General features: G+C 47.6%; 2 protein-coding genes and 1 non-coding gene across 3 annotated transcripts; 1 reads left to right on the forward strand and 2 right to left on the reverse strand.

The window, feature by feature from the left end:
• The first annotated feature begins 233 nt into the window (after positions 1 to 233).
• Positions 234 to 27,643, forward strand: SARM1 (sterile alpha and TIR motif containing 1). Its single transcript, XM_036268911.1, has 9 exons — positions 234 to 1,057; positions 15,395 to 16,013; positions 18,220 to 18,432; positions 18,748 to 18,839; positions 18,950 to 19,185; positions 21,333 to 21,435; positions 21,512 to 21,701; positions 27,289 to 27,410; positions 27,498 to 27,643. Exons 1-9 carry the CDS (start codon positions 588 to 590, stop codon positions 27,625 to 27,627), a joined length of 2,175 nt encoding a protein of 724 aa, XP_036124804.1. The 5' UTR covers positions 234 to 587; the 3' UTR covers positions 27,628 to 27,643.
• On the reverse strand, positions 14,709 to 14,812 carry LOC118635211. Its single transcript, XR_004960534.1, has one exon. It is a non-coding gene; the product is annotated as a U6 spliceosomal RNA (small nuclear RNA).
• Positions 27,644 to 30,354: 2,711 nt separating the features above from the next.
• Positions 30,355 to 38,341, reverse strand: SLC46A1 (solute carrier family 46 member 1). The gene is made up of 5 exons (XM_036269602.1): positions 38,093 to 38,341; positions 36,763 to 37,615; positions 34,589 to 34,672; positions 31,895 to 32,051; positions 30,355 to 31,367 (listed from the first exon to the last, which is right to left on the reverse strand). Exons 1-5 carry the CDS (start codon positions 38,318 to 38,320, stop codon positions 31,310 to 31,312), a joined length of 1,380 nt encoding a protein of 459 aa, XP_036125495.1. The 5' UTR covers positions 38,321 to 38,341; the 3' UTR covers positions 30,355 to 31,309.
• Positions 38,342 to 70,914: the final 32,573 nt, after the last annotated feature.

Genomic DNA, 70,914 nt, shown 5'->3' on the forward strand with positions numbered 1-70,914 from the left:
AACGGTGCTGCTTGTCCTCACACACTGGTGTCATGGTTAAAACCGAAGCAGTCCCCTGGTTCTCCACCCGCTGCCCCTGCACCCAGCGGAGGGGGCGGGGAATGCGACTAGGGGGCGAGGCCTGGCCAGGCTGTGGGCGGGGCTAGAGGAGAGAGGGTGGGGCTACGCAGGAGGCAGGGGCGGAGCCCCGCGAGACCCAGAGGCAGGGCGTAGGCTCTGGGTCCTCGGCTTCTCAGGGTCGGGGCTGCTGCGGAGCATCTCTGCCAGCGGAACACGAGCTGGAGCCTTTCTTTGTTCTGGTGGCTGCTTCCTACACCCTCCGGCGTCTGGGTCTATCCCTCGCCTCCCAGCTCCCTCCTCCTGTCCATCCCCTGTGTCTGGACCTGCATCCTCTTTCCCCACCGCTTCGTCCCGGATCCTGTCCTCACCCCTCCCCGAGCCACTTGCCTGGTACCTTCCTCTCCATCCCTCCCTCCTGCATCTTCTTCCCCCTGACCTCCTCTCAGGTCCCCCTTTTCCCAAGGTCCGGGTCGCTCCGCCCAGCCCTGCCCCTCCAGGTCAAGGATGTCCCCTGCAGCCCCGCGCCGATGGTCCTGACGCTGCTCCTCTCTGCCTACAAGCTGTGCCGCTTCTTCGCCATGTCAGGCCCACGGCCGGGCGCCGACAGACTAGTGGTGCCGGGGCCGGACGGGGGCGGCGGCGCGGGCCCATGGTGGGCCGCAGGCGGCCGCGGGCCCCGCGAGGTGTCGCCTGGGCTGGGCACCGAGGTGCAGGGCGCCCTGGAACGTGCGCTGCCCGAGCTGCAGCAGGCGCTGTCGGTGCTGAAGCAGGCGAGTGGCGCGCGGGCTGTGGGCGCCGGCCTGGCCGAGGTTTTCCAGCTGGTAGAGGAGGCCTGGCTGCTGCCGGCCGTGGGCCGCGAGGTAGCCCAGGGTCTGTGCGACGCCATCCGCCTAGACGGCGGCCTCGACCTGCTGCTGCGGCTGCTGCAGGCGACGGAGCTGGAGACGAGAGTACAGGCCGCTCGCCTGCTGGAGCAGATCCTGGTGGCTGAGAATCGGTGAGGGTGCCGGGCTGGGGGGAGGGCGCCGCATGTGTTGGGCAGCAAGGGCGGTGGGGCGCCTGGGTCTCCCGTGTGCCTCGCACTGTGTCTTCCCTGCCTCACCTTACCTGCACTACATCCCTGGTAGGGATCAATGTGTCCATTTTACAAATGAGAAAACTGATGCCTGGCGAAGTTTAGTGACTTGCCCAGCGTCACACAGTGAAATAACACAGTGGGGTGCAGCCAGGATTCATTCCCAGGGCCAGTGAGGAAAGAGACAGAGAGAGGAGGTATGATGTAGTAGGACAGGAATTTGTCCCTGATTCTGAGGATGGAGATAGGATCCTTTTGACAATGACCCCCTAAACTCACAGCCCTCCTCCCCACAGGCCTGGATGCCTTTCTATGCTACCTTCGCTCTCCTATCCCATCTCCCTCCCACTGAGAGAGAGAAAACACAATGCTCAGAAAATTGGGGGAACCCCCTTTTCTCTCTCCCCAGGCTGAAATGAGTGCCAATCTAGGGTTACTTGCCCCCTCCATGCCATCCCAAATCCACCTCCTGTTTCTTGCTTCCTCATTTTGGTCCATGTAACAGGCCAGACATGATCTCACTCTGCAGCTGCTGATAGGGATCAGGTTATCTGCTGGGGTGCATAGATGGGGGAGAGGAAAGTGAGGTGTGGGGCTAGGCAGGGGCCAGACAGAGTATGTGTTCTTCACCCCTTTTCCACATTGTGTCAAGATACAGCAAAAAGGAGAAACATATGTAACAAAAATTAATTTTAAAAAAAAGATACAGTAGGTGGGGTCCAACTGAGGCCTGACTGCCACTCTCTTGCCTGCCTCTTGGGATCTCCCCTAGAATATGAAGACCCCTGAGCTCTCACGTTCCCTCTCCTTTGATGCCAGAGCGGATCAGATTGTCACACCTCAGTGTCATGCTGAATTCTCAGGCCCCTCGGGTTTAGAAGGGTCACTTTTAGCTCATGCAGAGCTCACAAGAATGATGGTCTTATGTTAGGGGTGCTTTCCTTGCCATTTTTTAAAAAAGTAAAAATGTCAGTGGTAGGAATGATACAACTCTCAAAATGCATGAATGAAGAAATTTAAATTGGAAAAACCAAGTTAGGATTCTGCTTGTTCAGCAAGTCATTAATCTCTCAGCTAACATCAGGTGCCCTGATGGGAATAGACCGTAAATTTGGAGGGCTAGCAAATGGAGTGGGTGCTCACTGGATGTGTGGGCCCATGTCGGTGCCCTGTAGGCCTGGTATGTGGGATGGGGCAGCTATGGCTAGAACTCCTGGGGATGGGTGCAGCACCCTAGGAAGAAGAGGTGTACAAGATGAAAATGACACTGATATTCTCAAGGCTGAAAATAACAATTCTTACACGATTCATAATTACTGAGAGAGACTTCACAATAACCAGTGTCCCTGGCCCCAAGTAACCACATACGAAGTTGTACCTTAGGTTCAGGCACCACTTCAGGACCAAGGACAGAGCCCAGGGCGTCTGGTCGGGATCAAAATCCTCACAAAGAAAGGCAGTCTGTAGTGGAGCTCCCCGGCGGTCTAGTGGTTAGGATCTAGGATCGGCGCTCTCTGAAAGGCAAGTCTCCTCACCCCTCTAGACTGTGCCTGGAGGAGGTTGGAAGGGAAAGAAGAGGGGTGACCACAGATAATTTGTGTTTATAAAATCTTTTTCTTCCTCTACCAACCAACCTCCTCTTAAAGAGTGTTTTTCCATTGATGTATCCACTCGTTTTGCCATTTCCTGCTCTGCAGCTCTCTTCTTCCCAAGTTGCTGCCCCACCCACTTTCCAGGAGCCCAGTTGACAGCTTCCCTCACCCCCAAATACCAGATAAGTCCAACAGGATAGGGCCCTCTGAGCTTGGTCCCACAGCACCCGGTGAGGGCCCCATCTGACTGCTAGCCCTCTTAATTCACAGCCCAGCCCATCAGGGGACCAGAATGAGGTTAGATTATTTAACTCAGAGAGGTTAAATGGCTTTCCCAAGAATGCATAGTGAATAAGTGGAAGAGACAGGATTTTTTAAAACTCAGAAAACTATTGTTCATACATTTAAAAAGTGCAAAAGTCTGAAAAAAAGATTCACAAGAACTTCTTTCCACCCAGAACCCCTTTCTGAAGACAAGTGAAACCAGTTTCTTTTTATTATTATTTTTTTTGTTTAATTTTCACCTGAGGATATTTTTCCATTTATCTTCAGATGGAGTGGGAGGGATGGTGGGAGGGAGAGAGAGAGAAACATTGATATGAGAGGGACATATCAACCAGTTGCCTCCAAAGGACCCCGACCGGGGCTGGGGACTGAATTGCAACTGAGGTATGTGCCCTTGGCCAGAATTGAACCCATGACTCTTTGGTCTGCAAGCTGACACTCTAACCGCTGAGCCAAACTGGCCAGGGTGAAACAAGTTTCTTATACATCCTTCCAGAGAGAACTGATGCCTATATATGTATATACACATGCTTGTATATGTATAATTTCCTCTTCCTTTAGAGCTGGAATTTGAACCCAGACCCACAAACTCTCAGGCTGCAGAAGAACTGGGAGCTGAGGGAATAGTTCTCACAACAAGCACACAGTTCAAGTTCTGTAAAGGTGCCAAATGCATAGGGACAGGTGAGGGCTGGGGGTCAAGAGACTCAGAATAAAGTCCTCTTTCTGAACTGATGTTCCTGAGCAAGCCCTTCCCTTCACTGGTCCCGAGGAAGTGGGGGTGTTGGATTAGATGATTGTTTAAGCACATTCTGGTTCTTATATTATTAGAATTTATGTAGTCAGATTATTCTGGAAGCACAAAATACAGATTAAAAAAAAAGGGTCTTGAGCTCTGAGGACAGACATCTATGCCTCTTACCAGCTGTGTAACCCTGGGCTTGTCTTAGAACCTCTCTGAACTTTGACTTTCTCACTGAGAAAAGGAACAACTGCAGTGCTGGCTGCCCAAGTGGATGATCAGGACCCTCTGTTCCTTTGGACTGCAGTGAAACTCAGTGATCAGCTCAGGAAAGCACTGCTGGCCTTATGCCATGTTCTGAGCTCAGCCGGGCTCTGCAGTGGACACAAGAACTGTGGTCATTGTGGCACTCACTAGGCAAAGACTCCATGGCTGGTTGGGTCTCTAAGCCTCTGGGGCTAATATCACCTGTGGAGGACATCATTTGTGGCGATCAGGAAGACAGGGAACTCACTTCTGCCTGGTATGTGGCATCTCTCCTGGCTGCTCTTTGGCCTCCTGGTTTTCTCTCTTGGACCTGTCCTCCCCGCAGCAGCCAGAATGAGTTTTCTAAAACCCATGTGTGACCAGGTCACTCCCCTTCCTGAAGCCTTTCAATGACTCTTTATTACCATCAAGATAAATGCCTTAGTGTGCTCAAAAAGCCTCCAGGACGCTTCTCACTTTTACCTTGAACCCTCCACCTCAGCCACTTGAAGTGGCTTTACTTCAGCATGACTGAGGCAGGGACAGGTGCCCAACTACATCAGCTCTCAGACACCTTCAAGCCTTTTCATACATTTATGCCTAGAATGCAAGCTCTCCTTCTTTCTCTCTCTCTTTTTTTTTTTATCCTCACCCGAGGACATTTTTCCATTTTTTGTACAGATAGAGCGGGAGGGAGAGAGAGAGAGAAACATCGATGTGAAAGGGACACATCGAGTGGCTGCCACCGCACGACCAACCAGGGCCGGGGACAAACTGCAACCGAAGTACGTGCCCTTAGCGGGAACCGAACCCGGGTCTCTCCGGACCGCAGGCCGACGCTCTAACCGCTGAGCCAAACCAGCCAGGGCTCTTTTTTAATTTTATCATTTTTTACTTTCAATGACAGTTGACATACATTATTATATTAGTGTCAGGTGTACACTCCAGTGATTAGACATTATATAACTTACTAAGTGATCATCCCAATAATTATTGCACCCATCTGACACCATGCATAGATATTAGAATATTATTGACTACATTCCCTATGCTGTATTTTACATCCCATGGCTATTCTGCAACAACCAATATGTACTTCTTAATCCCTTCACCTTTTTCACCTATCCTCCCAACCCTTCTCTCATCTGGCAACCATTAAAATGTTCTCTTTATCTATGAGTCTGTTTCTGTTCTGCTTGTTCATTTGTTTTGTTTTTTAGATTAAATTGCTGATAGATATGTATTTATTGCCATTTTATTGTTTATAATTCTTCTTCTTCTTCTTCTTCTTCTTCTTCTTCTTCTTCTTCTTCTTCTTCTTCTCCTTCTCCTTCTCCTCCTCCTCCTCCTCCTCCTCCTCTCTCCTCCTCCTCACTCCTCCCTCCTCACTCCTACTACTACTACTACTACTACTACTACTACTCCTCCTCCTCCTCCTCCTCCTCCTCCTCCTCCTCTTCTTCTTCTTCTTCTTCTTCTTCTTCTTCTTCTTCTTCTTCTTCTTCTTCTTCTTCTTCTTCTTCCCCTATAATACCAGTTTAGTGGTGATGAACTCCTTTGGCTTTTTCTTGTCTGGGAAGCTCTTTATCTGTCCTTCTAGTCTAAATGATAGCTTTGCTGGGTAGAGTAATCTTGGTCATATGTCCTTGCTTTTCATTACTTTGAATATTTCTTGCCAATTCCTTCTGGCCTGCAAAGTTTCTGTTGAGACATCAACTGACAGTCTTATGGGAGCTCCCTTGTAGATAACTAACTGCTTTCTCTTGCTGTCTTTTTTTTTTTTTTTTTTTTTTTTTTTTTTTAAGAGAGAAAAAGAAAGGGAGAGAGAAACATTGATTTGTTGTTCTACTTATTTATGGTCTATCATGTGCTCTGACCCATGGATAGAACCGCAACCTTGGTGTGCTGGGATGACACTCTAACTAACTAGGCTAGCTGACCAGAATCTTCTTTAAGATTCTCTCTTTGTCTTTAACCTTTTGCCGTTTAGTTTTGATGTATCTTGATGTGGGCTGCTTTGGGTTCATCTTGTTTGGCACTCTACATTTCCTGGACTTGTAATGTCCATTTCCTTCACCAAATTAGGGAAGTTTTCTGTCATTATGTTTTCAAATAGTTTCAATTTCTTGCTCTCTCTCTTCTCCTTCTAGCACCCCCATGATGTGAATGTTGGTACACTTGAAGTTGTCCCAGAGGCTTCTTACACTATCCTCAAGTTTCTGGATTCTTTTATCTTTTTGCTGTTCTGATTTGGGTATTTTTTTCTTCCTTATATTCCAAATTGATGGTTTGATTCTCTGCCTCATCTACTCTACTGTTGATTCCTTGTAAATTATTTGTTTCAGTTCATGTATTCTTCATTTCCGATTGATTCTTTTTTATGCTGTTGAGGTTCTCACTAAGTGTATTGAGCATCCTTATAACCAGTGCTTTGAACTCTGCATCTGGTAGATTGCTTGTCTCTATTTTGTTAACAGTAGTTCTTTTTCTAATTTTGTTCTGTTCTTTCATTTGGAAAATGTTTTTTTTTTTTTTTTTTTTTTTTTTTTTGTCTCCTCATTTCAGCAGCCTCCCTGTGTTTGTTTCTATGCATTAGGTAGAGCTGCTATGTTTCCCAGGCTTGGTAGAGTAGCCTAATGTAGTAGGTGTCCTGTAGGGTCCAGTGGCACAGCCTCCCCAGCCACCCAACCTGGGCACTCAAGGTGTGCCCCCTGGTTGGGCTGTGTACAACCTCCTATTGTAGTTGAGACTTGATTGCTGTTTGCATATCAGTGGAAGTGGTTTACCCCCAGCTGCAAGGACTGGCTGCGACCACTGACCACTGATCTCCAACCACCATGGAAGATCAGCTCTGCAGAGCCCACCCCACAGAGCAGGACTTCAACAAGGCTCTGGTGCCCACACAGTCCAACCCTTGAGTTTGTTGCTTGTGGAGGTGTTTAGGTGGTGGTGCTTCAGTGTAATCTGAAGCTGTTTACTGGATACATTGGCTCTGGGGCTTCCTGGGACATGTAGGCCAAGGTCAGCCACCACCTGTGTTCTGCCCAGGGCCACCTGGCATGAACTACAAAGCAATCTGCAGAAGACTGCTACTTGTGCTGGGCTTGGAGGGGCCCCAGTGAGGCCAAGCTCTGAACCAAGGCTGGCTGCTGCTAGTGCTGGGCCTGGGGTCACTTAATGAGAGCTTGCTGAGGTCAGATGCTGCTTGTTTGAGAATTTTAGGAAAGTATGGCATATGAGCCAAGACAGGCCATTCCTATGGAAAAGCCACTGGAAGCAGCTTGGGTGGGCCTGAAAGTTGAGTGGGGCAGAGCCTCGGGGAATCAGCAGGTAAGTGAACAGTGATAGCCAGGTTGATGGAGTGTCAGAAATGAAGCCTGCCTGCTGGCTCTGTGGGTGGGTGGGTGGGTGGGGTGCCTCATTAAAGGAACAATGGCTTCTGCCAGCACTTCTGTCTGGGAGAAAGCTGCCCACCTCCACCCAGCTCTTGCCCTGATGTTGGACAATTCAGTTCCTCTCAGTGTATCTCTGGTGCGTTTCAAGCTGCTGTCCCCATGCTGGAGCTTAGAGGGAGTGAGTCTAAGTTAGTCCATTGCAGACCCTTTAAGAGGAACTACTTGGGACTCTAGAAGCCTCTGTCTCCCTCAGCCTCAATCCCTGCTGGTTTTGACAGCCAGAAGTCAAGGAGACTTCACTTCTTGGCACTGGAACCCTGGGCAGGGGGGCCTGGTGTGTGGCTGGGACCCCTCACTTCTCACGGGGTACCTCCACAGCTGAGATATTCCTCCCATTTTTTTTAATCCTCACCCAAGGACATTCTTTGATATTTTGTTCAGATAGAGTGGGAGGGGGAGAGAGAGAGAAACATCAACGTGAAAGGGACACATCGAGTGGTCGCCACCCACATGACCTAACCAGGGCAGGAGACAAACTGCAACAGAGGTACGTGCCCTTAGCAGGAACCGAACCCGGGTCTCTCTGGACCGCAGGCCGACGCTCTAACTGCTGAGCCAAACCGGCCAGGGCATTCCTCCCACTTTTTATCCACTACACATAGTATGGGACCAGTTTGTTCCTGTCTCTGCTTCTCCTACCAGTCTTGATGAGGCTTCTTCTTTAGTTCCCTAGCTGTAGGACTTCCATTCAGCTCAATTTTAGGTGGTTCTGAATGATGGTTGTTCTGTAGTTTAGTTGTAATTTTGATGTGGTTGTGGGAGGAGGCGTATTTTCCTCACCACCATCTTGACCGGAAGTGCCCCTTGACTAATGTTCCCACCATCTTTCTGACTTAATCTCATAGACAACCATTCAATATATAATGCATATCTTTCTATCTGTGTTCTGGTGAAATCTTTGTTCTTGTTTTACATATATATATCTATATTTTTAAATATGTTTTTATTGATTTTTCAGAGAGAGGAAGGAGGAAAGACATAGAAACATCGATGTGGAATAGAAACACCAATCGGCTGCCTCCTGCATGCCCCCCACTGGGGACAAAGCCCGCAACCCAGGCATGTGCCCTGACCAGGAATCGAACTGGGACCTTTCAGTCCATGGGACGATGCTCAGTCCACTGAGCCAAACCGGCCGGGCGTGCATATATTTTTAATTTACACAAATTGTGCTGTTATATAGCACATTCTATTTCTAACTTTCCCCCTCTCAGTGTTATGTTAAGATCCTTTATGTTACTATGTTATCATCTGCTCAGTTACTTGTAACTGTTCCATAGTCGTCCAGACTGGGTACCTGCCCATGTTACCTCTCCAGCCTCCGAGGCTTGACACTGAACTGTCCCCAGTTTTCCCCACCACAGATAACACTGCAGAGAATGACCTTGACTATATCCTTTGATGGATCTGTTACAATCTCTTTGGAATATAACCCAAGAGTCCCAATTTCTGGCTCATAGGGTGTGTGTCACCTTAATTTCATCCACTCACCCTAGCCTACTCTCCAAATGGACTGTCCCAGCTTATACTTCTACCCACAGAGCTTCAGGGTGTGCATGGCCCCACACCAGCGTCTGTGTTACCAAGCTTCTGCTTTTTACCTGTCTAATAGGTGTCAAGTCATTGCTATTTTAATTGTCACTTATCTGATTGCTAATGAATTAGAGTATCTCTTTGTTAACATTTTGGATTTTCTCTTTTGTAACTTGCTCTTTTTTGTCTTTTGCCCATTTTCGATTGACTTTACTGCCTTTTTCTGTGGGTTTGAATATTTATTTATATATGCGATATATGAATTCCTTGTTGGTTTTAAATGTTTTCTTGTTGGTTTTAGTTACTGCAAATATCTCTGGCCTTCTTTGTATTCTTCAAACATGCCAACTTCATCAGCCCTCACTCAGGGCTTTTGTCTTGGCTGTTCTCTCTGATTGTTATGTTCTCCCAGATATGTAGAGGCAGGGCTCTCGGGATATTTAACCCAATGGCACCTCTTCAGACATTTCCCTGCACCCAAGCATTCTTCATTACATCATCTGGTTTTGCTATCATTATGGCCATGTCACTACTATCATGTCAATTCATTTTTCATGTTAAAACATTGTTCAGTGTTTGTCTCCATATTATCTGAGTCACTCAGTCACTGTTTCACTTCAGTCTCTGGCACACAGGTTCTCAATATATATGTGTTGAATGAATGAATGAATGAATTAATACACCCCAGTCACATAGCATGGTGTAAAGAGAAGTTTGAAGGTAAGGCTAAGAGTATCAAGTGACACTGTTGTAACCCAGGAGATCGACCACACTCAGACTCCATTTTTCAGTTTTTGGGGATGTTTTATTACCTGCGCAGGGACTGCAGCCAACCTACACAGAGGAGAACTGCAGCCCCGAGCTCAGGGGGAGGGTTGCTTATATAGGGCAGGGGTCATTCAAGAGTTTAGCAGAGCAAGCAAGCTGCATGTACAGAAGCGGAGGCAGTTAGCGATAAGCAGGAGGGAACGGAGGGAGGAGGGAGCTGAGGCGAAAGGGAACTGGGTGAACTGGGTCAGCATACATCTGTCCTGCTATTCATTCCATTATCCAAGTTTTAAAAACTAACAAATTCGAGACATATCAGCGGTCAGTCAGGTGCAATACACACATGTTGAACAGTTACAGTTTTATGGGGTAAAGGGAGCTTCAGTTTCTCCCTATCAGTTTCTTTACAGAGCATGCAGGACACTCTGGCCTTGGGGCCGTTTCTGTCCTCCCTTTTCTTGAAGGATGTTGCTTTTCAAATTCCCAGTGAAGGTCAAACTCTAGTTAATTTTTATGGAGCTAAAGCCCTCTATAACATTCCCCATTGTTCATCTTGCTGTCTCTGAGGTTGTTAATTAGGGCAGCTTAAAGACAAGTTGGATTCTAAGGACAGTGAGCTACAACAACAATTCAAATGATGATAAGAAGTTAACAGTTATTAATTCGTTTGTGCCAGGCACCGTGGCAAGCACTTTACCACATTAAAATGGATTATCACATTTCATTCTCATAATAAACCTATAGAGTAGGTGGTGTGTTGTTTGTTTTTTTAATCCTACTTATGAGATGAGGAAACTAAGGTAGAAAGATGAAGGAAGGCACCCAAAGTCCTGCAGCTAGAAAATGGCAAAGAATTTGAAGCCACCGAGGGAAACCGTGGGCTGTACAGACATTTTCAGAGTTGCCAGTGTTACTTTAATTGGACTGCCTTCATAATTCATTGCCTCTGCTTCAACAATGTGCAGTTCATCCTTTGCACCAGCCCCTAAACTGACTGTTCATAAAGATAATTGGTGCTCATTTTCATCATTATCCACCTTAAAGTGATAATCTTTGTCGGCCTTTAGTTCACAACCGAAAAGATAGTTCTGGGGCCTCAGAGGGCTCATGTCCATGTCCATTGAATCTTCCATGGGGTGGTAGCACGCACTTAGGTGAGAGAAGGCGGACGGAGATAAACGACTTGTGTTCCGCAGCACAGACGCGCGCACGGAATCACACCAGGGCGAAAATAGCAAAGAATTTGAAACCAGGATCCCGGGGATCCGCTCCAGAGCTGGATTTCTTTCTTTCTTTTCTTTTTAAAAATTTTTTATTAATTTATTTTTGTTACAGATGTTTCTCCTTTTTTTCCCCATTAACACCCTCCTCCCCATCCCTCCACCCCATACCCGGCTTTGTTGTCCATGTCCATCGGTTATGTGTACATGCATGTAAGTTCTGTGGTTTATCTCTTCCCTCCCCTCACCACCCCCTCTTCTGAGGGTTGTCAGTCTGTACCCTACATCCACATCTCTGGGTCTACGCAATTCCTCAGACTGTTATGTTCATTATATTCCACAAATAAGTGAGATCATGTGATATTTGTCTTTCTTTGTTTGGCTTGTTTCACTTAGGATAATACTTTCCAGGTCCCTTCATGTCATCTCAAAGGATAAGAGATCTTTCTTTCTTACAGCTGCATAGTACTCCATTGTGTATATGTACCACTGCTTTTTTATCCATTCGTCTACTGATGGACACTTGGGCTGTTTCCAGATCTTAGCTATTGTAAATAGTGCTGCTATGAACATGGGGATACGTATATTCTTTCTGATTGGTATTTCAGGCTTCTTAGGGTATATTCATAGAAGTGGAATCACTGGATCAAAAGGCAATTTAATTTTTAATTTTTTGAAGTAACACCATAGTGTTTTCCATAATGGCTGCACCAGTTTGCATTCCCACCAACAGTGTACTAGAGTCCCCTTTTCTCCACACCCTCACCAACACTTGTTTGATGATTTGTTAATGGCGGCCATTCTGACAGGTGTGAGGTGATACCTCATTGTTGTTTTAATTTGCATCTCTCTGATGATTAGTAATGTTGAGCATTTTTTCATATGTCTTTAAGCCATTTGTATGTCCTGTTTGAAGAGGTGTCTATTTAACTCCACTGTTCAGTTTTTTTTATTGGACTCTTTGTCTTCCTTTTGTTGAGTTGTATGAGCACTTTATATATTTTGGAAATTAACCCCTTAGCTGATATATCATTGGCAATAATGCTCTCCCATACAGTGGGTTGCCTTTCCATTTTGATGATTGTATCTTTTGCTGTGCAGAAGCTTTTTAGTTTGATGTAGTCCCATGTGTTCATTTTTTCCTTTGTTTGGGTGATGTGTCAGTGAAAATTCTGCTGTGTATGATGTCCGAAGTTTTGTTGCCTAATTTTCTTCTAGGATTTTTATGGATTCACAGGTCACATTTAAGTCTTTTATCCATTTTGAGTGTATTTTTGTGTATGGTGTAAGTTGATGGTCTAGTTTCTTTTTTTCTTTTTTCTTTTTTTGCATGGAGCTGTCCAATTTTCCCAACACCATTTATTAAAGAGGCTGTCTTTACTCGATTGTATGCTCTTGCCTCCTTTGTCAAATATATATATATATTTTTTTATCCTCATTCGAGGACATTTTTCCATTTTTTGTACAGACAGAGTGGGAGGGAGAGAGAGGAAGAGAGAGAGAGGGAAACATCGATGTGAAAGGGACATATCGAGTGGCTGCTACCCGCACGACCAACCAGGGCCGGGGACAAACTGCAACCGAGGCACATGCCCTTAGCGGGAACCGAACCCGGGTCTCTCCGGACCGCAGGCGGACGCTCTAACTGTTGAGCCAAACCGGCCAGGGCTCCTTTGTCAAATATTAATTGAGCATAATGTCTTGGGTCCATTTCTGGGTCCTCTATTCTGTTCCACTGATCTATATGCCTGTTCTTGTGCCAGTACCTGGTTGTTTTGATTACAGTAGCTTTGTAGTATAACCTGATATCCAGTATTGTGATTCCACCTACTTTGTCCTTCTTTTCAAGATTGCTGTGGCTATCCAGGGTCTTTTTTTGGTTCCATATGAACTTTTGAAGTATTTTTTCTAGTTCTGTCAAATATGTTGTTGGTATTTTGATGGGGATTGCACTGAATCTATAGATTGCTTTGGGTAATATGGACATTTTAATGATGTTAATTCTTCCAATCCATGAACAAGGTATATACTTCCACTTTTTTATATCTTCCTCTATTTCCTTTTTCAATGTTCTGTAGTTTTCTGCAAATAGGTCCTTTACTTCTTTGGTTAAGTTTATTCCTAGGTTTTTTTTTTGTTTGTTTGTTTGTTTTTTTGCCACAATGGTAAATGGGATTGTTTTTTTTTTTAATTTCTCTTTCTGTGAGTTCATCATTGGTGTATAAGAATGCCGTTGATTTCTTGACATTAATTTTGTATCCTGCTACTTTGCCAAATTCATTTATTAAGTCTAGTAGATTTTTGATGGAGTCTTTAGGGTTTTTTATGTATAATATCATGTCATCTGCAAATAATGACAGTTTCACTTCCTCCTTTCCAGTTTGGATCCCTTTTATTTTTTTTTTCATGTCTGGCTGCTGTGGCTAAGACTTCCAGTACTATGTTAAATAAGAGCGGCAAAAGTGGGCATCCCTGTCTTGTTCCTGTTCTTAAGGGAAATGCTTTTAGTTTTTGCCCATTGAGTATGATATTGGCTATAGGTCTTTCATATATGGCCTTTATTATGTCGAGATATGATTCCTCTATTCCCACATTGCTGAGTGTTTTTATCAGAAATGGGTGCTGGATTTTGTCGAATGCTTTTTCAGCATCTATTGATATGATCATGTGTTTTTTATTCTTCATTTTGTTTATGTGGTGTATCACATTTATTGATTTGTAAATATTGTATCAGCTTTGCATCCCTGGGATGAATCCCACTTGGTCATGGTGAATAATTTTTTTGATGTATTGCTGGATCCAATTTGCTAGTATTTTGTTCAGGATTTTGGCGTCTATGTTCATCAGGGATATTGACCTGTAGTTTTCTTTCTTTGTAGTGTCTTTTTCTCGTTTTGGAATTAGAATTATGCTGGCCTCATAAAACGAGTTTGGAAGTCTTCCTTCTTCTCAAATTTTTTGAAATAGTTTGAGGAGAATGGGTGTTAGTTCTTCTTTGAATGTTCGGTAAAAGTCCCCCGTGAAGCCATCTGGGCCTGGGCTTTTGTTTGCTGGGAGAGTCTTGATTACCTCTTCAATTTCCTTAGTTGTTATTGGTCTGTTCAAATTTTCTATCTCTTCCCGGTCCATTTTTGGGAGACTATGTGTTTCTAGAAATTTGTTCATTTCGCTTAGATTGTCGAATTTGTTGCCATATAATTGTTCATGTAATTTGTTAACTATCCTTTGTATTTCTGTGGTGTCACTTTTTACTTCTCTTCTTTCATTTCTGATTTTGTGTATTTGGGTTCTCTGTCTTTGTTTCTTGATGAGGCTAGCTAAGGGTCTATCGGTCTTGTTTATCTTTTCGAAAAACTAGCTCTTTTTTTCATTGATCTTTTGAATTGTTTTTTGTGGTTTTTTTTTTGTCTCTATGTCATTTATTTCTGCTCTGATCTTTACTGTTTCCTTCCTTCTACTTGCTCTGGAGTTTTCTTTTTGTTTGCTTTCTAGCTCTTTAAGGTGTGAGGTTAGATAGTCTATTAGAAATTTTTCTTGTTTCTTGAGGAAGGCCTGTAGTGCTATGAACTTTCCTCTCAGAAGTGCTTTCGCTGCAACCCATAGATTTTGTGTTGTTGTGTGTTCATTTTCATTGGTTTCCAGAAAATTTTTAATTCCTTCCTTGATCTCCTCAGTAACCCATTCATTGTTTAATAACATGCTATTTAGCCTCCATGTGTTCCAATGTCTTTGAAAAATATGGAACGCTTCACGAATTTGCGTGTCATCCTTGCGCAGGGGACACACTAATCTTCTCTGTATCGTTCCAATTTTACCATATCCCCTGCGAAGCCAGCACCCGAGCTGGGTTTCTTTTTTGTTTGTTTGTTTTCCTATCCTTACCCGAGGACATTTTTCCATTTTTTGTTAAGATAGAGTGGGAGGGGGGGAGAGAGAGAGAGAGAGAGAGAGAGAGAGAGAGAGAGAGAGAGAGAGAGAGAGAGAAACATCGACGTGAAAAGGACACATAGAGTGGTTGCCACCCACACGGCCCAACCAGGGCTGGGGACAAACTGCAACAGAGGTACGTGCCCTTAGCGCGAACCTAAACCGGGTCTCTTTGGACCGCAGGCCGCCGCAAGCCGCCGCTCTAACCGCTGAGCAAAACCTGCCCAGAGCTGGGTTTCTTAACCAGGACACATACTGCGTGTCCATGGGAGGGTATAGGAAAGGAATGGGTGTGGCCAGGAGGAAGCACCCTTATAATCAGAGAAGTCCGGTCTTCCCAGGCAAGAGGTGAGGGGGGAGGCCGGAAGAATAATGCTGTCCTTCATGTCCTATATGACATTAGTGAGGCCCACAGAGTATAAGTGACCAAGGGGCAAGCCAACACCGCGGGCCCGGCAACTCCACCGTCCCCCTCCACTTTCTTTCGGCAGGGACCGGGTGGCGCGCATCGGGCTGGGCGTCATTCTGAACCTGGCAAAGGAACGCGAGCCGGTAGAGCTGGCTCGGAGCGTGGCAGGCATCTTGGAGCACATGTTCAAGCACTCGGAAGAGACGTGCGAGCGGCTGGTGGCGGCCGGCGGCTTGGATGCGGTGCTGTACTGGTGCCGCCGCACCGACTCGGCGCTGCTGCGCCACTGTGCGCTGGCGCTGGCCAACTGCGCCCTGCACGGCGGCCAGGCGGCGCAGCGCCGCATGGTGGAGAAGCGCACCGCCGAGTGGCTCTTCCCTCTCGCCTTCTCCAAAGAAGACGAGCTGCTGCGGCTGCACGCCTGCCTCGCCGTGGCGGTGCTGGCCACCAACAAGGAGGTAGAGCGCGAGGTAGAGCGCTCCGGCACGCTGGCGCTCGTGGAGCCGCTCGTGGCCTCCCTGGACCCCGGCCGCTTCGCCCGCTGCCTGGTGGACGCCAGCGACACAAGCCAGGGTCGCGGGCCCGACGACCTGCAGCGCCTAGTGCCGCTGCTTGACTCCTCGCGCTTGGAGGCACAGTGCATCGGGGCTTTCTATCTGTGTGCTGAGGCCGCCATCAAGAGTCTGCAGGGCAAGACCAAGGTGGGTGCGGGTGTGGAGTTGGGGCAGGGGCGGGGGTGTTAGACTGAGAAGGTGACCCAAAGCAAGAAGGATGAAGAACCAGTCATTCTGGTCTGGAAGGCAAGACCAAGATTTTAAAGCAGGGGACAGGTGGGGTTTTTTGTTGTTGTTGTTGTTGTTGTTGTTGTTGTTAATCCTCAACCCGTGTTTAGAAAGGGGGGGGGGGGCAGGGAGGAGAGAGAAATATCTATGTGAGAGAGACACATCAATGGGTTGCCTCCTTTATATGCCCCAACTGGGGCCCAGGATGGTACTTGCAACCCAGGTACATTCCCTTTACCGGGAACAGAACCTCAGACCCTTCTGTACTCGGGCAACACACCAACCACTGAGCCACACCAGCCAGGGCAAGGGACACATGTTTTATAAAGATCACCCCGGTACTGTGTGGAGATGGGATTGGCAAGGGTGAAATTGGAAGTAAGGGGACCAGATAGGAAGGAGGCCATGATAGGGGCGCAGTTGGGATGGCGGAGGTCAGGACTAGGGCATAGAGAAGCAGAGAGAAGATTCCAGAGGTGCTGGAGAGCTAGAATTAGGACTTGGCAGGTGACTGGGTGAAGGAGAGAAAGGAGCTGAGGATGACTCCTGATTTTGGACATGGGCACAACCCAGTGGATCGTGGCACCAGGTATTGAAATAAGGTGAACTTTGTGAGAGACAGGTTGGAGTGGGGGAGGGGAAGAGAGTGAGTTCACTGGGACAGATTGAATTTGAGGTGTGTGAAAGATGACCAGTTAGGGAGCTCCAGTGGGCCATTTTGTCATTTGGGTCTGGAGTCCAGGAAGAAGATGAAGAGTAAAGATAGAGGCTTGGAGCAGGTGCCAGTGTGTCAGCCAGACAGCTCCCACCCGAGTCTCCAGAGGTCCCCCTGCTGAAGCCCTTATCTGAAACCTTTACCCTCTGCTTTAACTTGCAGTGTGACCTTGGGTATCTGGATTCCCCTCTCTGGACCTCTGTATGTCTCATTTTATCCTTGAAAATTGAAGGAGTGGACCACAGCAGTAGTTCTTACCCTGAATGTGGGACTAATAACAATTAAATTATCAAAAGTTTGCATTTTTATATCTTAAAACATTACAGAATGGAGATTATCCCTATAATGTCATCCTCCATACTTTCCATTTCTCTGGGAATTTGGGGGATTGGTGACAGCTGGTGCACAGGGAGTGGTGCACACAGCATGAACCACCCTGCCTTTATCACAACTGTTATCTGGGGCTGCTCAGAGGAGTGTGTCTCGCAGATGATTGTCACGCATTGTGTGTGTCCCCACAGATCAAGGAGACACTTGGTGTTAAGGGGTCTCTGAGACCTCTTCCAAGGTCCACCGTTCTAGGAGATTCTGATTCTCCTCTTTGTACCCCAGAGTTGGACCATGGGAGGACTGGCTTTTCAAAGCAGGTCATTTGCTTTAGGACAAGCCTTAAAGGGGAGTTGGGAGTAGGGAAGTATTGGGTCTGGGCAGCAGCCATGACCCCAGCAAGGCTAGTGAGTGCAGTTCAGTAAAGACATAGTAAGCCCTCACTCTGTTGCCTGCATTGTGCCAGGTACAGGACTCCAGGGGTGACTAAGACATGACCTCAGCTTATCATTCAGTAGAAGTTGCATTATCAACTAATGCCAGTGGCATTCAGAGTGTGGTACAAGGTCTAATTGGAGGTGTGGACCAAACTGGGCGGGAATCAAAGCAGGCTGCAAGGTGGAGGTGCTAATCAATTTGGATTCCAATGGATGAACAGGATTCCCCAAAATAGCCTGGAGGAGCTAAAGGTCTGGGAACACCATGGCCCAAGACCCAGAGATGGGAGAACCTTCGTGGGTGGATGTCAGACAAGTGTTGGTTGGTGAAAGGTGAGGTGAGCTGGGAGTGGTGGACAGAGGCTGCACTGTGCCAGGCCCGGTGGCCATACTGAGAGCTCAGACTATCCCCAGGACAAATGGAAGATGTAGAGGGGAGACATGAAGAGGACCTGCCTGGTCAAGAGCTTTGAGAGAGCTTCAGAAAGGGGAATCCAGAGGACCTGATGATTTATTGGATGAAGGCAGGGCTAGGGCCGATGGTGGAACTTTCAGCAGTGAGAAGAAGTTAAGCACAAGGGAGGGACTGGGCACAGCTTGCTGGAAAGCTGGTGCGTACAAGACACCCTCTCTCCACCCTCCCTAGGTATTCAGTGACATCGGTGCCATCCAAAGCCTGAAACGCCTTGTTTCCTACTCCACAAATGGTACCACGTCGGCACTGGCCAAGCGCGCGCTGCGCCTGCTGGATGAGGAGGTGCCGAGGCCCATCCTGCCCTGCGTGCCCAGTTGGAAGGAGGCCGAGGTCCAGATGTGGCTGCAGCAGATCGGCTTCTCCCAGTACTGCGAACGTTTCCGGGTATAGTCGCGCAGGGCTGCCTCCCGAGTCAGAGCCTACGCCAGAGCTGGGGCATCCCGGAGGGCGGAGGGCGCCATGCACGCAGGCGACCTTGCCTGTCTGGTCCTGCAGGCCCTTGGCACCAGGGTGGCCTTTTGGGGGTGGGGAGCCTGTGATCAGCACTTTTCAGGGTTCCTCGGCTCTAATCTGGGTCTCATCCACTTCCCCTTCTCCCTTCTCCAGTTCTCTCCCCTTGCATCTTGTGCTTGGGGTCCAGGTCTGAGAAAGGGAGCCAGCCCTTCCTTCCTCCTTTCTTATCTCTGACCCCATCCCTAGGAGCTGCAAGTAGATGGCGACTTGCTTCTTCGGCTCACAGAAGAGGAACTCCAGTCCGACCTGGGCATGAGATCTGGCATCACCCGAAAGAGGTACGGAGCCTCCTGCCTGCCTGCCACGCCCCCCCCCCAGCCGAAACACCCCCTTGGCCACTAGCCAATTTGAGTCAGAACTTCAGTGTCCTCTCCTCCCTGGGGCTCAGATTCTTTAGGGAGCTCACAGAGCTCAAGACCTTCGCCAACTACGCTACGTGTGACCGCAGCAACTTGGCTGACTGGTTGGGCAGCCTGGACCCGCGCTTCCGCCAGTACACGTATGGCTTGGTCAGCTGCGGCCTGGACCGCTCCCTGCTGCACCGGGTGTCAGAGCAGCAGCTCCTGGAGGACTGTGGCATCTGCCTGGGCGTACACCGCATGCGCATCGTCACTGCCGCCAGAGGTCAGCCTGCCCATGTGGGACCCTACCCCTGTCCCATCTCCATCCCTGGGGGGTCAAGGGGACACACATAGTGGGGCCTCAGAGCCAGATGCTGTGCCAGACTGGATTCTGAGGGTGCAAAGATGAATGTGTTGCACTTGCTCTCAAGAAGTTCCCAGTCTGATGTGTATAGGTAGGAGGGTGGGAGTAAGGTAGGCATATAAACTGGGGGTGATCACAATAGGAGGCATGCCTAGGACTTCAGTGGGAGCCTAGAGGAAGTACTGCCTACCCTGTCCACCCAGGTCTAGGCATCTAGGAAGTCCTGCCTACCCGGACCACCATGTCTTGAAGGATATACTGCAGGGGTGGGGGGTGGGGGGTAGCAGCAGCAGGAAGAGCAGACAGGTAAAAGGATCAGCATATGCGAGTATGGAGGTGAGACAGAGGATGGAGAGTCCATACAAGAGTTATGGGTGGGAAGACAGGTGGTTTATTCTATTAGACAACAGCTTACACAGTATGGTTTCTGGAGGTACTTTAGGGAGGTTATGAGGGCTCTCGCAACCCTCTTTGCTTACTATTCAGCTAATATTTATTGTCAATTACTATATGCCAGGTCCTGTATTAAGTTCTGAACAGGTATTATTTCATTAATCTCTACATCCATTTGATGCAGTGGGTGTTAATTTTTTAAATCAACTTTTTAAAGAATGAAAGAGATAGAATTTAACTTAAAAGTGTCCAGTTTGAAGAGTTTTGAAAATGCCTATTCCAGTGTAACTACCATCATAATCAAAGATAAATAATATTTGCATCAAGGGTGTTCATTTTAAAGATGATGAAACTAAGATGAAAGAATTTAAATACATTTTCCATTGTCTAAAAGCCATTAAATAATAGAATTAGGATTTGAAACCCTCCCTTCCTGCTTCATAAACCACAGATGTTGTCTGTGAATGTTAAGTCTGATATTATGAGAAGATGGATTCTTTTCATTCACATATTCATTCAGCAAGTACTTACTAAACTTCATCTCAAAGCTGGTCAATTTTTATCATTTCCTAAGAAAACCTTAGGTTTCTTTTTTTTTTAAGGCTACTGTGGAAAAAATAACTTAAAAATCTCTTTTCTACAGGGAGTAAGGAGCAATTAATGTTTTTTTGTTTGTTTGTTTGTTTGTTTGGTTGGTTTTTATCCTCACCTGAGGACATTTTTACATTTATCTTCAGATAGAGTGGGAGGGAGAAAGGAAAAGAGAGAGAGAAACATCAATTTGAGACACATTGAGTGGTTGCCACCCACATGACCACAACAGGGGCCAGGGACAAACTGCAACCAAGGTACATGCCCATAGCGGGAACCGAACTCGGGACTCTCTGGTCTGCGGGCCGATGCTCTAACTGCTGAGCCAAACCGGCCAAGGCGCAATTAATGTTTTTTAAGTGGAGGCAATGATATGTTCAGACTTGGATTTTAGAAAGATCTCTCTGGTGGCTGTGCAAACAGATTAGACAGGGCAAGTGTGGATTTGGGAGACCACTGAAAAGGCTAGAGCTGGGGCCTGAACACAGGGAGGGCCCTGAGGCTGGAGTCTAATTATTTAGTAGGAAGAATCCACAAAACACGGTGCCTGATGCTGAGCACTGAACATGAGTTCCACAAGGGCAGGGTTTGTTTGTTCTGTTCATGGCTGTATCCCAAGCACTAAGTATAGTGCCTGGCACACAGTAAGCACTTCGTAAACACTGTTGAAGGAATGAATGAATGAGGCAGGAGGTGAGGCTGACACCCAGGTTTCTGACTTTGGTGGGAAACTAGGAGGAAAGAGACTATAGGAAGATTTAAGATGCGTTGGGTTTGGAGCGCCTGTGGGCAGCGGGCTGTGCAGGTCTGGAGCTTCAGAGAGAGGGCAAGACTGAAGGTGCATGTCAATGTCCCTAAAACACAATGCCTGCCTCCTGAGAGGGACTCACCAAGCGTTATAAGCCTTACTTCCTGTAGACCCCACCTCTCTACCTCAGTGACCCTTTTTGGAGCAAGGCACCCTGCCTGGGCTGGGTTGGGCTGGGCTGGGCTGAGAAGGCTGGATGGGCAAAGGATAATGTACCTCATTGTGAGTGATGGGGAGGGGCCACCCTCACCACGCTGTCTCTTGACCCCCTCAGAAATGCTACACTCCCCGCTGCCCTGCACTGGCTGCAAGCCGAGCGGGGACATTCCGGATGTGTTCATCAGCTACCGCCGGAGCTCAGGCTCCCAGCTGGCCAGGTGAGGAAGAGCGGGCAGGCAGGCAGCCTCCGGCCTTGGTGCAAGGCCAGGGCAGTGACATAGGACCTCTTCACAGCCTCCTGAAGGTGCACCTGCAGCTTCATGGCTTCAGTGTCTTCATTGATGTGGAGAAACTGGAAGCGGGCAAGTTTGAGGACAAGCTCATCCAGAGTGTCATGGGTGCCCGCAACTTTGTGCTGGTGCTGTCGGCCGGGGCACTGGACAAGTGCATGCAGGACCATGACTGCAAGGACTGGGTGCACAAGGTAGGTGCTGGCGTCTGTGGTCCCAGCATTGGCCTGTGGCTCAGGGGACAAGGTTCTCCTCCTATTCTTTCTCATCTGTACACTCCAGCAACCTCCATAGCCCAGCTGGCAGTCAGCAGTCACAGCTCCTACTGTAATAGGACTCGACCAAGTCACTTAGGCTCACTGAGCCCATTTCTCTCATCTACAAAATGGACATAACTTACCTGTCCTATTCATCTTAGAGGATTGTCGTGAGGGTCAGAAAGGAATGAAAATACTTTGAAAAATAACCTCATGGAGGAAGGCAGGGGAGCACATTGTTAGGCACAATGGAATCATTAAGAACACAAAGCTTGCCCTGGCCAGTGAGGCTCAGTTTGTCAGAGCGCTGTCCTATGCACTAAACGGTTGCAGGTTTGGTTCCCAGACAGGGCACATACCTAGGTTGCGGGTTCAATCCCCCGTTGGGCGCATATGGGAGGCAACTGATTGATGTTTCTCACACTGATGTTTCTCTCTCTCTCCCTTCCTCTCCCTCTAAAATCAATAAAAACAAATCATTGGTGAGGATTAAAAAAAAAAAGAACGCAAAGCTATGGGTTTGAGTCCTGGCTCTGGCCTTGAGCACGTTACTTCATCCCAATGAGCTTCATGTTTATTACTGTAAAGTGGGTAATTATAGTACCTAACTCCCTAGGATATTGTTATAAGGATTAAAAGAGCTAAAATCTGTTAAGGGCTTAGCAGAATGCCTGGCGGTATAGTAATTGTTCTATAATGGTAGCGATTACTATTATTAATATAATTATTATGAGTACTGTTTAACTCACCATTGTATCTTCAGTGCCTGACACATAGTAGACACTTATTGAATACTTGTAGAGCAGGTGGATGGATGGAGCCATATCATGTCTGCAGGTTATTAATCATTAACCAATAAATAGGAATTGGGGCCAGGGCTGAGGGGTGCAGAAGTAATCTGAGATGGGGCCCTTGTCCTAAAGCAGCTAAGGAGACAAGAATATGTCCAGGATGAATCCAGGTAGGTGAACATCTTTCTTGCCATAGGAGCATGGAGAAGGGAGAAAACATTAAGGGCAGGAATAATCAGGGAAAGCTTCGTGGAGGAGACAGGACTTGAGAAGAGTCTCAGGAATTTAGGTAGGTGAAAGAGAAAGCATCCCTGGCAGGGGAACAGCATGAGCAAAATCAAAATTAGGGATGAGAAAGGTACAAGAACCTCCATGCATCACTGGGATTGCTTTCTCCATGTCACAGATGAAGAAACTGAGGCTCAGAGAAGCAGATTTTTGCCATGGCCACACTGGGGTAGAAATCAGAAAGGCTGGGCCTTGAGCCCCGTCTCTCTGGCTGCACAGCTCATGCCCTTTCCCAGGACCTGTGTTCCATGGCACAGGCCTGAGGTTGTTTGTGGGAGGTGGTGGGAGAGGGCTGATTCAGCTGACACCAGAGATGATTGTCTGCCTTTCTTTCCAACTCCATGTCCAGTGATGTCATATTGGCAGCTTAAAGTCAGCCATGGTGGGAGTATTTACAGTAAGGAAATCAGTAATGACTACAAATTGGGATTTTATGTGCTTGGTGGGTGGGCTGTGTTTTCTCCCTGGATAGCTAGCTGAACGTTTATCAGCAGACCACTGGCTGGATAAGAAGTATGGGACAAGGCTGTGGAGCACCTAAGACAGGGAGGGAGAGACTTGTGCTTACGGCCCTGAGAAAAGGGGTCCCAGGAGTGTACTGACGCCACACCAGTGGGTTCCAGGGAGAAGGCTCTGACACTGGAGTGCAGACCAGATTGACAGTGGGAAAGGGGGTCAAGCCCCAGAGGCTGTTTTAGGGGCTGACTATCAGGCTTGGTTTGGGGAGGGTCATGGCTGAAGGCCTAGAGCAGGTGGCAGGTGGCCTTCTGAGAGAAAGAGACAAGTGTCTGTGAGCTCCATGAGAGCTCAGACCTTGCCTTACCCACACGGTATCCCTCATGCCTGAACCATGCATGGTACCAAGCAGGCTCTTGGAGATTTTATAGAAGAACTGAATCATTGGTAAAACAGATGAGTGATTCTGGTGATACTGAGATGACTGGGGAAACCATAGCTATCTACTAGGTCAGAAGACTTACCTCTAATCAAGTTATTCTTCACCAGCTGAGTGATCTTGAATCCATTTTCCCTCTCTTGGCCAGCTTCCGAATCTATTCGATTAGCAGTGTACTGTTTTTGGTTCTGTGTAATTCTGGGTGAAGCAAATGTCTCAAGGTTTTCAAATAGCTGCAGGGTCAGACTTCATTCAGATTCTCAGCAGAGACACAGAGGGCTTGGTTGAAACAGCCCTGGACTTGGGATCTGAAGGCATGAGTCAAAGCATGGCGCCTCCTCGGCTGGGTGTGTGTGTGACTTACTAGCAAGTCCCTTCCCCTCTCTGGGCCTCCTTCTTTTTTGTAAAATGGAGAGGTTCCCCATGAGTCAATCAGGGTTGAAGTTATGCAGGTACTTTCCCCAGGAAGGCTGTGCTCAAGGGTCTTGGCACCCAGTGCTGTCCCAGCGGACTGCAAGGAGGGAGGAGGCAGGCGGGGAGGTGGGAGCCTTTGCCTTGGAAAAGTCCCAATGGCTCCATCATCCCTCCTTGATTGTTTTTAGTGCTTAATTGCCTTTGGTTTTAAAACTCCTTTCCCTGAAGCCACATTTAGTGGGTAATCAATATGGAAAAACCACAAGCGAACTGCACTCAGGGCAGTCCAGTCCCTGTGGTTCCCCCCTTGGAAGAAAAAGAAACCAAGAACGTTCAATAAGCACTTACCAGAGCACCCGTTAATAGTAAGTAATACCCTCAGAACACCCTTGTGAGGTAGGTTTATTATCCCCACTTTGCAGAGGAGGAAATAATAGCGCCTATTATTTATTAAGCATGTACTACGTGCTAGGCGCTGTTCTAGCCACTTTCCATGGGATGTGATATCGTAGCTACTCCTTCCAATGATCCAAGATAGGGACTGTCATCAACCCTCTTTTATTTATTTATTTATTTATTTGTTTGTTTGTTTGTTTGTTTGTTTATTTAAAATCCTCACCCGAGGACATTTTTCCTTTTTTTTTTTTTTTTAAATTTATTTTTTATCCTCACCCAAGGATATTTTTAGTGGGAGGGAGAGAAAGGAAGGAGAGAGAGAGAAACATCGACGTGAAGGGACACATCGCGTGGCTGCCACCCGCACGACCAACCAGGGCTGGGGACAAACTGCAACCGAGGTACGTGCCCTTAGCGGGAACCGAACCCGGGTCTCTCCGGACCGCAGGCCGACGCTCTAACCGCTGAGCCAAACTGGCCAGGGCCATTTTTCCATTTTTTGTTCAGATAGAGTGGGAGGGAGAGAGAGAGAAACATTGACGTGAAAGGGACACATCGAGTGGTTGCCACGCGCACGGCCCAAGCAGGGCCGGGGACAAACTGCAACCGAGGTACATGCTCTTAGTGGGAACCGAACCCGGGTATCTCTGGACCACAGGCCAACGCTCTAACCGCTAAGCCAAACCGGCCAGAGTCCATTTTATGTATTTAAAAAAAAATTTCCCCTTTATTAATTTTAGACAGAGAGGAAGGGAGAGGGAAAGAGAGACAGAAACATCATGAGAGAGAACATAGATTGGCCGCCTCCTTGCCCCTCACCGAGGGTCTGGCCCACAACCTGGGCATGTGTCCTGACCGGGAATCAAACCGGCGACCTCTTGGTGCATGGGTCGATGCTCAACCACTGAGCCACACCGGCTGGGCATTAACCCTATTTTATATATGAGAAAACAGAGGCTTTGAAACCAGTTGTTTTTGCCTCAGGTCACAAAGCCTGTGCCAGAGACTCAATGTGAGCCCTGGTCGGATGGTTCCACAGTGTATTCCCTAACTGTTATGCTATGTTGTTTTCATTCGTTCATTCATCCAGGCGCCCATTAAGTATTTAGCATGGCTTAGTGAAAGAGACTGAGAAATAAGGTGAGTAAAAACCAGATATCATCCCTGCCCTTTCGTCTGGTGGGGAAGACAGATATTAAGTAAATTATTTATCAATTAACTTAAATTTGCAACTGTAACGTGCTGCAGAGGCTATGAGAGCCTGTTGTTGCTAAATACTTAATTGTGTGCCACAATTCAATTTATTTCTGATATAGTCGTCCCTCACCACTTTGCGCTTTGACTTTTGCGGCTTCACTCCATTGCGTTTTTTTTCTAATATATTCATTAAAAAGTTGATTGAGACAGTGAAAATGATACAGCGCACGCTCAGTTGTCTGAGTCAATTACACACCTCTGTATTACAATTACAATTAAAATGACTGTACGTATAGACTAGTCGAGCACCCCAGGAATCCTTCAACGCCAGATGCAACTGCTAGAGTCTGGAACTGATTAACCGCGATAAACGAGGGACAACTGCACTGACCACCCGGAGCGAATGTCAGACTCCACAGGTAGAAGGGCTCGGTCCCACAAGGTTGCCCTCACTTCAGATGCCAGTCGAAAGTTCTGGGTTCCCAGGCTACCCACCTTTCTGACTTGGCTACAAATTCAGGGGTTCCCATGACTCCTCCAACCAGGTTCAATAATTTGCTAAAATGATGTGCAGAACTCAGGAAAGCACTTTATTTGCTGTTTTTTTGTTTGTTTTTTAAATCCTCACCCGAGGGTATTTTTCCATTTATGTTCAGATAGAGTGGGAAGGAGAGACAGAGAGAGAAAGAGAGAGAGGGAAACACTGATGTGAGGGACACATTGATTGGTTGCCTCCCACACGACTCCAAGCAGAGGTGGGGACTGAACCGCAACCAAGGTACATGCCCTTTACTGGAGTCGAATCCAAGACTCTTTGGTCCGAGGGCCGATGCTCCAACCACAGAGGTAAACCAGGGCTACTTTTATAAAGAATATAAAGGTCTGGGGGACGGGTGCAGGCAGGGGAGGTGCCCTCCCCAGGCCACTCTTCCAGCAACCAGATTTGTTCACCAACCCACTCCACTTTTAGGGTTTTGTGTTTATTTTTGGTACGTGCCCCTAGCAGGAACTGAACCCCGGACTCTCTGGTCCGCGGGACTCTCTGGTTGGAGCAGGGATTCTCTGCTCCAACCACTGAGCCAAACCGGCCAGGGCCGTTTTTAGGGGTTCTTTATGGAGGTTTTATCATGGCATGATTAAGTCATTGGCCCTTGGTGCTTGAACTTAATCTCCAGCCCCTCTCTCTTCCCTGGGTGGGTGTATTTGGGGCTGGGTGGGGCGAATTAAAAGTTCCAACCCTTGAATCAGGACTTGATCTTTCCCTCAACCAGTCCCCATCCTGAAGCTACCCAGGCACTCCCCAACTCCGGTCACCTGGAGATTGGAAAGGTTTTAAGAGCTCTGGACCAAGAACCTAGGACAAAGACCAAATATTTATTTTTTATTACACCACAAAGGGTGAGGGAGAAGTCAAGGTGGACCTAAGGGCCAGTATCCCACCCTGGCTCCACCCTCAGGATGTTGTTGGCTCTCCCAGTGTCTGCCTGGCCCCAGGGTCCCTAGTTGGGGGCCCTGGTCTCTTCCTCCTCCCTTCTTTCTGCAGGAGATCGTGACTGCTTTGAGCTGCGGCAAGAACATCGTGCCCATCATTGATGGCTTCGAGTGGCCAGAGCCCCAGGCTCTGCCCGAGGACATGCAGGCCGTGCTCACCTTCAATGGCATCAAGTGAGGAGGGGGTGGGTGGGTCCACAGGCCCCCAGCCAGCAACTCCCTCTGCCTAGCCCTCTGACCCACCCACCCCTGTGCCCACAGGTGGTCCCACGAGTATCAGGAGGCCACCATTGAGAAGATCATCCGCTTCCTGCAGGGCCGCTCCTCCCGGGACTCATCTGCGGGCTCCGACACCAGTTTGGAGGGTGCTGCTCCCATGGGCCCAAGTTAACCAGTCCCTAGTTCCCACGTCCTGCTGTGACCCCCATTTCCATCATCTCCCTGGAAGGAGCAGCTCCTCACGCCAGTCTTCCTGGGCTGACATAGCCTGGGCCCTTCTCAGGAAATGGCTCTTCCTCTCCCAGACCCTCATGGGCCACCGCAAACCCAGCTTCCTCAGCACCCGCAAAGGGAAGGGAAGCTGGGCATTGGCATGGTAAGGGTTAGCCGCCCTTAAGCCCTGCCACCAGGTTCCCTGTCTCAGGTGTGAGGGTCACTGATCAGCTCTGGAGACACTGAAGAGAGGTTTGCTGCACACAACCCCGTTTCCTGCCGCGACATTAGCCAGCTTGAGCAGGGGGACGTCAGGCAGCCTCTGACAGGAATTAAGGCAACGCCCAGCCCTCCCGGCCAGACCAAGTGGCCTGGGCATGAGCCAGCGGGATGAGAAGCCAGTGATGCTCTCCACCTAGACTGTGGTCCCTGGGCTCACCACTTCCTGCCGCGCTGTGGCCTTGCCCTGTAATCACTCAGTGCCCTTAGCCGGCCCTGCCTGGTCCCAACTCCCTCCCAGCTTCCTGAGGTATCGCCTCTTTTGCCACATCTGGGGTCAGGGCTGGGCTGAAGCGGCCCTCACTCTGGCTGGTTTGCAGCTGCGCCTGAGTTTAAAGCACTCGCTGGTGCATGGGCGCTCCCTGCTTGGGCCTGGGCGGGGAGGCCACGTCTCCAAGGGCTGCTAGCCACCTCCCCAGGCCTTGGTGCTGTGCCTTGGGCTCCTGGCCCAGCTGACTTCCCCAGCTCCTCCCAGCAGTAACTTGGGCTTAACCTGCAGCTCCTTGGAAAGAGGCAGTGTCCTGAGGAAGGGCAGGAGGGATGCATTCAAATCATCTGGGAATTTTGTTAAAATTCCATTCAGGAGACCCAGGGTGGGGCCTGAATTCCGGCACTTCTGATTCCCTGGTGAGCCAACGCTGGTCAAGAAATGACACTTCAGTAGAAAGGCTCTGAAATGCAAATCCCTCACACACCTTCAGCATTCCCCCAGCCCCCCACTCCACAGTCTCTGTAACCATCAGAGCAACCCTACCCGGTATTATCTCCATTTTACAGAGGACTCGAATGGTGTGCTGTTTTCCAAGCCATGAGCCGCAGCCCAGGACCCAGACCTGGCCTCCTGGTGCTCAGCCCACTGCTGGGGGGACTGCTCGCCTGAGAGTCATCCTGGAGACAGCTGGCTTCTTCCTCGCCTGAAAGAATCTAGAAGCGGGGACAGGTTTTGACCCAGGGGCCATACAGAAATAAATAAGCAGGAACATCCCTCTGCCCCTTCCTCCAGGAGGGTCGGAGGCTCCAGCTATCCAGCCCTGCCTCTTCCCTGCTAAGAGCCGTGGGTTCACACGTCAAGGCTGGCGCGGCCCGCAGAGCGCCTCCTGCAGGTGCTGACCAGGTCACTCTTAGCTCTTGAGCCTCATGGTCAGGAAGTCAAAGGTCTCACTTCAGGCTTGGGCCTTCTTCCTTCCACTCCCTCCCTGCCAGATACGGTTCAGCTGGCCCTGGCCCCGACTCGGCCCTGCCTGCACTTCTCCCTTCATGCCACCAGAGTGCCCGCCACTGCCAGGTCCTGGATCTGATGATGACCAAGGCCGACTGGATGCTGCCCTCACAGAGCAGACAGTAACAATACAGTGTGGCGAATATCCTCCAGGAGCAGCTTTCTGTCTTTTTGTCCCCAACCCCACTCCCTCCTGAGGTCCCCTGTGGGCAGTATTCAGAGGTTTCCCAGCCCCGTTTTTTTCTGTTTGGTACACCCTCCTCAGCTGCCCCTCTTATCTCTCTGGGGAGTCAGAGTTCAGCCCCCCACCCCCACCGCAGCCACTGAAGTGATGACGCTCCCTCCAGCCAGGCCCGTGTGTTCTCAGGACTGTCACCCCTGCCATGACAAATACTGCCCAGACCATGGGCAAGGCAGGCACCTTGGCCCTCATCTTCCACCCAGGCCTGGCCTCTGAGGGCTGAGAAATAGCTTTTCCCCCAAAGCCTGCTCTGACACAGGTCTCCAGGCCAGGGTGCTCTGCTTGGCTAGACTGTAGCTGCTGCCTCTAGGTCGGGGATGAGTCAACTAGGTCCCTCCCCCACCTCACCCCACCCCTCCCCAGGAACAAAAACTAACTGCTCAGGAGCACTCAGAGGTCAAAAGTCCAGCTCCACCTCATCCCCTAATCCAGTGTTTCCGAACTTGTCCAACCACAATCAATTTGGGGCATCCTGATCTAGCCTTTCACAGGGGGGCTTGCTCAAGGTCACCTGTGAGCCAGAGCGGGGGCTGGAGGCGAGCCCAGACCTGAGGCCAACTAGAGTCTTTTCTCTCTCCTCCCCTGCCTCATGCTGGGACAGTCAGTGGACGACAGAGGGGACAGAGATGAGAATCTAGAAGCAGACCTGGGATGCAGAAGCCACATTTGACCCTGGTTTGCCCTAGCTACCCGCCACCCCCTGGTATTACTTGAGTGATTTCTGCCAGAAAACTGACTGGCAAGGCTGGTGAGAGAGAATGGGGTAGAAATGGCGTCAGGGCTGAACCCTATGGTCAATTCTAGTTCGAAGAGTCAAGCACCACCCGATTTGGGTCTATCTGGGGGCTTATGGCCCTCATCAAAGCCGGTACCTCAATAGTGAATCCAATTTTGCCTTTCAACTTCAGGTCCAGGCTTTCACTGAGCCCTAGACATGGCCCCCTCGTTCTCAGGAAAGCTGGAGCCCTGGATCATGGGGAGCCAGGCCCATCTCCAGGTTCCTATTGATTTACAGATGCATGAGGGATGGTCTCAGCACAAGGCCCTGATGAAATACGTGGCGATGGGAGGTGCTAGAGGGCTGAGTGGTAAAAACTAATTCTGCGCGGGCTGCTGTAGCCAGGAAGGCCAGTACAGGTGCCTCCAGGGAGCGATCTCTGACACCCTCAGGAATGAGTGGCCAGGGCTCTGCTCCAAGCCTCTTTGCTTGGCTTAATACCCACCTGGCAGCCCTCCATCTTCCAATAGCTCAGGAGAACAGAGTGGGCAGTCAGATGAGGTCTGGGCTGGCCATGCCCACTACCAATCTCATGGCAGCTAGGGCTTCTGCCCAGCCCAGCAGCTGGCTGCCTAACCTATGGTGGGCAGACAGACAGGAACATAAAAGGCCCACAACCCAATGCCTTGGATGCAGGGAGGTTCATTTCAGTGTGTTTATATTGCTTTATTATGATGATTGGCACTGCTAAGCCCAGGGGGTTGATTCCACCGAGTCAGTAGCACTCTCCATTCCTACAACCCTTCCTCCCCTCAAAGCATTCATCACTAAGGAGGGACTGGTGGCCATGCACCATGATCTGCGCACTGTGAGCTGTGCAGTTTGGGCTGGAAGCAGATGCCAGCCCCTCATGCTTCACCTGGTCCCTGAGGCCTCGCCTCCATCAGGACTTCTCCTCTCCCCTGGAGTCAGACTGTCGGGGTTACAATTCTAGATCCTCAAGTCATAGGCTGGCACAGCTATGGATGAGGTGGGGGCCTGGTCTGGCTCAACCACCTTATCCAAGGTGAACACTGCCTTTGAGGGGCGCTGCTGGGGCTGCTGTGGGGCGTCCCAGGTGCATACTTCCAGTTGGTTAGTGCTCACTTCGCTCCTCTTGCCCTCTGTCCTTAGGTCCAGGCCGATCAGGGGCTCTGGGAAAACTGCTGGAATTCAGAGTGAGGATCAGTCTTTCCCAGCATCCTGTGAGGCAGCAGAAAGAGGGTTCAGATTTGACATGGGGGAACCCTCAACTCCCGAAGTGACACAGGCTTTACTGGGTGATATCCTTCCCAACATAGAGGGGAAAGATAATGTCCTGAGAAGAGGGCTCTGCAAAGTGACTCTTAGGCTACGGGGAAAAGAAGTCAGTGGGCTGGCCTGTGGCGAAACCACAACTAGCCAAGGAAGCTCTCCGGCTCCCCTTTAGCAGATCTGTCAACATAGTTCCATCTATAAAATATGAATGGAGGGGGACAAGTGGGAGAGAACAGCCTTGCCAAGAAGCAGTGTTAGCCTGACCCTTCCCCTACTGCCCCTCTGTCCTGCCCTTGGGAAATGGCTCCCCAAGGATTAGGCAGCCATCTGCAAGGGGCAAGTCAGGCTGGGACTGAAACACCCACAGAGGAAGGGTTCCAGGAATGAGGCAGCCATTTCTGGTCGGGAGGAGACGGAGAAAGAGGAAACCTTTGGGATAAAGAGCATAAGCCTGGGTCAGGGTGCCATGTTACCCAATCAGAATGGCAGGGATGAAGAGGAGGCCAGCTCCCAGGAGGAAGGGAAACCCCTTCATGAAGTTCAGGGTGGCTGGGTAGAGCGAGTTGAAGATGCCAGAGGCCATCAGCATGGCCAAGCCATTCACACAGGCCACAGCAGAAAAGAGAGCACCTGTGAAGAAATAAATATCACACTGTGGAGTCCGAAAGACCGAGGTTCAAACCTGGCAACACTACCTCCCAGCTGTGTGACCTGGGCAAGTCATTTAATCTGAGTCTCACCTTTCTCATCTATAAATCCTATATCATGTGTTGTGATAAGGTTTAAATGAAGCAATGCATGGATAGCACCTGGCATACAGGGGCTATGAGACAAATGGCTGTTATTAAATCCACGTATTAAAAGTATGTGTGGCCCTGGCTGGCGTGGCTCAGTGGTTAGAGTGCCAGCCTGTGGACCAAAGGGTCATGGGTCAGATTTCTGGTGAAGGGCACATATCTGGGTTGCAGGTTTGGTCCCTGGCCCTGGTCAGGGTACATGTGGAAGGCAACCAATCGATGTTTCTCTCTCACTCGCTCTTGCTCTCCCTCCCTCCCTTCCACTCTCCCTAAAATATTGATGGAAAAAATATCCTCAGGTGAGGATTAACAAAACAAAACAAAAGGGAAATGTGGGTTCTTCTAGCAAAAGCCTGAGAAAAATGGTTTTTGGTTGATCATGTTCAGAATCATATCCTGTTTGAGGTTAGTTGTGGGGTTAATTCCAAGTTCCAACACTTATTAGTTGTGTGGTCACTGAATAAGTTGCTCATCCTTCTGGGTTTCAGTGCCCCTTCTATTAAATAAGGATACTGCCTATTTCATAGATTGTTGGCAACATTAAACTCCCATGTAAACCCCTATCATAGGGCCTGACTCCTGGAGGAAGCCAGGTGGTAAGGGCTGTTCTTTTCTCTTGTTCCCCTTGGCACCTCCAGGCACAGAGAAGGTGCTAGAGAAATAGCTTATTGAGTGAATAAATAAAAGCACCTGGGTCCTGGGACAACAAAACTGATAGTAGGCGATGTATGAAACCAGGTCCTCCTTGCAGGGCAGATGGGGAAAAGTGGATGATCCAGATGTTTCCAGATTGGGGGCTAAAGACACAGAGGCCTGAGAAAAGCTATTCTTTACAAATATGCCAGCAGAATCCAAATATTGCGTAATGAGCAATAACCCAACAGAAGTTGAGATTAAACTGTCAGAGCTGAAAGGGTCTATAGATGTCATCAAGAACTCCTGCCCTGGCTGCTGTGCCTGTTGGTTGAGCCTCATCCCATGCACGGAGAGTCACTGGTTTGATTCCCACACAGGGCACATGCCCAGGTTGTATGCTCAATCCCCAGAAGGGGGCGTGCAGGAAGCAGCCAATTGATGTTTCTCTCTTATGGATGCTTCTCCCTCTACCTTTCTCTCTCTAAAATCAATAAAAACATTAAAAATAACACCACTCTTTTTTTTTTTTTTAATTCTCACCCAAGGATATTTTTCCAGTGCTTTTTCAGAGTGGGAGGAAGGGAGGGAGGGAGGGAGAGAGAAAAAGAGAAACACCAAAACACCAATATGAGAGAGACACATTGACTGGTCGCCTCCCACATGACCAGGGCCAGGGATTGAACCACAACTGAGGTATATGCTCTTGACCGGAATCGAACTAGCGACCCTTTGGTCTGTGGGCCAATGCTCTAACCACTGACCCATGTACCAAGAGGTTGCCAGTTCAATTCCCGGTCTGGGCCCATGCCCAGGTTGTGGACCTGATCCCCAGTGGGGGCATGCAGGAGGTGGCCAATCAATGTTCTCTCTCATCGATGTTTCTCTCTCTCTCTCCCTCTCCCTTCCTCTCTCTCTAAAATCAATAAAGGGAAAAAAAAAAAAAATAAATATATATATATATATATATATATAAACCCCACTCTTGTATAAATGAAGAAACAGACTCAGAGAAGGATAAGAGACCCACTTAAGATCACACAGCCAGTAGATGACAGAGCCAGGATTAAAACCTAGATCCCAAGACCTGCAGCTCTTCTTTGTTTTTTGTTCTAATACTTTTTGCTTTATTGATTTGAGAGAGAGAGAGAGAGAGAGAGATAGGAACATCGATGAGAGAGAACATCATTTGGCTACCTCCTGCATGCCCCCCACTGGGGATCAGGCCCACAACTTGGGCATGTGCCCACCGGGAATTGAACTGGCAACCTCTTGGTGCATGGGTCGACACTTAACCACTGAGCCACACCGGCCAGGCAAGACCTGCAGCTCTTAAAAACAGACCTGGGTTTGCATTGTAGCTCCACCACTTACTGAGTGACCTTGGGTGAGTCAATTTAATCCTCTGGGCTTCTGCTTCCTCGTCTGCCTCTTGAGGACAATCAAACCTACATCACAAGGTTGTTCATTCCCTCTGAGAATGTACGCTCCGGCCCCAGTGAAGCAGAGAACTCTGGCATCACTGCATCCATTTTACAGATGGAAAAGCTGAGGTCTGGAGAGGGCAAAATCTTCTACTTGGGTTTCCCAAAAGAACAAAATTATACTCTGCTGACCATAAATTCCAACTCTGTGGTCTGAAAATCCAAAGCACTGTGTTCCTCTGCCTGCCCTGGGCAATTTGTTCAGGGAACACTGAGCACAAGAAACCAGATGCGGGTTGTCAGTGACACTTACCTTGCTCTGACGTGCTCACCAGTTTGGAGAGCTTGGCCCGGACGATGGGTGTAATGACTAATGACAGGAATAGGAGTCCATACCCTGTGCAGAAACAATCATCAGAAAAATGGGGTCAGGGAGAGGGATGCCCAAGCGAGATAAAGCTGACCTCCTACACACACCCCAGGTGGGACTCAGGTTAGACACAGGAAGAACATCCTTGATGGTGAAGGAGACGACTAAGGAGGAATGGAGACTACTCTTCTCAAGTTCTCACCTCTTTCACAAATGAATACTGATTCCCCACCAGTGCCATTCTTGTCAGAAACACCTCGTGGTCCCTGCGGGTATCACCCATATACTAGGGAGATGGCACATAAAACAAGCATAGACTTTGGAGGCAGCTGCAAGTTCAAAACCTTACACCATCACTAACTGTGTGACCTTGGGCCAGACTCCCATCTGTAAAAGGATAACAAGGCCTTCACCACAGGATGGTTCTGGGATGTAGGAGGCTGAATAATGGCCAAGACATCAGGTCCTAATCCCTGGAATCTGTATATGTTGCCTTACTTGGAAAATGGGTCTTTGCAGATGTGATTAAATTAAGGGTCTGGAGATAAGGAGTTTACCCTGGATAATCTGGTTGGGCCCTAAAGGATTCCTTATAAGAGGGAAGTAAAGGAAGATTTGACACAGCCAGAACAGAGAAGGCACACGGAAGAGGAGGAGGCAATGTAATCACAGAGGCAGACATCACAGTGATGCAGCCAGAAACCAAGGAATGCTGGTAGCCCCCAGAAACCGGAGGAGGCGAGGGAGATTCCTTCCCAGAACCTCTGAAAGGAACGCGGCCCTGCTGACGCCTTGATTTGGGTCCAGTGATATGGATTCTTGACTTCTTGCCTCCAGAACTGTGAGAGAATAAACTTCTGTGTTTTAAGCCACATTTGTGGTAACTTGTTACAGCATTCTAGAAAATGGATACATCAGGAAACACCAGTGAAGAGCATGGCATAATAAGCACACAGTAAATGCAAGTTCCTTTTCACTTTGCATTTTGTTACTCACAGGCTTACACTGTTTCCTTCATAACCATTTCTTTCTCCTGTGGGACTATTGGCCTCTCAGTAAAACTGCAAACCCCCAGAGCAGCAATTTTCAACCAGTGTGCCACAATTTTTAAAACATGCAATACCTGACTATTTAGTCAGGGGCACTGATCTATTTTCCCTTAGACTATCAAATAAAAATAACTAATAACAGCCAGCACAACAAAAGCTGTCCAGTATGAATGAATCAAAATTATAGCTATTTTTTGGTGTGCCACAGAATTTTAGTAATTAGTTTATGTATCATGAGATGAAAAGAGTTGAAAATCTCTGTCCTAGAGGATAGCGGATCCTTCAAAGTGAGTAAATGATGAGGCACCGTAAGGCCACTCTGCTGAGGATCCCCCGAGCAATGAGTGTCGTCATCATCTCTGCACCTCTGAATGCTTTGACCCCAGCACCAAGTCCACGGGAGATGCTGTGGGCAGGAGAGAAAGGTACCTGGTCCCCTTCAGCCTCACTCTGCAGGCAAGCAGCCAAGTTAATAAATCTATGATTAATGAATGGTTCACTTTATACACAACACAGTTTAGAGCTTTATCAAAATAAAGCTGTCTCTTTAAAAATGTGAATTTCCTCATTCCCAGCTGCCCCTCCCACCAAAATTAAAAAGAAAAAAGAACTAACGCAAGCAGGAATTTGATATCTGTGGTATGAGAAGACTGGCATTTTAAAAAACCCAACGAATCTGACCAAGGATATTTGAAGCAGGTCCTGTGATTATCAGAGAAGTGAGTTGTAAGACATTAACAGCATGGACTTTGTCTAAGAACACCATGAATACGGTCTGTGGGAGGCCAAGGAGTGAAGCAATTAGCGTATGAGCCATACTTTTGTCTGCTGCTCTATCTTACTAACAATATTTATGATTGACAATGTGGATTAATTACTTTGACTTCTTAAAGTCTATGTTTTATGTATTACAAAGATGCCATTTTTATGAGGTTTCTTAGTTGTCTGTCCTCCAGTGCAGGCTAGACACATAATGTTTCCAAAGGCATAAATTAGCAAGTAGCTAGCTGTCCCCCAATTTTCACCCAGCACCTCTGGGACAAACTGCTCCTGGCCCACACACGTTACCTGTGAACATTAGGGGTGTGATGGTAGCGAATGCAAACACCACCATCCCCAAGATGTTAAAAGCCAAGCCAATCTCAGCCACCCAGGTGTCAGACAGGCAGAATCGCATGAGCCACAGGCCCAGCAGGCTGGTGAAATATGGGAGGTGCCTAGCTGCAGAACCGTAGCCAATCAGCTTGGAGTCCCAGCAGAGGGGTCTGCTCAGCTCATAGATGGTCAGGATGTCCTGGGCCCCAAAGTGCACAGTGATCACCACAAAGATGACCAGTGAGTACAGGGCTAAATGCTTCCTGGACTTCTCTGGGGCTGGAGCCATGTAGAGCTGCACGATGGACCGGTGGTGACGGAACGTGAAGAGCCGGGCAGGTGTTGGCTCCTTCATAGTCTCACCAAAGCAGAAAGCAGCGTAGAAAGACATGAATATCAGCAAGGCCAAAGCCAGCCAGAAGGGGTTGGCATAACCCTGGGCATGGAGCCAGTGGCCCCCAAGGAGGCTCGCCAGCATCCCTGCCACCCCGATGCATGCTTCCAGCAGGGCCATTCGGATGGTTCGGCTGTTGTGGGTGCTGACATCTGCCACGGAGGCAAAGCCAGCAGCCAGGAGGCCACTGAAGTCGCCGAGGAGGGCACAAAGGATGCGGCCCAGCACGAAGTAGCCGACGTGTAGCTGTAGCTGCACCACAAAGATGGACACCAGAGCCTGGAGCAACAGGCCCAGCGAGGCCAGCACCAGCAGCGGGCGGCGGCCCACACAGTCACTCCAAGCACCCAGCAGGGTGGATGAGAAGAGCCCCACCAGGAAGCCGCCCAAGTTCATGTAGAGGGTCCAGTGGGAGGTAAGGGTCTCCACTTCCTGTGGGGGCATGAGTCTTACAGGGTGTTCTTCCTCACTCCGGGCTCCTCCCACCCCACTCCCCACCAAAACACCACCACCCTGGAGATACAGGGGTGGAGACTTTCTTTGGAACTAAACTTCATAGAATTTTAGTGCAACTCTCAAAAACTCGCTCTGGAAGGGGGCTTATGGAAAATGGACCTAGGTCCCTTTCCCTTACTTTTTACCCCCCTTGGTTAACTCTTTCTCTGGACCACAGGCCAACGCTCTAACCGCTGAGCCAAACCAGCCAGGGCACCCCTTGCTTAATTCTTAAGGCTAAAGGAACTTGACCTATGCCCCGTACTGCAGTTTCGGGTCAGGGCCATCCCCCAATACCCATAACCCCCTTGGCGACCCCCACCCTCACGCCCGCCCCGCCCCTCCCGTTGTCCCCACCCTCTAGCTCAGGGCCCGCTCCCTGCCACTCCGCGTTTCTCCCGACACCGCGACTACCTGCATGGTGGGGTTCAGGCTGTGATTGCTGCAGCCACCTCTGTCGTGGGTACCATTGTAGCCGAGGTCGGCACTGAAGCGGTACCACAGGTACTGCGTGGTGAGCGGGCCCTGCAGGACCAAGGCGAAGTTGGCCAGGAAGATGAGCGGCTCCACCGGGCCGCGGAACAGCACTTTCGCCCCGCGGTGGATGCGGGGTTCGTCCGGGGAGCTCGCGCGCCGCTCCATGCGCGTGCACTCGAGGCTGGCGCGAGGGGCACGACGGGGCTTTCTGCGCTTGCGCCCGGCGTTCTCTGTATAAAGTCTGACGGGGCGGGCCCAGGACCTCTGTCCCACCCGCTCTCGCCCCGCCCTGTGGGGGCTGGCCAGGGCGGGCGCCCAGCTCACAGGGTGACCTCACCTGCAAATTGGGCGAGAATACTGCCTTGCAGGCCCAGATTAACAATAATGAGAGGATCAGTATTTAACATTTATTGATTGTTCATTAGGTGCTGGGCACTGTACTCAACTGTGTGCTTTAATCTCCCAACAACCTTATAGGCTAGACACTATTTTAAAAATATATATATATATATTTTTTTCATATATATATCATAAAAATATATATCATATATCATATATATATATATTCCTCAGAGAGAAAGGAAGGGAGAAGGAGAGAAAGAAACATCAAGGTGAGAGTGAAACATCCATGGGGAGAGGCCCCTACTGGGCAAGCCTGTAACTTGGGCATGAGTTGAACCCACAGCCTTTCCATGCATGGACAATGCCCAACCAGCAGAATCACACTGGCCAGGGCTAGACTAGAAACTGTTAATGATCCCAGTCTGGAGATAAGAGAAGGACATGGGGCACTCAAGGCCCAAGTGGAAAAACACATGACTTCTGATACCTGTGCTGATGGGTTAGAGTTCAGCCTCCAGCTTTATTTGCTGCCTGGGTTCTGTTACATAGGCTCTACTACTATCTTGGATATACCACTTACCTCCCTGTGCCTCAGTTTCTTCAACTGTGAAATGGGAATGCTAATAGAGCCTGCCTCAAAGAGTTGCTGAGGAAGAATGGTGTCTGGTACATTGTAAGTGCTATTATTGTCTTTTGTTTTTTTGAAAGTGCTATTATTGTTATCAATGGGCTGTCACTTGCTCCACTCCTTCCTAGGATCTTTTCATGGGAAATTAGTTTTGTTTGGGGTCTGGAATCTGTCTCTGAGGTGCCCTTGGAGAGGGAGAGGAGGAGAAAACAGTGGAGGGCCTTGGAGGCTGTGCCCTGTGTTCCTGGGTGTTCCTACTATAGGAATTGGGCCAGAAGGGCTGTTTTATTGCCTATAAAAGGAAACAGCATTATTTACCTTCCTCCCTTATTTTCTCATTCAGTGCATTTACTGAGTACTCTTTATGTGTCAGGGACCATGCTGGAGAACCTCTGGGAATGCAGCAGTGAAGGAAACAGACAAAGCCCTTGTCACGCCCTGTAGTTTCTAGAATGGTGAGGGAGAGACATCAAAGAATCCTACTAATATGTGTAAAATTTTAACTGTGGCAAGTGCTTTAAGGAAAAGAGAAGCGGGACTCCAAGGGAGCTAATGCAGGGGCCAGGGCCTGGTCTGAGAGGAGCAGATCCAGGAATTACTGCTTTCCCTGGCAATTAGGCAGCTGAATGGATTTCTGGAGACAGGCCCTGATTCTTGGGTCACGGTGGTTCCATTTCTGGCCACCATGACTGCACGTGGCCTTCTTGCTGGCTTTTTGACAATCCCTTACCTCCCCTGAGCCAGAAAGAGTTCCATGCTCAGAATAAGTAGATGCTGACAATTTACTGGTGGACTCAATGATGGCCTGCACCCCCACATGACCACCGCCACCCTGTGGTCTTCCTAGAGATAGGAAATTCCACATTAAACGTAAGAGACCTTGTGTTGGCTCCCTCCCCTCTACACAAAAGTTTGGCCCAGAAACTGGACCATCAACTTACACCATACACAAAAATAAATTCAAAATGGATAAAAGACTTAAATGTGACCCGTGAATCCATAAAAATCCTAGAAGAAACAAAATTTCGGACATCATACACAGCAGAATTTTCACTGATAGATCACCTAAGGCAACAGAAACAAAGGAAAAAATGAACACATGAGACTACATCAAACTAAAAAGCTTTTGCACAGCAAAAGAAACAACCATCAAAATGGAAAGGCAACCTACTGTATGGGAGAACACCATTGCCAATGATACATCAGATAAGGGGTTAATTTCCAAAATATATAGAGTACTCATACAACTCAACAAAAGGAAGACAAAGAACCCAATTAAAAAATGGGCAGAGGAGCTGAATAGACACCTCTCCAAACAGGACATACAAATGGCCAAGAGACATATAAAGAAATGCTCAACATCACTAATCATCGGAGAGATGCAAATTAAAACAACAATGAGGTATCACCTCACACTTGTCACACAAATCATTAGACAAGTGTTGGCAAGGGTGTGGAGAAAAGTACACTAGTACACTGCTGGTGGGAATGCAGACTGGTGCTGCCACTATGGAAAACACTATGGTGTTACCTCAAAAAATTAAAAATTGAATTGCCATTTGACCCAGAGATCCCACTTCTAGGAATATACCCTAAGAAGCCTGAAACACAAATCAGAAAGAATATATGTACCCCCATGTTCATAGCAGCACTATTTACAATAGCTAAGATATGGAAACAGCAAAGTGTCCATCAGTAGATGAGTGGATAAAAAAGCGGTGGTACATATACACAATGGAGTACTATGTAGCTGTAAGAAAGAAAGATCTCTTATCCTTTGAGACGACATGGAGGGGCCTGGAAAGTATTATCCTAAGCAAAACAAGCCAAGCAGAAAAAGACAAATACCATATGATATCACTTATTTGTGGAATATAATGAACATAACAATCTGAGGAATAGGATAGACCCAGAGATGTGGAAGTAGGGTACAGACTGACAACCCTCAGAAGAGGGGGTGTGGGAGACTTTTTGCATGGCATCAATTTTGCTAAAATCTGCTCTGCCATCACCTGCCCCAAGGCAGGATATCGCTGCATTTTGCATTTCTTTAAGTAACCATTTACTCAAGAAGCCAGTCTTTGCTGACCTTTTGTTCCTTTGTAGTATTTCCTAGATTTGCTTCGGGCAAGCCTGGTGCTTGGCAACAGGTGCTTCTTGCCCTATATATTGTGTGAATTACCCCTGAATAAAGGAGACTTGATCGGAGCCCTGTCTTGTCTCCATTTCTCGTGTCTCTTGTCCCTCCTCATCCTCACTCCCCCTCTAGAGTCCTCGTTGCTCGACCTGCGGGACGGGTCAGGGGGTGGTGGGGGGAGGGAAGAGATAAACCACAGAACTTATATGCATGTATGCATAACCAATGGACATCGACAACAAAGCTGGGGAAAGGGTGGGGGGATAGGGAGGAGGGTGTCAATGGGGTAAAAAAAGAAACATTTGTAACAAAAATTTAAAAAAATTTTAAAACATAATATTAAATAAGATTTCAAAGGAAAATTAATTAATTCAAAAAAAAGTTTGGCCCAGTTAGGTCAGCTACAGTGAAGGAGGAGTACCCAGCGAAAATCTTAGAATTATTTCCTAGATATAAAACTAAGACTGCCATGGCCAGTCAGTGGTTAGAGTGTTGGCCCGCGGACCAATGAGTCGCAGGTTCAATTCCGGAAAAGGGCACATAGTGCAGTTGCGGTTTGTCCCCGACCCTGGTCAGGTGGTGCGGGGGGCAGCCAGTCGATGTGGCTCTATCACATGGATATTTCTCTCCCTCTCTCTCTCTCCCTCCCTCTCTCTCCCTCCCTCCCACTCTATCTGATGATAAATAGAAAAGTATTCTTGAGTGAGGAATAAAAAATAAAATAAAATAAAAGAACTAAGACCAATAGAGACTTAAGGCCAAAGTCAGTCAGCTGGGAATGGATGAGGCTGGAGCCTCCCAGAGCTGCAGCCCCCTAGAATAGAGGCCTCCTCAAACTTCTTTAAAACCCAGCCACGCCCTGGCCGGTTTGGCTCAGCGGTTAGAGCGTTGGCCTGCGGTCTGGAGAGACCCGGGTTCGGTTCGCGCTAAGGGCACGTACCTCGGTTGCAGTTTGTCCCCAGCCCTGGTTGGGTCGCTGAACAAAATATCGAAAAATGTCCTCGGGTGAGGATAAAAAAAAAAAAAAAAACCCAGCCACTATCAGATCACTGCTCTGCAGTGTTATCCATTTCATTTAGTGAAAGCCAAGTCATTAGGAGGCCTGAAGACCATGTGTCCTCTCTCTTTTCATATATATATAATTATATAATATATATTATATATATATAAAATTACATAATTTTATATATATATATAATTGACTTTAGGGAGAGGGAAAGAGAGATAGAAACATTGATGAGAGAGAAACATTTATCCCTGCCTCCTGCATGTCCCCCACTAGGGATCAATCCCACAACCCAGCATGTGCCCTGACCAGGACTTAAACCGGGACCTCTCAGTCCGTGGGACGATGCCCAATCGGCTAGCCACACTCGCCAGGCCATGTGCCCTCTCTTACTCTTTCCCCTACTCTTTCCCTCCTGCTCCCTTTGCTTTAGCTACCCTGGCCTCCTTGCTCCCCCTCCAACTTGTCCAACAGTCTCTCTTGCCTCAGGGTCTTTGCATCTGCTATTCCCTCTAATTGGAATGCTCTTCTCTCAGATATTCACCTAATGGCAGGGGCTTTGTTTTCTTTGATATTGTATACACAGTACCTAGAATAATGCCTGGCACATGCTAGATGTTCAGAAGATGGTAGTTGAATGAATAAATGAACCCCTCAAAAAGAAAGGATTCCCTGGATGGAGCCCCAGAGCATGAGGAGAGAGTGGCCTGTGTTGAGCTACCCTGTGGAGTCCAGAGTTCAAGAATCTATATGTAGCAATGGCCAGTTTGGCTCAGCAGTTAGAGCGTTGGCTTGCGGTCTGAAGAGTTCCCACTAAGGGCACATACCTCCGTTGTGGTTTGTCCCCGGCCCTGGTTGGGTCGTGCGGGAGGCAGCCACTAGATGTGTCCCTTTCATGTCTATGTTTCTTTCTCTCTCTCTCTTCCTCTCTCTTCTTCCCACTCTATTTGAACAAAAAAAATGGAAAAATGTCCTCGGGTGAGGATAAAAAAAAGAATCTATACGTAGAAGGAAGCTGAGAGTTCACATCTTTGCTTGCCTACTCTTTTTAAAAATGAGGAACTTGAGGTCCAGAGAGAGAGGTGACTACAAATTTCTGCCCTTTCACATCCTTAAAGGAAAAGTGATTGCAAAGTCAAAGATCTGTAGATTTAATCCCATCAGAATTAGAAACTTAAAAAGCAAACAACAAACAAAATATTCCTTTAAAATATGACAAGGTTAATAGTCTAAGTTACATATGATAACAGCTTAAGATCTCTCCCTCATCCAACAACTAGATAAAAAAATTAAGCATCAAGAGGTCGTAACACAGAACCGTGTGTGAGACACACATGTGAGCTCTTCTCCCACTTCCAAATAAAAAAGGTAATTCTGTGCCTTTGCTTTTGTTCTTTGTGGCCAACACATTAGAAGAGATTTGGTTTTAAATGAGAATGCCCAAAGCTGGTAAGGCTTGTGTCAAACAAACATTGCTGAGGAAGGGAAGTACTATTGTACCTTTTCCGGAATCTGTTTGGTAGCATTGCATCAAAACCTCTAAGTTCTCTCTTTTGAGTCTCTATCCTAGGGAAATAATCTGAATTACAGAAAAAAAGCCTTATGTGTGTTCTCCATAACATTACTGACAATAGTAAAAAAAAAATTGTAGACAACCTACTTGTCCAACAGCAGGGAGATAGTTGAATAAATTACAATAGATCCATTCAGTGGATGCTAGTCATTAAAATGATTTTTTTTTTTTATCCTCACCCAAGGACATTTTTGCATTTATCCTCAGAAAGCAGGAAGGGGGGAGAGAGAGGGAGAAACATCGATGTGAGAGAGACACATTGAATGGTTGCCACCTACATGACCCCAACTGGGGCGGGGACAAACTGCAACCGAGGTACATGCCGTTAGTGAGAATTGAACCCAGGACTCTCTGGTCCACGGGCCGACACTCTAACTGCTGAGCCAAACCAGCCAGGACCAAAATGATATATTTAAAGAGATTGTAATAATATAGAAAATTGCTTATGTCATTATTCTTATGTGAAAAAAATCAGAAGACTTTTATTACTCAGCCATTAAAAGGAATGAAATCTTGCCATTTATGACAACATGGATGGACCTAGAGGACATTATGCTAAGTGAAACAAGTCAAAGAAAGACAAATACTATATAACTTCACTTATATATGTGGCATCTAGAGAACTAAACAAATGAACAAACAAAACAAAACAAAATAAACAGACTCATAAATACAGAGAACTGATAGTTGCCACAGGGTTGGCTGGGTAGGGGATGGGCATAAAGGTGAAAGGGATTAAGAGGTACAAATTAATAGTTATAACATAAATAAGTCATGGGATGTAAAGTGCAGCCTAGAGAATGCAGTCAATAATATCACTATAACATTGTATGGTCATAGATGGTTACTAGATTTCTTGTGGGTGATCACTTCATGAGGTATATAAATGTCCAATCACTATGTTGTACACTTGAAACTAATATAATATTGTATGTCCACTATATTTTAATTAAAAAGGGCTTTACATTCAAAAATAAAAAAATATATGTTTTGTTCATATGCTATGCTTAGAAGCATAGAAAATAAATATTGGAAATCACTAAACCAAATACTAACAGAGGTTCTATCTGGGTGGGGGAATGAGGTAAGCTTTTCTTTAAAAATATATATATATATATTTTTGACTTCCGGTCAAGATGGCGGCGCAGGTAAACGCAGAATCGCGTCCTCCCACAACCACATCAAAGTTACAACTACACTACAGAACAACCATCATTCAAAACCACCTGAAATCAAGCTGAATGGAAGTCCTACAACTACAGAATTAAAGAAGCAGCCACATGAAGACTGGTAGGAGGGGCGGAGGGGACGGGCTGGTCCCACACCCACGTGTGGCGGATAAAAATCAGGAGGACACCTCGGCTGGGAAGGTCCTCCCTGAGGACTGAGGGGTCCCCGGCTCACACCAGGTGCCCTGCTCAGGGTTCCAGTGCCAGGAAGAGAGTCCCCATAACTTCTGGCTGGAAAAACCAGCGGGAACTGAGGCTCAGGGAAGCTGATGCGGCTGGAGCCCCAGGCGGCTCCTCGTAAAGGGCCCGCGCACGGACTTATCGGACTCTCTCCCTCTAAGCTTGGAGGGGAGGCAGCTCGAGGATCACCAGAGACACACAGGGAAGAACTGAGCTGTTTGGCACTGGAGCGAGGGCTGGAGAGGGGGCTTTCTCCAGGACAAACGTGCTGTCAGAGGCCTTTGTTCCTTTGGTGAGCCCTTCCCTGGGGTGGCAGACAGCCACCATATCTGGGACTCCAGCAACCTGGCTCACACTGGTAGCCCCGCCCTGGTGATTCCCAGAGGCCCCGCCCCACCCAACTTTCAGGCCCACCCAAGCTGTTGCCAGTTGCTTGACCAAAGGATTGCCTGTCTTGGATCCTGCTTCAGGTTTTCCTAAATTCTTTCAAACAAGCAGCATCTGGTCTCAGCTAGCCCCATACATCTTGTTAAGTAATACACAGAAACAAACACAGGGAGGCAGTCAAAATGAGGAAACAAAGAAACAGGTCCCAAATGAAAGAACAAAACAAAACCCCAAGAAAAGAACTAAGTGAAATGGAGATAAGCAACCTAACAGATGCTGAGTTCAAAATACTGCTGATAAAGATGCTCAGTGAACTTAGTGAGGGTCTCAAGAGAATAAAAATGATGGATGCACAGTCAGAAACGAAGGAGGCATTAACTGAAATAAAGAATAATTTACACAGATTCAGTAGTAGAGTACGTAAATCCAAGAAGCAAACCATTGATTTGGAATATAAGGAAGCAAAAAACGCCCAATCAGAACAGTAAAAAGAAAAAAGAATCCAAAAAAAAATGAAGGTAGTGTAAGGAGCCTCTGGGACAACTTCAAGCATGCTAACATTCGCATCTTGGGGGTGCCAGAAGGAGAAGAGAGAGAACAAGAAATTGAAAACCTGTTTGAAACAATAATGGCAGAAAAATTCCCTAACTTGGTGAAGGAAACAGACATACAAGTCCAGGAAGCACAGAAAGTCCCAAACAAGATGAACCCCAAGAGGCCCACACCAAGACACATCATCATCAAAATGCAAAAGGTTCAAGACAAAGAGAGAATCTTAAAAGTAGCAAGAGAAAAGCAGTTAGTTACCTACAAGGGAGTTCCCATAAGGCTGTCAGTTGATTTCTCAAAAGAAACTTTGCAGGCCAGAAGGGAGTAGCTAGAAATATTCAGAGTGATTAAAAGCAAGAACCTACAGCCAAGATTACTCTATCCTGAAAAGCTGTCATTTAGAATCGATGGCCATATAAAGAGTTTCCCAGACAAGAAAAAGTTAAAGGAGTTCATCGCCACCAAACCGTTATTATATGAAATGATGAAGGGTCTTTTTGAAGAAAAAGATAAAATATATGAACAAACAAAATGGCAATGAATACATATGTATCGACAATGGAATCTACAAGCAAAATGAACAGGCAGAACAGAAACATTCTCATAGATACAGAGAACATTTTGTTGGTTGCCAGATGGGAGGGGGGTTGGAGGAATGGGTGAAAAAGGTGAAAGGATTAAGAAGTACAAATTCATTGCTAGACTGACAAACCTCAAAGGGAAAGGGGTTGCGGGGTGGGAAGAAATAAACCAAAGAACTTATATCCATAACCAATGGACACAGACAATAGTGTGGGAAAAGGTGGGAGTGGGGAGGAGGAGGTCAATTGGGGGGAAAATGAGGAACATCTGTAATACATACAACAATAAAGATTTAAAATAAAAAATAAAAAATAAAAAAAAATATTTTCGCCTTGGTCAGTTCGGCTCAGGGGTTAGAGCATCAGCCTGTGGTCCGGAGAAGCCCGGGTTTGGTTCCCGCTAAGGGCATGTACCTCGGTTGCAGTTTGTCCCTGGCCCTGGTTGGGTTGTGCGGGTGGCAGCCACACAATGTGTCCCTTTCGTGTCGATGTTTCTGTCTCCCTCCCGCTCTGTCTGAATAAAATATGGAAAAGGTGTCCTCGGGTGAGGACAAAAAAATAAAATAAAAAGAATTTTAAAAAATTTAAAATAATATTTTTAACTCTTTTAATATAAACATGTATTTTTACCACGGAAAATATAAAAAAGTTTAAGTCTGACAATGTTCCTCTATTTCACACCTATTCTGACTCAGTTGCTAAAGGTCGACTTCATGCCCCTTAGTATTCTGGAGACATCAATAGGAGCTGACTTTATTACCAGGCACCATGTGAGGACATTACATACATTATCTTGTTTTTTTTTTAATCCTCACTCAAGAATATTTTTCCATTGATTTTCAGATAGAGTTGGGGGGGGACGACATCGATGTGAGAGGGACACATCAATTGGTTGCCTCCCGCATGACCCCAACCAGGGCTTGGGATTGAACTGCAACCGAGGTACATGACCTTGACTGGAATCGAACCCGTGACTCTGGTCCATGGGCCGATGCTCTAAGCACTGAGCACTGGCCAGGGCTACATATGTTATCTTATTCAATCCTCACCACAACCTTATGATGACATATCTATGGTTTAGAGAGATGCAGGAAAATGGTCCTTCCCACTCTGAGTATAGTTTTTCTCCTTACACCTGTTCCAGTGCTTCCTGGATCCCAAGATTAGTACATATATGTTAGTCCCTTTGCCAGGAATACCCTTCTCACCTCGGTTGGCCCATTCAACTCCTAGTCATCCTTCAGGACCTCTGTGTCATACTTCTAGGCAGAATTAGTCATGGCATCATTTGTGTTTCCACAATACCGTGTTCATACGTTTAACCCTGGTTTCATACTTAACCTGATTATAAATGTGTGTTTACAGGTCTGTCTCCTCCCAACGCACGTCCATATCCTACCTCCAGACTTGAGGGTGGAGATAATGTTTTACTCACCTCTGTGTCTTCTAGCAACGGGCCTGGCATGCAATAAGATGAAATACTAAATAGGTGTGATGGCATGCACCAACTCCGGTTAAGTGATGGCAGTTGCCCGGATTGCTGCATTGAGATGGGCTATTTCTCTGGCGTGGTGGAAAGGAGTCCTGGATCCATTGGTTAAAATATTTATCCAATATTTATCCATGGGCTCAGAAATGAAAAGTATTGACACTAATGGTGGTGTTGTCCAACCCTGGAATATGTGCTCAGTATGTTTTGTTGAGAAGCTTTAGGGGAGTGCTTGGAAGCTGTAATGGTTTCTTCACTCCCAGTGGGGTAATGCCCGGAGAATAGTGTCTGCACAGCCTCTTCAGAGAGGTGACTGCTCCATGGGTTCCTCATCTCATGGCAGCCTCGGAACAGCTCACGCCCGAAGCTGTGCTTCCTTTCCACTAGAGGCCAACCATAGCTCCTAAATTGCTGATCGTGCTTGGGATGATTAAGAGGAAGGGAGGAGAGAGCATGAGGGGAAAGCCATTTCCTGTTTTGAGTTGTGGCTTCTCGTCGGCCACCTCTGAAAGTCAAAGCAGCATTCATGCCACAGCTAAGGGTGTCCACGGCATGAAGTGGGAGCGCAACGCTGTCCACCTCACTGCGAGACTTCAGCCGAGTCCCTTTCTGGCCTCTGTTTTCTCACCTATCAAGAGCAAAGTGTTTAAACTGAGAGCAAGGGTAGGAGCCCCAAGACAGGAAGTGGTTTGGGGACTCTTCCCTGTGGGGAATGGGATTGGAGAGCCGTGTCTTCTTAGAGATGGTGTCTGTCTGACCCTCACTTTAGACAGCACCGCTTCTTTCCCCACCTTCAAGCTCAGCTTCAACCACCATCTCTGGCACCTGGACACCCCACAAACGGTTCAAAGCCACATACATTTCCCCATTTGATCCTAACAACCACCCTATCAGTAGATGTTATTACTTCATTTTTTTTTCCATCCTCACTGGAGGGAGAGAGAGGAAGAGAGAGAGAGAAACATCGATGTGAAGGGGAAACATCGATGTGAAGGGGACACATCGAGTGGCCGCCTCCTGCACACATGACCTAACCAGGGCCGGGGAGAAACTGCAACCGAGGTACGTACCCTTAGCGGGAACTGAACCCGGGTCTCTCTGGACCGCAGGCCGACACTCCAACCGCTGAGCCAGACCGGCCAGGGCTTTACTTCATTTTTCACAGACAAGAAAACAGAAGCCAGAAAGTATTTCAACTTGATAGCGCCCTCTTATCGCTCTGTCCCTCCATCCACTCATTTAGCATCTACTGCCTGCCAAGCCCACTCCTAGGAGTTAAAGACACAAGCTTACACAATCCCTTCTACAAGGAGATCCCAGGCCAGTAGGAAACAGCACCACAACTTACAATAATAAAAGTATACAGTTGCACCCTGGCTGGTTTTGCTCAGTGGTTAGAGCGTCAGCCTGCGGTCCAGAGAGACCCGGATTCAGTTCCCGCTAAGGGCACGTACCTCGGTTGCAGTTTGTCCCCAGCCCTGGTTGGGTCGTGCGGGAGGCAGTCACTCAATGTGTCCCTTTCACGTCGATGTTTCTCTCTCTCTCTTCCTCTTTCTCCCTCCCACTCTATCTAAACAAAAAAATGGAAAAATGTCCTCGAGTGAGGATAAATAAATAAAGTGTACAGTTGCTTAAATAAGTTCAGTGTGTCCTCAAGAGGAAGTCAAAGAAAAATTCACAGCAGAGGGGCTGGATTTTGAAGCCTGAGAAGATGAAAGGAGTTACCAGAACAGAGAAGACATAGAACAGGGCTGTCTGGCCATGGGAAAGGCGGGTCCATGGAATTATCCTGTGAATACCACAGTTAAGTAGCACTACACTGTATGTGTTAAAATGTGTTAATTTGTTCAGTGTAAATGTTTAAATGATACTATAAAAACCTGTCTTGGCAAGTGTTCCATTTTATTGTTGTTGTTTGTTTTTTAAATGCATCAGGTTTATTTATTTATTTATTTATTTTATTGATTTAGAGAGAGAGAAAGGGAGAAGGAGAGATAGAAACAGCGATGAGAGAGAGCATCAATTGGCCACCTCCTGCATGCCCTCCCCTGGGGATTTGACCCACAACCTGGGCATGTGCTCTGACCAGGAATCGAACTGGCGACCTCTTGGGGCGTGGGCCGATGCTCAACCACTGAGCCACACCAGCTGGGCAAGTGTTCCATTTTAATTTACCTAGCTCAAATAAGGGAAGGGGTCCAGGCCTCTTGACCTCTCTGGGAGGCCCTGCGGGAGCTCCTTGTGACTAACACAGTTTGGAGGTGACCGTGAGGGTAACATCTAGGGGTTCTCAGGAAGGGGGTCTTCTAGTCAGGCCCTCCTGCCAGTGCCAGGCTCTGAACCCCAGCTGTGATGGTCAGTCTGGAGCACCCAGTTTTTCTAGGTGCACCAGAGAACTAAACTCAAATGACACTGGGGTGCAAATGAGGTCTGGTCACAGACTGTAAAGGCCACATCACCCATCTAGGGCTGTCATTCCCAGTACCAGGAAATGGCCAGCCGACTGCCTGACCAGACAGGTGCCGGGGAAGCCAGGAATCAGAGCCCAGGGAGGCAAGATGGTTTGGGGGCTGTTTTCTCTATGCACGAGGGAAGCCATCACTGAGAACTGCTCATTAGGGACTGAAGTGCTTGCCGCACTGTCGGCCACGCTGTCTCCCCGTCCTTGGTGCTGTGCACATGCCCTGTTTTCCTATGCTGACTGGGTAAACATGCTCTTTTTATAGATATGTTGACAGTGCTAATTAATTGACTTCCACTGAGGGAACTGCTCTGTGTTAGTTGTTTACAAATATGGTCTTGCCCAGCCAGTGTGGCTCAGTGGTTGGCTTTGATCCAAGCACCAAGAGGCTGCCAGTTTGATTCCCGGTCACATGCCCAGGGTGTGGGCCCAATCCTCAGTGGGGGGCGTGCAGGAGGAGGCCAATCGATGTTCTCTGTCATCGATGTTTCTACCTTTCTATCCCTCTCCCTTCCTCTCTAACATCAATAAAAGAAAAAATAAATAAATAATTACAAATATGGTCTTTTGTTCTCACTACCACTCATTGAGGGAAGTATTATCCCTGTTTTACAGATGAGGACATTGGAGAGGTTATGTGACTTGCCCAAAGACACACAGCTACAGAGTAGCAGAACCGGTCCTGGAGGTGATGTCTGTCTGACTGCCAAGCCTCCACATGTTCTATTGTCACGGACACATACCCTGTGGGCTGGACGTGGCCCACAGGCATGTTTTGTTTGATTCACATGGTGTTTTTTAAAAAAACTAGTTGACTCACAGCACATTTTAAATTTCAAATTAGCTGCCAACATTTACCAATGGGATGAGTCACGTGAAAATTCAGATTTCTGGATTCTCTTGAAAACTCGGAAACTGTGGCAACATTCACACAAGTCTATACCTGGCTGAAGCTAGAAGGGACTGTCCCCAGTTTTGAGGTGGGGCATATGTTCTCCAGTTCACCACTCACATTTCCTCATGTAAGAACTGCCAGCCCGGCCAGACCAGTGTGGCTCAGTGGTGGAACGTCGACCCATGCACCAAGAGGTCACCAGTTCGATTCCTGGTCAGGGCACATGCCCAGGTTGTGGGCCTGATCCCCAGTGGGGGGCATGCAGGAGGCGGCCAATCGATGTTCTCTCTCATCGATGCTTCTGTCTCTCTCTCCCTCTCCCTTCCTCTCTCTCTAAGATCAATAAAGGAAAAAAAAATTTTTTTTCAAACTGCCGGCCCTGCCGTCATGCCTGCAGCCCTTTTCTGGGATCTCCAGTTGCCCGGGAATAGGATCCCAAACTTCCCATAAGGCCTGCCCTGAGGCTGTGTGAACATAAAGCAGATGGAATCACTGTGACACTGTGCCACGCTGCTGTTCCAAAGCTCTGAAAAACATTGTTTCCTTCCATATTTGGTTGATTTAATCAGCTATAAGGCCACTTAGTTTCCAGTCTGGTATTGTGATACCTCATAGCAATGGAGAGAGAGCACGAAGCCAGAGAAGTCAGCGAGGACCAGGTGATGCCTCCAAGGAGTTTAACTCAGCTATTAATGAGTTTGAGGAGCCTGTGTGACATCCTGGTGGAGGGGGCCTCCCATGAACTGCTGTCCCCAGAGCTCAGTAAGGGCAGGCTAGGAGTCACCCACATATGTGTGAGAGAGTCATGGGAGTGGACAGCTGAGAAGGGACGCGGAGCCTGTGCAGGGGTCAGCGAGGAGCACAACCCATTCAGATGGAGAGAGGACGTGGAGCAGGCAGAGAGGGTAGGGAGACGCAGCAGGAGAGAGCATTGAAGCCGAGAGAACAGAATTTGCAGGCAAGAGGGGTGATGTACTGGACACTTAAGAGAGGTCTGCGGAAGTGTTGTCAATCAAAGGTCAGCACTGGGCACCCCAGAAGTTTGAACAAGTGAGATCAGAGAAGGAAAAATATAGAAATTGGATCACAATGGATTATGCAAGGATCAACTGGATGTTTAATACTGAGGGATAAAGCAAAGCTGTCCCTTGATAAGCTCACCCTTAGGGAATGTAACAAGCAAGCTATAACATGACATGAGCGGAGATTGGCTCCTCTCTCCAAGCGGGGCCCGAGGAGCTTTAGGGACAAGCAGGCCTAATCTCATGACCAGTGGGATCTCAGAGAAGCGTATCTGAGGCTGAAACCTAGTCGGGGGGACTGAGAAAGCGAAAGCTGCAATTCTAGCCAACGCTAGCTGGCCAGGTGGATGACAGCAGCACACAGGTCCTTGCATTCTCTGTAGAGTTATTGTCAAGGCGGCCAGCTTCCCTGGACGGTCGGAGCACTGACACTCCACACCTACACTCCAACACTCCTGGGTCACCTGTTGCGGTTAGCTAAGCCAGGACGCCCTCACAGGCCTGCCAAACCAACACGTCAGCTCTCCCATGGTGCTTTTCCCATGTTTAGCTTTTCTACACAGTTATTTTGACACTTGGTTGACATTGGCCCTTATTTTATAAAACTGAGTGGGAAAAGGGAAAACACTGGCCAACCTCGGTGCTGTATACTTCAGATAAAGATATGTCACTGGGCACCTGCAAGCCATGGGTTTGAGTCACAGGTGGATGACAAAAGTTCAAAATGAAGGAAAAGGGAAAATTTAAAGAACACTTGTGAAGTGATGAGACTGTGTATCCAAGACTGTGTCTAGCCCAGCTGGTGTGGCTCAGTGGTTGAGCATCGACCCAGGCACCAAGAGGCCACCAGTTCAGTTCCTGGTCAGGGCACATGTCCAAGTTGTGGGCCCGATCCCCAGTGGGGGGCAGGCAGGAGGCGACCAATCGATGTTGTCTCTTATCAGTGTTTCTATCTCTCTCTCCCTCTTCCTTCCTCTCTCTTTCAAATCAATAAAGAAAAAAAATTTTTTAAAAAAAGACTATGTCTAAAACATGAAGAGGTGAGATATCTCTTAAAGGATGAATTAAGAATCAAAAACATTCACTTGGAGCACAGGATAAATCACCTTAGGACCACTGCTATGAACTACAACACAGGTGATGAAAACCAACTCAGGGTTCTTGTAGGAATCCTAATTCTGTTATCCCCCAGCCTTATTGAGATATAATTGACATGTAACATTGTGTAAGTTTAAGCCATTCAACATGATGAAAAAAAAAATATATATGTATATATATATATATCTCAAAATGATTATCACAATAAGGTTAATTAACATATCCATCACCTCCCTTTTTTTTTTTTTTATTGTGGTGAGAACTTTTAAGATTTATTCTCCTAGCCCTGGCCGGTTTGGCTCAGCGATTAGAGCATCGGCCTGCAGTCCAGAGAGACCCGGGTTCGGTTCCTGCTAAGGGCATGTACCTCGGTTGTAGTTTGTCCCCAGCCCTGGTTGGGTCGTGCGGGTGGCAACCACTCGATGTGTCCCTTTCACGTCAATGTTTCTCTCTCTCTCTCTTCCTTCCACTCTATCTGAACAAAAAATGGATATATATATATATATATATATAATCTCACATCTTCTTTATCCATTCATCCATCAATGGGCAGATGGACACTTAGATTGTTTCCATGTCTTGGCTAATTGTAAATAATGCTGCCATAAACATGGGGTGCAGATATCTCTTCGAGATAATAGTTTCATTTCCTTCAGATATGTACCCAGAAGTAAAATTGCTCGAGAAATGATATAAACATGGGGCTTGTACAGTCTTGGAAAGAGGAAGAGGAGTTTCCACAATCAAAAGCACATCATACCAGGTCTGGTAAGCGTTAACAACATTGAGCAAATACTTCCTTTTTGAACGTGTACCTGAATCTTCTTTCAGACATGTACTTGACCTGGAACTGTAATTCCTCATTTTCAAATGCATGTTTGAATCTCTTTTTAAGTATATATTTTATTGTCTTTACTTTATTTCCTCTGTTTTCAAAATGACGTGAATCATTTCCCAACATTATACTCTAAGAATGTTAATTGTGAGTGCAAGAATGTCCTTCCACTTTAGGATGTGGAACTTAAAACAATTTCTGGAATAGTGGCAATCGTGTGGCAAGATCTTGGGAACGACCCCTGAATAAAAGAGAAGCTGTAGCCCTGGCCTGTGTGGCTCGGTTGGAGCATCGTCTTATGCACCAGAAGGTTGCAGGTTCGATTCCTAGTCAGGGCACATGCCCAGGTAGCAGGTTCAATTCTCAATTGGTGCATATATGGGAGGCAGCCAGTTGATGTTTCTCTCTCACATTGATGTTTCTCTCTTTCTCTCTCCCCTCCTCTCTCTCTCTCTCAAATCAACAAAAGCTTATCCTCAGGTGAGGGTTAGGTAAGTAAGTAGGTAAATAAATAAAAAAGAACCTGTAAAATCTGATGTGGGCGCCCTGGCCAGTTTGGCTCAGCGGTTAGAGCATCGGCCTGCGGTCCGGAGAGACCCGGGTTTGGTTTCCACTAAGGGCACGTACTTCGGTTGCAGTTTGTCCCCGGCCCTGGTTGGTTGTGCGGGTGGCAGCCACTCGATGTGTCCCTTTCACGTCGATGTTTCTCTCTCTTCCTCTCTCTCCCTCCCACTCTATCTGTACAAAAAATGGAAAATATCCTCGGGTGAGGATAAAAAAAACAACAAAAAACAACTGATGTGGGCAGTCATCCAGGTTCTGGATAGTGGAATCTCCCCATACTTTTTCCTTTTTTTTTTTTATCCTCACCCGAGGATATTTTTCCATTTTTTGTTCAGATAGAGTGGGAGGGAGAGAGAGAGAAACATCGATGTGAAAGGAATACATCAACTGGCCGCCACTCGCACAACCCAACCAGGGCCGGGGACAAACTGCAACCGAGGTACGTGCCCTTAGCAGGAACTGAACCCTGGTCTCTCTGGACCCCAGGCCGACGCTCTAACCGCTGAGCCAAACCAGCCAGGGCTATAGGCATCTTTTTTAGGAAACTGCAAAAGTCATATACCAAAAAAATAATAATGATAAAGAAATGTCAGTGACCTAAATGCAGCAAGAATAATAATAGTAGCTAATGATTAATGAGTATTTACCATGTGCCAAGCACAGAAATATCCCAATTAATGCTAATAAATTCTTACAAGGTGGTTATTATCATTCCCAGTAATACAGGGGAAGATCGAGACTTTTGGAGGTTGAATGACTTATCAAAGACCCTGTGGTTAATTAAGGGTCAGAGTCAGGACTGGAACTTTCTCTGCTTCTAAAGCCAGACTTCTCAGCCTCACCCTCTGCTGCCTCCCAGGTCTGTTCACCCGTTGGCAGGCAGACAGCTTATTACAGAATCCTTTCTCAAGCAAAGAAACCAGTATTCAATATCCTCTTGAAAACTTTCAAGAAAAGTCACTAAAACCCGTCCACAAAACAATCTCCTACACAATATCTGTAGAAAAATCAGCGTTGGCAGGCCCTTGCTCTCAACCTTACCACGAATTTCTCCTCTCTCCTAAGTAAGATGACAGCATGATTATTGGGTGATAAGAAATTACCCTAGAAACTTAATTTTTATTGTTTCTACTGTTTAATCCATCTTTAACTTTTTTATGATTATAAAAATGTTCAGACATACACAGAATAAATAGTGCAATGAACCCTCATTACCTGCCACTTAGATACAACAATGATCAAAATCTTGCCTCAGATTCATCTGTTTTTGTCATTCACTTTAAAACAAATTCTGGGCTCGGCCAGTGTGGCTCAGTGGTTGAGTGTCGACCCATCACCAAGAGGTCATGGCACGTGCCCAGGTTGTGGGCCCAGTCCCCATGGGGGGCATGCAGGAGGCGGCCAGTTGATGTTGTCTCTCATCAATGTTACTATCTCTCTCTCCCTTTCCCTTCCTCTCTCTAAAATCAATAAAGAAAAAAAAATTTTTTTTAATAAAATCAAACAAATTCCGGACGTTATGATGTTCTGTCATGTTATCCCATATCTCACATCTCTACATGATATAGACATTTTCTCATATAAGCACGTTATCATGACCTTAACATTTAGTAACACTTCTTTCACATGTGATCTAATACTGAGTATTCAAGAACTGTTTCCAAAAATGTCTTTTTATGACTGATGTGTTTGAATTAGATTTCAAACAAGACTACACAAGGCATTTTAAGGGCATGTTATGGCTTTTTAATCTTTTTTTGTTCTAGAACAGTCTCTCCATTCCCACTGTCCCCAGCACTGGCTTTTTTTTTTTCCATGCCACTGACTTGTTGCAAAATCAATGTTTTAATGTTTTCCCCCCAAAATCATGGATACATTGAATAATACTGAGTTATAAAAAAAAAAAAAATACCCAGCCCTGATCGGTATGGCTCAGCAGTAAGAGCATCACCCGCGGACCAGAGAGTCCCGGGTTCGATTCCGACCAAAAGCACGTACCTCGGTTGCAGTTCGTCCCCGTCCCCAGTTGAGGTTGTGCAGGTGGCAACCAGTCGATGTGTCTCTCTCACATCGATGTTTATCTCTCTTCCTTCCTCTCTCCCTCCAGCTCTCTCTGAAGATTAATGTAAAAAAAATATATATCCTCGGGTTAGGATTAAAAAAAAAAATACCCATAGGCATTTATATAGTAAATAGGAGTTTTATAGCATGTCTGAGCTCTAGGAATGGACCCCACAATAGGACATGTAAATTATTCCTCAGCTTTTGTATGTTTAACTTTCACATTATATTAGAAATAAGATACTGCATGTGGTGGGAAAATACATCAGCTAGAAAGAGTGGCCCAACGTAGGTTGGGGAGAAGTGCAGAAAATGGAGATCAAAGGGAAAGATGGAATTTGGTGATATATTCACTACAGGGCGAGGCGTTGAATTGCAGACGTGGGCATTCACTTCACAGGCAGCGTGGGTACAGCGGTGGCAACGGTCCTTGCCAGAATTTAGCTCCCAGTCGCATGAATAGCCTTACAGTCTCCCCACACACACCCACACACCTTTTCATTCCCATTCTCCTGTGGTGACTCCTGATGACCCTTCCGGCCTCCAGGGCTCTTGCTGCCTGGGTAGAGATGCCTGTTGACTGGCACATGTAGTCTGATCCCTCTGGAAAGATCTATTTTGATTTTTTCAAGTTTGATTTTCTAATGGGAGTTAACACATTGGTATTTAGAACTATGAGGCAGTCCCTTGTGGGTTTGGTTACTGTGTGTCAGCCTCTGAAAACCAGTCTGGTTGTCCTGACAAAGTGGCAATTGGCAGCCCAAGGTCCTGTGGCCATGGCCAGGATGGCTCTTCTGGAAGACCAGCTGCCACCCTCACCACTACATTTCTTACCTGGTGAATGATGTCTTCTGTGACCTCTTCTTTTCCTCTTCTCCCCCTTATTTACCACCCCAATAAGCCTCCCATCATTCCTTCCCTGTCCCCTCTGCCACTCCACCAGCCCAGATTCTTTCCCTTCTAGGACTATTCCAACTGACCTAACTTCTCCTATATGTTCTAGGTTTGCTCTGCTATCAAATCTCTCTCTTTCTTTCTTTCTTTCTTTCTTTCTTTCTTCTTTCTTTTTTTTTTTTTTTTTTTTTTTTTGTGGTATGTGCCCCTAGTGGGAACTGAACCCAGGACTCTCTGGTCCATAGGCTGACGCTTAACCGCTGAGCCAAACTGGCCGGGCCCCAAATCTTTTTCCACAGTGGTCTTTTCAAAATGAAAATCTCATTTTGTCACTTTTGTACTTAAAAACCTCAGTGGTTCCTTTGGCATGACATCTGTCTTTCTGATTTGGTGCCAGCTCCCTCACACTTGGTCCCCACTCCATGCAAGACAGTAAGCCCACTTACCATATAGTCCTGGCACCTGCTACTGTCCTCGCCCAGAAGGCCCCAATCCCATGCCCACCTAACCTACCAATTTGCTAGAGTAACTCCCTCCTACACATCCTTCTAGACTCCCCTTAGATACCCCCTCCTCCAGGAAGCCCACTCCCCATCTGGAGCACACACTGCCACAGAGCCCTGTACTTCCCCCACTGGAGTCCTAGACTGGTAGTTCTCTGAAAGAGACTATGTCCTTCCTTATCTAGCAGTGACTTAAGTGCCAGGAGTAATTGTCAGATGACTGAGGAAGCAGCATTTTTAGATAGCAAGCTTTCTCCACTCAGGGCTGAACAACTCTGCTTCTTTGATTTCCTCTCCTTTTGGTGGAATTTCCAGATTCCTCCCCATTGTGGCCTTCCAGAGCATTCTGCAGGACACCATGTGAGTATAACTCGGCTTGTCCCCCAAGTGTCAGCCCATGCATAAAAACCACTTGACTGTTCTTTGCCAACTAGAACAACAATCTCAGCTGATGTGATGTTGAGGAAGGTTTTCCAGACGATGGCAGACCTGACAAAGGGCTAGTCCTTATAGCAGCCCACATGGCCATATCCTGACAGGTTCCGTCTGCCATGAAGTTGTTGACATAGGCGTTCCACTGGGCCATGGTGCTGCTGCTGGGGCTGCAGCTGGGCTCGGGCTGCTTCTGGCTGGCGGTGGGGGTTGGGGAGAGCCTGGAACACATGCTTTGGTCCGGGCCCTGGCTCTGCCAGCTGTGCAGCCGCCCTCGAACTACCACTTCCTCCGGCTGTCTTTTTAAAAGAGAATTTGAATGGAGGCTCTGGAAATGTACTCTCGGAATACAAAAAAATGCTGAACAGCCAGGTCACAGATAGGAATAGAATCTTCCGGAATCCAGGCAGCAGGAACCATCAGACACACTGTACAAGACATTGCTGGAGGGAGAAATCAGCTGTAACCCTGTTCTACCACTCTCAAGATCCTGGTTCCAGGGAAACAGAGGCTGGCAGCCCGGCTGGGTCATCTGAGCCACCCCTTGACAAGGAGGGAGGCACCTTGATTCTTCCAAGGCTGCATGCAGTGGGGCAGGCAGAGCTAGATGTTGTTATCAGATGGTGAGTTGATTGCTAGTCAAGGAAAACCCTGATCTCTATTCTGCTGTTCTTTTGTTATAACTTGTACAAATTCTAGAGATAAAGGAAGCCAGGATGGGGAAGATTCAGTGCAGCATGCAAAGGGTAACCCTGGATCGGGCTCCAGCAGAGTCCACCCAAGGCTCTCTTCTGAGCAATACAATACTGATCCTGAGGGTAGCCGGGCAGCCAGTCAGGCACTGTGGCACCAGTGGGTTCAGAACAGACCCCACCATTGGGTAGGACTTAAGAAGTGTCTGTGGGCTCAGTGCTCACCATCCTGAAGTTAACTCCAGTGTCTAGAAACCTTAGCTGCCTCCTTTTTCCTGCTGTCCTTGGGGTCCTGCTCCTAATGGAATGTCTTTCTTTTTCTTTGCATGTATCTTCAGATAGAGTGGGAGGAAGAGAGAGAGAGAGAGAAACACATCAAGTAGCTGCCACCCACATGACCCCAACCGCGGCCGGGCACAAATCACAACCGAGATACCGTCCTTAATGGGAACCCAACCCGGGACTCTCCTGTCGGCTTAAACCGCTGAGCCAAACCCGCCAGAGCTCCTAATGGAATTTCTTAGACCCTACTCGAGCTGCTCTTCTTTGCCCTCTGGTGGCCTCACCTGGTAGGACATGCTCTCTGGTCTCAGAAAAAGTCCCCAAACTGCAGAGACTTAGCTCTGCGATCTGCAAGTGAGTGCAACAGATTAAGCAAGCATATTTTTCCAAACAAAGAACTGTCGACAGAAGTTTTTTTTACCCCTGTGGGTTCATTTATGTAATGGAATTATGAACAAACAATTATATCCTGCGAGCCACATTCCAAGACATCCACATTGAAAAGAGTAACAGTGCATGACATAAGGACTCTCCTGCAACGCTGCAAGTGTTAAGATCACAGTGACAGTGACCCTCTGAGAGACTGGCCCTTTGCCTCTGTGGATCTTTACACTGGGGAGAAAGGCACACACTGTCGCAATGTCAGCCTGTCACCACATCACATGCTCTTCTACCAGGAACTTCCGTATCAGCACACACACCCCATTTCCTGGGCTTCTGGGCCACGCAAGACCTCTCACCTCCTTCAGACATGACTGCCGGCATTTCTTCTCCGGGTCCCATCAGATCCACCCCTATGTGTGAGGCATTCCCAGAAGTCAGACTACACCTCATTCTCAAAGAAAAGAAGAGAAGGAGGAGTGAGTTACTGTATTAAACACTTAGCAAGCCCTGGCCGGTTTGGCTCAGTGGTTAGAGTGTCCGCCTGTGGTCCGGAGAGACCTGGGTTCGGTTCCCGCTAAGGGCATGTACCTCGGTTGCAGTTTGTCCCCAGCCCTGGTCGGTTGTGCGGGTGGCAGCCACTCGATGTGTCCCTTTCACATCGATGTTTCTTTCCCTCTCTCTTCCTCTCTCTCCCTCCCACTCTGTACAAAAAATGGAAAAATGTCCTCGGGTGAGGATAAAAAAAACAAAAAACACTTAGCAATACTAACTCAGACCTGTGGGCATCCCCATTTCAAAGGGCAGGCCCAGACCCCCCACAGCTAGCAAGAGGCATGGACACCATTACCAGTGAGTGGTGGCTAGGGGCTGTGGGAGGCTTCCTGAGAAAATGGCTGCACCCACTGAACTAGTCTTGTGCTGGAAATCCTACCATGTTATTTCTCTTAGATTTCAAGGCGTGTCGTTGGGAATTCTCTTTGAAAATGGTCATTAATTGCCCTGGCCGGTTTGGCTCAGTGGTGAGAGCATCGGCCTGCGGTCCAGAGAGACCTGGGTTCGGTTCCTGCTAAGGGCACATACCTCCATTGCAGTTTGTCCCCGGCCCTGGTTGGGCTGTGAGGGAGGCAGTCACTCGATGTGTCCCTTTTACGTCAATGTTTCTCTCTCTCTCTTCCACTCTCTCTCCCTCCCACTCTATCTGAACAAAAAATGCAAAAATGTCCTTGGGTGAGGATAAAAAATAAAAGATTCTCTCTTTGTCGATGTTTTTCCCTCTCCTCCCTTCCTCTTTCTCTAAAAAGCAATAAAAAGTTTTGTAGCCCTGGCCAGCTGCTCAGTGGTTAGAGCGTCGGCCCGAAGTCTAGAGAGGCCCGGGTTCAGTTCCCGCTAAGGGCACGTACCTCGGTTGCAGTTTGTCACCCGCCCTGGCTGGGGTTGTGTGGGTGGCAACCAGTTGATGAGTCTCTCTCACATAGATATTTCTCTCTCTCTCTCCCCCCCGCCCCCTCCTCCAGCTCTATCTGAAGATAAACGCAAAAATGTCCTCAGGTGAGGATAAAAAAAAAAGTTTTGTAATCTGTTGGGTAAATAATGCTTTATTTGACTATTTATTTGACTGATGCTGAAATTCAGTAGATTTTCTTTCTTTTTAAATTATTCTTTATTGATTTGAGAGAGAGAGAAAGGGAGAGGGAGAGAGAGATAGAAACATCAATGAGAGAGAACATCGATTGGCTGCCTCCTGCATGCCCTCCACTGGGGATTGGGCCCACAACCTGGGCATGTGCCCTGACCAGGAATCGAACTGGTGACCTCTTGGTACATGGGTCAGTGCTCAGCCACTGAGACATATCGGCTGGGCTAGATTTTATTGTTCATTTGCTTTCTTCTGCAAATTACTTGTTCAAATCCTTTTTTCTATTGGACATTTGGCCTTTTTCTTAATGATCTGTAGTTTTAAATATTTTATATGTAACAACTTGTGTTTGTTATAGAGGTCTCATTTATTTTTCTCCCCAGCTGGTCACTGTGTCAAGGTCATTTATAGAGTCTTTAGCCTTAGAGAATTTTAAATATTTGTTATTAAGTACAGACTAAGTCCTAAGTTTGTTTTCTTTATTGTTTCAAAAAGAACCTGGATGGCCCTGGCTGGGTCGCTTAGTAGTTAGAGTGTCGGCCCACAGACCAATGAGTCATAAGTTTGATTCTGGTCAAGGGCACGTACCTCAGTTGCAGTTCGTCACCGGCCCTGGTCGGGGTTGTGCGGGAGGCAACCAGTCTATGTGTTCCTCTCACGTGGATGTTTCTCTCCCTCCCACCCTCCCTCCCTATCTGAAGATGAATAGAAAAATATCCTTGGGTGAAGATGAAAAAAAAAGGAACATCGATGAGAGACAACATTGATTGACCATCTTCTGCATGTCCCCCCACTGGGGATTGGGTCCACAACCTGGGCATGTGCCCTGACGGGGAATCAAACCGGTGACCTCTTGGTGCATGGGTCAATGCTCAACCACTGAGCCACACCAACTGGGCTGAAAGTTGAATTTTTTACATTCTCCCCACATGAGATTTTGCTAGACTCTTACTTAGTGATAGAGCTCAGGGCCTAAATACCAGCAGGCGCCCACCTGTGATCAGTGTTAGGTTTATTTACTCACTGCAGCAGGTGCACGCACACCATGGGGAACCGTGGGACATCTTAATAAGAGACAGTTGGGGAGACTTCCGGTCAAGATGGCGGCGCAGGTAAACGTGGTATCGTGTCCTCCCACATCCACATCAAAGTTACAACTAAACTACAGAACAACCATCATTCAAAACCACCTGAAATTGAGCTGAATGGAAGTCCTACAACTATGAAATTAAAGAAGCAGCCACATCGAGACTGGTAGGAGGGGTGGAGGCAGATGGGCTGGTCCCACACCCACGTGTGGCGGATAAAATCAGGACACCTCGGCTGGGAAGGTTCTCCCTGAGGAATGAGGGGTCCCCGTCCCACACCAGGTGCCCAGCTCAGGGTTCCAGTGCCAGGAAGAGAAGTCCCCTTAACTTCTGGCTGGAAAAACCAGCGGGAACTGAGGCTCAGGGAGGCTGGGGCGGCTGAAGCCCCAGGCAGCTCCCTAAAGGGCCCGCTCAGGGACTTACTCAAATTTGCTCCCTTGGAGCTCCGGCGTGGAGGAGGCAGCTCAAAAGGCACCAGAGACATACGAGGAAGAACTGAGTTGTTTGGCATTGGGGCGAGGGCTGGAGAGGGGGCTTTCTCCGGGACAAACGTGCTGTCAGAGGCCTTTGTTCCCTTGATGAGCCCTTCCCCCACAGAGCAGGCAGACAGTCCCCATATCTGGTACTTGGACAACCTGGGTCACACCATTTGCCCCACCCTGGTGATTCCCTGAGGCCCTGCCCCACCCAACTTTCAGGCCCACCCAAGCTGTTACTAGTTGCTTTACCATAGGATTGGCCTGTCTTGAATCCTGCTTCAGATTTTCCTAAATTCTCTCAAACAAGCAGCATCTGGTCTCAGAGAGCCCCATACTTCTTGTTAAGTGGCCCCAAGCCTGGCACTAGAAGCAGCCAGCCTTGGTTCACAACTTGACTTTGCCTGGGCACCTCCAAGCCCAGCACAAGAAGCAGCCATCTGCAGACCGCTTTGTAGCTTATGCCTCGTGGCCCTGGGTAGAACACAGGCAGTGGCTGACTGGGCCCCAGAGCCAGCACACCCAGTGGACAGCTTCAGAACACTGTGAAGCACCACCACCCAAATACCTCAACAAGTGACACACTGAGGGAATGGACACAGTGGGTACCAGAGCCCTGCTGAAATAAGTCTTGCTCTGTTGGTGGGCCCCTGCACAGCTGACCACCCAAGCAATCAAGACTCAATTACACACCACCCCACCACCACCACCACCACCCCACCACCACCAAATAATTGAAAAAAAAAAAAAAAAGACTCAATTACAACAGAAGGGTGTAAAGTCCACACGAGGGGTGCACCTCAAGGGCCCAGTTGGGAGACCAGGGAGGCTGTGCCACTAGACCCTACAGGACACCTACTATAATAGGCCACCCTAGGAAGCCCAGGAGACATAGCAACTCTACCTAATACATAGAAACAACACAGGGAGGCAGCCAAAATGAAGAGATAAAGAAACATGTCCCAAATGAAAGAACGAACAAAACTCCAGGAGAAGAACTAAACAAAATGGGGATAAGCAATCTAACAGATGCAGAGTTCAAAACACTGGTTATAAGGATGCTCAATGAACTTAGTGAGAACTTCAATGAACTTAGCTAAAGCCTTAAGAACATAAAAAAGGACCAGTCAGAAATGAAGGAGGCACTAACTGAAATAAAGAATAATTTACAGAGATTCAACAGTAGAGTAGGTAAAGCCAAGAAGCAAATCATCAATTTGGAATATAAGAAAGCAAAAAACACCCAATCAGAGCAGCAAAAAGAAAAAAGAATCCAAAAAAAAAATGAAGGTAGTGTAAGGAGCCTCTAGGACAACTTCAAGCGTGCCAACATTCACACCATGGGGGTGCCAAAAGGAGAAGAGAAAAAACAAGAAATTGAAAACCTATTTGAAACAATAATGACAGAAAACTTCCCTAACTTGGTGAAGGAAACAGACATACAAGTCCAGGAAGCACAGGGAGATCCAAACAAGATGAACTCCAAGAGGCCCACACCAAGATAATCATCAAAATGCAAAAGGTTCAAGACAAAGAGAGAATCTTTTTTTGTTGAAATCCTCACCGAAGGACATTTTTTTAAATTTTATTTATTTTTGTTACAAATGTTTCTCCTTTTCCCCCCACTGATTCCCCCCCTCCCCTTCCTGTCCTTAGCTTTGTTGTCCGTGTCCATTGTTCATGCACAAATGTATATAAGTTCTGTGGTTTATCTTTCCCCCACCACCCCCTCTTCTGGGGATTGTCAGTCTGTACCCCACTTCCATGTCTCTGGGACTACCCCATTCCTCAGACTGTTATGTTCATTATATTCCACAGATAAGTGAGATCATATGATACCAAGGATATCTTTGCATTCATCTTCAGACAGAGCGTGAGGGAAAGAGGGAGGAAGAGAGAGAGAGAAACATTGATGTGAGAGAGACACATTGACTGGTTGCCACCCACACAACCCCAACCGGGGCCAAACTGCAACCGAGGTGTGTGCCTTTAGTGGGAACTGAATCCAGGTCTCTCTGGTCTGCGGGCCAATGCTCTAACCGCTGAGCCAAAGCAGCCAGGGCCAAAGAGAGAATTTTAAAAGCAGCAAGAGAAAAGCAGTTACCTACAAGGGAGCTCCCATAAGATTTTCAGCTATTTTCTCAAAAGAAACTTTGCAGGCCAGAAGGGAGTGGCAAGAAATATTCAGAGTGATGAAAAGCAAGACCTACAACCAAGATTACTCTATCCTGCAACGTTATCATTTAGAATCAATGGACATATAAAGAGTTTCCCAGACAAGAAAAAGCTCAAGGAGTTCATCACCACCAAACCATTATTATATGAAATGTTGAAGGGTCTTGCTGAAGAAAAAGATAAAAAAATATGGACAAACAAAATGGCAATAAATACATATCTATCAACAATTGACTATACAAACAAAATAAACAAGCAGAACAGAAACATTCTCATAGATATAAAGAATATTTGTTGGTTGCCAGATGGGAGAGGGGTTGGGGAAATGGGTGAAAAAGGTGAAGGGATTAAGAAGTGTTAACTTTGCCCTGGCCGGTTTGGCTCGGCGGTTAGAGCGTCGGCCTGCGGTCCGGAGAGACCCGGGTTTGGTTTCCGCTAGGGGCATGTACCTCGGTTGCAGTTTGTCGCCGGCCCTGGTTGGTCGTGCGGGTGGCAGCCACTTGATGTGTCCCTTTCACGTCGATGTTTCTCTCTCTCTCTCTTCCTCTCTCTCCCTCCCACTCTATCTGTACAAAAAATGGGAAAAAAAATGTCCTCAGGTGAGGATGAAAAAAAAAAAGAAGTGAAAGAAGTGTTAACTTTAACTTCCATATTACTACCCCCAGCCTCTTATTGTTTAACCTCGCCCCAAGCCCCTTATTCCAGGAAACCAAAGCTTATCGCTCGGGCCAGGCGGAACAGTATCCTGAAACCCCCACCCAGACCTAAACCACCACTCCACGAGAACAACTCTCGAAAAGACCCCAGCCCCAACCAATCAAGGATGACTGCGACTCCTGGGTGGGGCAACCACCCACCCCAGCCCTAAGTTTAAAAACCCTTAGTCTGTGCGGCTGCTGCGCTCTACTTGGAGGCAGCCCGGCAGGTATTTCCCTCTATAAACCTGCACTTCCTGGTTACTCAGCACCATCCCGTTCTTATAAGAAGTACAAATTGGTTGTTAGACTGACAAACGTCAAAGGGAAGGGGGCGTGGCAGTGGGAAGAAATAAACCAAAGAACTTATGTACATATATGCATAACCAATGGACACAGACAACACTGGTTGATTCTTCACTGGTTGACTCTTGCATGTGCCCTGACCCAGGGATAGAACCGCAACCTTGGCCTATATCTGGCCAATGCTCTAACCAACTGAGCTACCCAACCAGGGCCACGTGCTGTCAGTTTCAATGGTGAGGTTTTTGCCATCAGAAGTGATGACACAGTCTGGTTTGGCCATGGATGCCCATTTTCCACAGACCCATTCCTCTTCCTACTTCTATCATGTACTCGTCAAAGCTTTTGCTCCCCTCAAGGACCATTGCCTGCCAACTGCTGGATGGTGGCACAGTGGGCACGAGTGGGGTGCGGGTTGAGGCAAGCAGAGTGCAGTGAGGGAGCATGGCTGTCCTCATTTTTGTCTTATTCTATCATGGTACAGAGCCACAGCATCTGATATTAATCTTCTGTGAAGTTGTTTATGTTCAGCACGGAACACAGCCTGTTGGTTGCCAGACCAGTAGGGTGACCAGCCCTCCCAGTTTGCCTGGGACTGAGGACTTACCCAGGATGTAGAACCTTTAGTGTTAAAACCGAGACAGTCCTAGGCAAACTGGACAGTTGGCTACTCTCCTGTCCAGCTATCAGCTGTCAGGAATTTTTCCCCCACTAGGTACAATGATATTTCATGAGGTACTTGTCAAATCCTACCCAGTCACTAGAAAATATACATATAGACACATGCATTCTAACATCCACATGCATGCATCCACCACATAACACACATGTATCAATGCATTCATGTAAACATACACATTACAAGCACACAGATGCACTCTGCTCACTGCACATCTGTGCTAGGCAGTTAGACAGTCATGAGCAGAGCAAGGACGGTGGGTCAGGTACAGAGGGTCACCAGGGTGGAAAGCCCTGGATGCCTAGCAAGGACAACTGTAGGGTGGAACCTCATCCCCAGGGTGACCTTTCCTTTCCTAGCACATTGCTGGTTAAGCAGTTTGGACCCCCTGACCTTTCCTCCCTAAAGATAACATCTGGGCCTCAGTTGTATTTCAGCTCCAGGCCCAGAAAAGCAGCAAAACCAGACAAGGGACACCAAGGCTGACCTTCAGGACCAGCTGCACTAATGACCGCCTGCCTGGCACCGACCAATCAATCAGTAGAGACCCCGACCAGACCCAGAAAGGATACTCCTGGAAAACTGCTGAATATTCTATTTGGATCTCCCCTAAAATCTCCACCCTTAACATCCTTAGGATGGAGGACCCAGCAGGAGCATACCCAGCCTTTCCCCTCCTCCTTCTCCTCTCCCTTTTCCTCAGGCACTTGACCTTCCTCACTTTTAAACTCCAAGGGCCTTCCTTTGCCTCTATAACTTGTTTCCTAAGCGCATTTCTTCTACAAATTACTTCTTTTTTTTTTTTAATCCTCACCTGAGGACATTTTTGCATTTTTTTGTTCAGATAGAGTGGGAGGGAGAGAGAGGAAGAGAGAGAGAGAAACATCGATGTGAAAGGGACACATCGAATGGTTGCCACCCCCACGACCCATCCAGGGCCGTGGACAAACTGCAACTGAGGCATGCGCCCTTAGCGGGAACCAAACCCGGGTCTCTCTGGACCACGGGCCGAAGCTCTAACCGCTGAGCCAAACCGGCCAGGGCTACAAATTACTTCTTCTACCTCTGTGATTTTCTAAATAAATGTTCTCTTAGAGTTTGAGTCTTGGCTCTGAATTCTTTCCTAGTCAAAACTCAAGAACCAAAGTTGCTGAACCCAGGTCGGGTCTGACCCCACCTGTCTAACACCTGGTGCTGTTCCCACTGCTGCCAACACATATATATATATCCCGTATACATATGAATACATGTACCTTAACACTCATGCAAACACACACACATCCAAACACAAGCATACGCACCTAGGCCATTGGTGAGGTGGGAAAACAGGGGACTAGCGAGTAGGCCTGCGTGGATGAAGCTGGGACTGGAAAGGGACGTTCAGGCAGATGATAGAGGAAGGACTTTGAATAGCAAATAACAAGAATGTTGTGATGTCACGGAAAGAGCCCTGGATTTGAAACTGGATGATCCTGAGATTAAATCACAGCTTTGCCATTTATTTACTAGCTGTGTGACCTAGGCAAATGACAACATCTGTGTGTTTCAGTTTCCTTATTTGTAAAATAGGATGTTGTAAAAATGTAATTAAGTTCCAGACTGTTCTAGGTGCTTAATAACAAGTCAAAACTGTTGTTACTATGAGGTATGTGGGGAATAAAGGTATATGAATGGAGCCTTGACCTCCACGAAGTGATGTTTCAGGAAAATAACCTTCATATAGATCATCACAATGATCATACCATTCAAGACCAGGAAATCAAGGTCCACAAGGGGTAAAAAGTATTAGCCCTGGGGCTGGGTGTGGATGATGCTTCCACTGTGGGCAGTGTCCAGCAGGAGATTTGAGCCAGGCCTGGGCTGAGGGTGTGGGACTCAGCTGCCAACAGGAAGCCCTGCTTGTCGGAGCCTCGACCTACTCTCAACTCTACCGAGCAGTTCTGCAGCATTCCTGAGGACTGTGAGGCCTGATTTGCATGCAAAGTAGGGCCATATTCTTCCAGAAGATCGTTGTTCTGGCCCCTTGCCAACATCTGTGCCCCTCAGCGTCTCCAATGGGCCTTAATCCTAACCCTTTCCTCTGAGCATGGGTGGCAGCTCCCCCATCAACCTTCCGGTATTGCCAATGAGGGGTTGCAGGTGTGGTGGACGGATCGGACAGTTGAAGGATTTGGGTTCACGTTCTAACTTGGCCACTTACCAGCCGTGAGGTCTTGGGCCAGTTATTCCCCTTTTCTAAGGTCTGAGTTTGCCCCTCTGTTCAACTATGATAATAGCCACCTCAAGCAGTAGAGTAAGAATTAAATGTATGAATGTAAAAATGCCTAGCTAGGGCCTGACCCATAGTGGGGACTCATTAATGTTGGCTGAACACTTGGAGTATAATTAACAGAGAAAGAGGCTTGTGTTCTAGCCCAGGAAGTGACAAATGCGTGTGACCTTTGGAAAGTCTCTTAACTTCTCTGAGCCTCAGTTTCCTCAGAAGGAAATGAGAAAACTGACCTGGATGATCTGCAGCCTCCTTTCCAGCTCTATTATTTCAGGACCATGTGATCTAAACTGTCAGGATATCTTCCTCTGATCCCGTCAGGGCACACATCCGTCTAGAGTGTGAAGAGTGTCAACGTTGGGGACTGACACAGAGTGAGGACTTCCCTATCCACTCTAGAGAACTCTGTGCTTTGCAAATTAAATGGTAAGGGGCTCTGCTTTGACATCTTGTTGAAGGAAGTAGGACAGTATGTGTGCACGTGTAGGTCAGGATATGGGGGGAGTTCTGGATGCTTGATAAGGGAGTCCAGTGGGTCCATCTGTCAGCCATGTCTTGTCTGTCTGTCAGCCATCACTCTGTCAGACCTCTGTTCCAAGAAGAGAGAAGCACACTGGGTTACACACTGAACCACCAGCCGAGGCGGGTGAATCAGATCCCCGCTCAGCTCCTCAGGCTCTCGGTCTAGTGAGCACATGCCAGGGACAGATGTTACCACCAAAAGCACAGTTTGTGCTAAAAACACAGAGTAACTGGTATATCCTGAAAGTATTCTGGGTATGGTGTGGGCAAGAAGGGCCATAACGTCAGGCAAGGGTGGCAGGTATGATCTGGCCTTGAGCGATGGGGAGCGTTTTTGTGGCGTGGAAATGGAGGTGGGCAGCCTGTGACAGAAGTCGAGGCTCTGTTCATCCTTGTGGGGGTGGGGGCGTGGTGTCTGAGCATATGTAGCCAGGAGGGGTGCACGCCTGCACGTGTGGAGGTTTGAGAGCTGAATAGGAACCAGAAGCTTACGAGGAAAGGGAGAAGGAGGAAGCCGACCTTTTCCCCAGGACCTCCTGTGTGCCATGTATCCTCCAAAGCAACTGTCACCCCAACCTTTCCTGGTAGGTTTTCTCCTGCTCATTTTTTTTTTTCTTTTATCCTCACCCAAGGACATTTCTTCCATTTTTTGTTCAGATAGAGTGGAGGGGAGAGAGAGGAAGAGAGAGAGA

Source organism: Molossus molossus, unplaced genomic scaffold (genome assembly GCF_014108415.1).
Source record: "Molossus molossus isolate mMolMol1 unplaced genomic scaffold, mMolMol1.p scaffold_m16_p_19, whole genome shotgun sequence".
NCBI lineage: Eukaryota > Metazoa > Chordata > Mammalia > Chiroptera > Molossidae > Molossus > Molossus molossus.

What these genes read in the sequence shown, in the direction of transcription:
- SLC46A1 (XM_036269602.1), bottom strand. Translation starts at nt 38,320, where the DNA reads ATGGAGCGGCGCGCGAGCTCCCCGGACGAACCCCGCATCCACCGCGGG. An exon ending in CACACCCCTAATGTTCACAG is followed by an intron (nt 34,673 to 36,762) that starts GTAACGTGTGTG and finishes GTTTCTGCACAG; the next exon opens with GGTATGGACTCCTATTCCTG. An exon ending in ATCCCTGCCATTCTGATTGG is followed by an intron (nt 31,368 to 31,894) that starts GTAACATGGCAC and finishes GCTGCCTCACAG; the next exon opens with GATGCTGGGAAAGACTGATC.
- SARM1 (XM_036268911.1), top strand. Translation starts at nt 588, where the DNA reads ATGGTCCTGACGCTGCTCCTCTCTGCCTACAAGCTGTGCCGCTTCTTC. An exon ending in TCTGGCATCACCCGAAAGAG is followed by an intron (nt 18,840 to 18,949) that starts GTACGGAGCCTC and finishes CCTGGGGCTCAG; the next exon opens with ATTCTTTAGGGAGCTCACAG. An exon ending in TCAGGCTCCCAGCTGGCCAG is followed by an intron (nt 21,436 to 21,511) that starts GTGAGGAAGAGC and finishes ACCTCTTCACAG; the next exon opens with CCTCCTGAAGGTGCACCTGC.